Source organism: Zingiber officinale, chromosome 3B (genome assembly GCF_018446385.1).
Source record: "Zingiber officinale cultivar Zhangliang chromosome 3B, Zo_v1.1, whole genome shotgun sequence".
In the NCBI taxonomy this organism is placed as follows: Eukaryota; Viridiplantae; Streptophyta; class Magnoliopsida; order Zingiberales; family Zingiberaceae; genus Zingiber; species Zingiber officinale.
In genome coordinates this window covers 116936911-117008999 of record NC_055991.1, presented here as the reverse complement: position 1 = coordinate 117008999, position 72089 = coordinate 116936911, and the positions used below count along the sequence as shown (strand labels likewise).

General features: G+C 39.9%; 1 protein-coding gene and 1 non-coding gene across 2 annotated transcripts; one reads left to right on the top strand and one right to left on the bottom strand.

Moving 5' to 3' along the window:
* Positions 1-7873: 7873 nt before the first annotated feature.
* Positions 7874-7979, top strand: LOC121968754. Its single transcript, XR_006108292.1, has one exon. It is a non-coding gene; the product is annotated as a small nucleolar RNA R71 (small nucleolar RNA).
* Positions 7980-29547: 21568 nt separating this feature from the next.
* On the bottom strand, positions 29548-70531 carry LOC122055151 (vacuolar cation/proton exchanger 3-like). The gene is made up of 13 exons (XM_042616534.1): positions 70277-70531; positions 70110-70177; positions 69997-70025; positions 69690-69886; positions 69391-69603; positions 69056-69196; positions 68758-68874; positions 68620-68673; positions 68356-68472; positions 67985-68084; positions 32554-32831; positions 31577-32017; positions 29548-29568 (listed from the first exon to the last, which is right to left on the bottom strand). The coding sequence occupies exons 1-13, from the start codon at positions 70529-70531 to the stop codon at positions 29548-29550; spliced, it is 2031 nt and encodes a 676-aa protein (XP_042472468.1).
* Positions 70532-72089: the final 1558 nt, after the last annotated feature.

Sequence of the window (72089 nt, the reverse complement as noted above, 5' to 3'; positions counted from 1 at the left end):
AAAATAAACGGTTTCACCCCCAGTCTGATTTTTGGTTGCACCAAATCAGAGCGGTACCTGCTCTGATACCACTTGTAAGACCGTTAGATTCGATAGAGGGGGGGTGAATATCGATTCGAAAATATCGAGTATAAGCGCAGCGGAAAAGTAAAGTAAACACAGGGTTTTTTTACTTCGTTCGGAGCCTGTGACGACTCCTACTCGAAGGCTCATACTCCTTGAGTACTTTCGTTGGGAAATTCACTAGCAATTCGGATAATTACAATTTAAGTACAAAAAGATGCTAATGACAAGAAAAACAAAGCTGTACCGACAGACAAGGAATTTAAAAGAGCTAGAACGTGTCGTCGGAGCTTTGTGAGCATCGTTGGAGCGCAGAGCAGCAGAGCGAGTAATCTCAGAGTTCTCAGATGTGAAAGTTGATTCTGAAGCTCCTGCCTGGGGCTTCTTTTATATGTTGCTCCGGGCGCCTGGATTCCTTCCGGGCGCTTGGAATGTGACGTAGCTGCTCAAACAGAGATGCTCCACGTGGCGACGACTTGGCCTGGATATAATTTGCTTTCCGGGCGCCCGGACCTCCGGGTGCCCGGATCCCCTCCGGGCGCCCGTGTAACGACCCGCCTTCTACTACTAGGCTGTAAGGCCGATCGCTATAGTTATGCTGTGCTAACTGTGCGGAAAACTGATCTAATTTAAATTTTAGTTGCTAACTGATAACTATTCTTGGTTCTACATGTGCTGAAGGACGTAATCTAAGGGATACAAGGTGTATCCTACATCCCCTATGGACTAGAAGCTGATATGCTAAGTTTCTTGGTCGAAACTGAACTTCCCAATCGACCCAGACTGAACTGGATCGATTGCCCTCTGTTGGATCGATTCATGGATCGATCCAGACTGCTACTGTGCTCGGGTGATACTCTGGATCGATCGGCTGATCGATCCAGGCTCACCGATCGATCCAGTGATCGATCCAGCGTGCTTCTATGCACGGGACTTTATTTGGATCGATCAGCTGATCGATCCAACATAAGTCAATCAATCCAATGGTCGATTAAAAACCTTTCTGTTCACGGGGGATAGCTTGGATCGATCGACCGATCGACCCAGAGGCCCTCTGTTCGCGACAGAATGTGACTGGATCGATCGGCTGATCGATCCAGAAGCCTTCTGTTCGCGGAATCAGCCCTCAATCGATCCATGGATCGATCGAGGACCCCCGATCGATCCATGGATCGATCGGAGTTTCTGATTTCGCACTGAACTCTGATTTCAGCACTAGTTCGTGCCAAAATCTCACACAACGATTATACAATGCATGGAAAACATTCTAATATCCACTAACCAGCATTCTAACATGACATAGTGCAAGGTTTATTAATTCATAGCATTTAAACCACTAGAAATGCATAAAAGTGTCTTAAGAAAAGAAACTAAGTTCTTAATTTGCTAAACTCCCTAAGGATCTTCATTCCAGGTTCCTGCCACACACACCATCTCTGCATTGACCTCCAGCTTCCTCTGCTAGTCCATCTTTCCTTTACCTTTATCTGCAATATAAGGAAAATGAAGTATCTATAAGCTTTCGCTTAGTAAGAAACCATCTACCTCACTAAAACATGCATACGATGAGTTCATGCTTTTGAAAGATGCTGATTGAAAACATAATGGAGAATGATAAGCATGGCATACCATCATACAAAACATAGAAACTAAGAACTAATCATGGCAATAACTGTAGTGTCAACAAAAGTGACTAAACTGAACATAACTAAGTTAAACTAAGCTGAACTAAAACTGATTTTAAAACATAATCACATGACTGATTGTGAGTTTGGAAAAACTATTATCATAATAGATCAAAATACGTAATCATACTACCAATGGGTCCGACAACTGTACATGCTATGCGCGCATCCTTAACTAAACTCGGGGTTGCAAATCCCGAATTTAGCAAGGTTTACTAGGTTATCTAAACCTAGGGACCGACTATGGGAGCCCAGCCCAATGGATATCTAATCCTATACAGTGCCCCTACTGAAAGTAAAATATGTTAGTTAGAGTCCTAGAGCCAATCATTTGATGATTGTATGGACTCATTGTATCATATTCTTGTACATTAATAAATGTATTTGTATGGTTATTATACTTATTTGTATTAGTGCCAAATAAACTAAGTATAATAGCGTCCTTGAGTAGAAGGTTCACACCTATATCAATCGATTAGTTGAATCGATAGTGAGATGATATAGGGAACACTACTCTAAATCATTCCTAGTCGAGTATTAACATTCAGGGACAATGTTAATACAATAAGACTAGCATGTAGGTCAGCTCGATGACTTGATCTCACAAGTCATGGATATAGAGATATCAAGCTGACACATGGGTATGCATTAGAGAATGTATACTGAATGACCCGCCATGAGAAAGTATCATGGATCGTTATATGAGTGTCATATACTTTCTCATGTGGCTATTAGTATGACTATTAGTCTTTTTACCTGAAGTCACCATGGATCCCTACATAAGGAGTTATGTACTTTGGTTTCGTCAAATGTCACCCGTAACAGGGTGGACTATAAAGGCGATTACTGGGTATGTAACAAATTATGCAGAGGGGTGTGAGTGATGTAGATGAGATCTATCCCTTCCATATGACGGGAGCGACATCAATATTCTTGATAGAGTTAGACCACGAAGTGCATGGCCATGCCCAAATGAGTCAACATTAGATGTTGAGCTCATTTGATCGAGTGAGTCTACTTGGAGTTCAAGATTTAGATTGATTAGAGGATGACACGGTCTATGCCTCACATTGATCAATCTAGATGTCTAGGATAGAACGACACTTGTCACATATTGTGAGGAGTCACAATTAGTAGTCACAAGGTGATGTTGGATCTCAACATTCTTGTAACTTGGGTAGTAATGATGTGTTGCTAGATACCTCTCATTACTTATGCTCCTAAATGAGTTTAGGGGCATTGCCAACGTTACAAGAACCTATAGGGTCACACACTAAGGACAATTAGATGGAGATTTGGTTCATACGATGAACCAAGAGGATTAGATTCATTTGATGAATCAAATTGGATTAAGAGTAATCCAAATTGGGCTAATTGAGTTAGACTCAAGTTGATTCATGTATTTAATGAGTCTAATTTAGATTATGACTCATTAGATCAATTTAATTTAATGAATTAGATTCATTATATTAAGTTGGCTTGAATCAAATGGTTAGATTAGATCAACCATGAGAGAGATTGAGTCAAGTTTGACTTGACTAGAGAGGAAGAGGAAGAGTCAAGTTTGAATTGACTCTAGTTACGCTCCGCAAGTGTACGGAAATGTCGCAAGTAATATAAAAGATTATCGTATCCACAGGGACTGGAATAAGCACTAGAAATGTTTCAATACGAATTAGCTAAACAACTATCCAATTGTTTCAAATGCAAAGTAAAGGTGAACAAATCTAATATTAAAGATCAACAAACAAGAGTTTAGTATTTTGGGTTATGATAAAGGGAGATTCTAGGAGTTTCGGTTTCTTTGTAAGATTTCTTGAATGTAAATGGTTCACCAACTCTTTTCCCTCAATTGTCAAACACTTGTAGAAAGTTGCCGGTTCTCTCTTACAATAGATAACTGGCTAAGGACCGAGAAATGTATCTAAATATGATCAATTAGACGTGAACCTACGTTGTCCTTACACAGAAGCGCACCTATTACTATGCCTTCCTCGGATATCAACATAGAAGCCCACAACTTATTAATCTATCAAGATACAAGAAACTAATCAAAAAATCCATTCTACTCTCTTGAATATTCCTATTTCCTCTTCAAGATTATCTCTCAAACGTTCTTACACGGGCTTGCACCTGTCACGTGGATCCCTCGGATGATCGAGTGAGAGTTTATCTCTACAATGTCCACAAGAAATCCAAACAATCAATCAAGAATGAGAATTAAGCACAAATCACCATTAATCATTCAAGATCTAATTGATACAAGCAAGACAATGTCATTGAAACAAGAATATGGCAAATCCATAAGAGATTACATCAATCCATCATACAAATACTCCCTTAATCCTAGAATACAAGATCTACTCCATGAATCGAGGAAGAAAACCCGAAGAAATAAAGATTACAAGCATTTCTTAAATCCCCAATCCAAGAAACCAAGAAGAGGAGGAAAGAGAAAACTTATCTACGAAGAAGCCTCGTCTTCGGATCCAATCCTCGCTCCGGAGTCGAAATTGTCAAGAACTCCCTTAGAATCGCCCAGAAATCTTCCCAAGAATGGGAGGAAACCACCAAATCTTGCCTTCTCCCAAAGGGGGAGAGATCCCCTTTCAATTCATGAAGGAAGGTTTAAATAGAGGAGGAAATCGGGCGCCACACGACCCCACGACACGGCCGTGTGAGATTCACACGGCCATGTCCAGTTCCTTCTCTGCCAAAGCTGCACGGCCGTGTGACTCCACACGGCCAGGACCCTTCTGCTCTCTGGAAATGCTACACGGTCGTGTGGTGCACACGGCCACCACATGCTTGGTCTCTGGAAACTTCACACGGCCGTGTGATGCACACGGCCACCACCTGCTTGGCCTCTGGAAACCTCACACGGTCGTGTAGATCCACACGGCCATGTAAGGCACTTCTCTGATTTCTTCAAATCAAGACACGGCCGTGTGAGATTCACACGGCCATGTCCTCTTCCCTTCCTGTTAAGACTACACGGCCATGTGTGGTACACGGTCTGATGATCTCTCCCTTCAATTACTTCCAAGCTTGCCCGAGGACGCATAATCTTCACCAATTTCGACTCCTGTGTACAGAAAATGCACAAAAAGCATATCTCCGAACCAAAAGAGTAAATATGCTAAAAGGAAAGCTGGAAGTATAAAAATGCATAGATCAAGCATGCTCAAAGTATGTAAATGTGCGTAAAAACATGCATAAACGAGTATATAATCTACGCACATCACACCCCCAGACTTAAACCTTTGCTTGTCCTCAAGCAAAATGCTGCAGTCTAAATTCATATGTTCTACAACACATTCATAAAACCTAGTGCACTTTCCTAATTCTATCCAAAAGTTTCATTAACAAGCATGATCATGGAAACAAGTAAAGTATGGTTCAAGCATAAGAATCTTGTGCACAGTGTAAAAGTAACTCAACACCCTTCAAGTTTCAATCCATGTCCTAGTCAAGTCGTCATCAAATTTGAATTCCTAATGTTTCCAGTGAAAGACAAGTAACCAGTGATAGGCGCTTACTCACCATTCACTCGGTTCATATTTCTCAACTAACCCAAGGTCTCAAAGGTGTGCTCAATCTCAAGGGAAGCTAAGCAGTCATTTTCCCAGTAACCTAACTCGGTCTCAAAGGGGTGACTTGCTAGATTCCACTCATGACAACTGTTTTTTATATCCCTTTCTTTTTTTTTTTTTTTTATAAGTGTTTGCATTGTGCAAAACTTATTCACAAATGTACTTTTAGCACACATGTTGGGATATTTTGATTTTTCCAAATGAGCTTTAATGATTTGAGCCTCATCCAGTAACCAAAATGAAAGTTGAGAAATCACCATGGAAACCAAGTACTAAGCAAACAAGATGAATCATGACTATTTCAATGACATCAACTATTCAAGCATCAAGCATAAGTGTAGTGAAGATAAAATCCTTAAGGTTGAACCAAAACTAAAACTCATCACCATAAGATTCTTAGCTTATTAATGCTTCCCAAGATAGAAAAAAGAACTACACAAAATTTACTACTAGCATCATTCGAACATCATGAATCAAGACAATAATCGTGCTAACATTTCACTTGAATCCAAGAAAGCATATAAGTGAAGATTTGGTGTTCTCAAGATGTATGCCGCAAAAAAAAAATCAAAACAAAATGCAAGACATAAGCAAAAACAAAAACAAACAAAGCAAATCAAATGCATCATTCCCCCAGACTTAAACTTTTCATTGTCCCAATGAAAACTAAAAACAATGTGGAGGAGATTTTAAGAGAAGTTACCAAGTGATGAGCTCCAAATGGTTGACATTCATGTTTTTAAAGATACTCCTCCATCCAATACTCACATTCCTCCACAACTTTGAATTCTACAACAATAAGATAGACAAGAAAAATTAAGTAGAGGATACATGTTTATTATAAAGAGAGAACTAAAGACATAAAAGAAAATAAGGAAAATAAACTTGGGTTGCCTCCTAAGAAGCGCTTGTTTAAGGTCATTAGCTCGACCACCTCATTAGATTCATCTAAATCTTGCTCTTGGAGGGGTAAGATATTTTAGAACCCTCCTACCAAGGGCTCTTATTATGGAGGGAGCTTTCATCAAAGGAGCTACAAAGTAAAGTATAACTCTCTCCATCTTCGTCTTCTTGGAAATTTTTTCAGGTGGTCGAAGACGGTTCAGATTGAGCTTCCAATTATTGGCCCATGTGAAATCTGCACATCCAAAAGAAAAACAAATCTCCCACAAGCATGTTATATAGTATAGAGCTAGAACCATATCAAGATAAGATGAATAAGTAATAAAAACTGAATCACATCCAACAAAGTCAATTATAGGTACCTCCATAAAGTTTTCCAAAAGATCACAAGAAATACTAACCTTACTTTGCTGAGAAATACCTGAAATTTCTAAACATGTAGATGTGACTTCCTCTGAATCAAATGATGGTTCTGGCTCTAGCTTAGGTGTTGATGAAATCAATGATGGTGATTCTTGAGACTCTGCTAGCTCTGCATAAGTCTCTACACATTGTTCCAAAACATGATCAATTCTTAAAACCTCTAAGGGTTGTCTTGACAAAGGTGGTGATCCTTGAGATGTTGCTTCCACAACACAGCTCCCTACACATTCTTCCATATCATCATCATCAACACATACATCAAAAAATAAACCAACATCTATGTCCTCAATAGGAGAATCAATAACAAGAGGATCAATAACTTCACTTGCAGTTTTAAGTTGATCTACCACATCACATTCATCATCTGAAAATTCAATGTCACTATAACACCTTATAAAATTTTGAGGTAGATCTGAAAACTTATTTACCACTACATTATCAATAAAATCCTCATCTGAAAAATCTTCATCTTCATATATATTCAGAAATCTGCACTCAACCATATTAGTGTCACAGGATTTGCCGAAATCTTTATTTTCATTGACCCCCCACTAACCTTTGTGGAAAAGGAACCCTTAGTGAAGGTCTTGGGAAAGACTGAACTTCCTTTTTTCTAAATTTCCTTTGAGCTTTTGGAGGAGGTCCAACTTGCTTATCTAATGTTGGTGTGATTAATCGTTGAGGGAAAGGTACTTCTGGCCTTTGGGAACTTCCTAGAGAAATGGAATTGAGTTCTTGTGATCTTCTATTATTCTTCTCCTCAATTCTAAATATGTCATTCTTCAGAAGTTCTTCATGATTTTTGCCACTTCTCAACCCAACATCATCACACTTTTCATTGGATCTTGACTGTGTAGGAGGGGGATCTTCTTTAAACCATTTTGAAACAATACTATCAAGCTTTGCCCCCAAATGTTTGAACTCCTCACTCTGTGACTTGTGAATTTCAACATTTTTAGGTGGTTGAATTTCATTTTGTTTGACTGGCTCTCTTACATTTATGGCTTGACTTTTTGAATATCTGAGAGAAATTCCATCCAACTTTTGTTCGACCATTCATGGAGGTTCAATGTCACTTGATCAATTAATGAATAAGCTTCATCTACACTTTTGTCCATAAAAGAACCTCCAGCTGATGAATCCAATAAACTCTTGTCTGAGAAAGAAATTCCCCCATAGAATATGTGCAAAATCAACCATTTTTCAAAACCATGATGAGGGCACTGTCTTTGAAGACTCTTGAATCTATCCCATGCTTCAAATAATGATTCTCCATATGCCTGAGAAAAATTTGTTATGCAATTCCTCATATACACCGTTCTACTTGGAGGGAAAAAATGATTCAGAAATTGCTTCTCCAATTGTTCCCAACTTGTGATGCTTTGAGGACAGAGAGAATATAGCCAAGTCCTTGCTTTATCCTTGATACTGAAAGGAAATGTCATCAATCGAACTGCATTTGCTGATACTCCTTCACATTTCACCAAATCACAAATCTCTAAAAATGTTTCAAGATGCAGATAAGGACTTTCTGATACTTCTCCTCCAAATTTGTGACCTTGTATCATGAAAATTATCTTTGGGTCTAGTTGGAAACTTTCTACTTCAATTTGAGGTTGCACAATGGGAGATAAAAATCTTGCAGAAAAGGGTGTAGAAAAATTTCTCATGGTCCTGCTTGACATGTTAGTGCTCATGGATATTCAAGAAGAAAAAGAAAATTATTAAGAATCAGAGACAAGAAATAAAATGCAATATGAAAAGCAAGAAAGCAAATGCAGAATTTAAATTGCAAGAAAGAAAGTGCATAATGAAAACAAGAAAGAAAAGATAAAAGGAAAAAGAAAAATGTCTAGAATAATTCATATGCTAAAAATTGCAAGATATGTTTACAAAAGAAAAGAAGAAAGAAACAAGATCAAAAGAGAAAACAGAGAAAAGTTAGATTAGAGTACTAGAAATCAAGAATGCAAAGTTAGAATTAGAATTAGAATTGCAACAAAAAGAATTGTCAAGAATGTTATTCAAGAAAGGAAAAACTTACGAAAATAGAATTTTAACAATTAGTTATAACTATGCAAATCAAAAGAAAAAAAAAAGTTATGTTTAGTCTAACTCAATTGATAATCTCCAATGTTATAGCGCAGTCCCCGGCAACGGCGCCAAAAACTTGTTACGCTCCGCAAGTGTACGGAAATGTCGCAAGTAATATAAAAGATTATCGTATCCACAGGGACTGGAATAAGCACTAGAAATGTCTCAATGCGAATTAGTTAAACAACTATCCAATTGTTTCAAATGCAAAGTAAAGGTGAACAAATCTAATATTAAAGATCAACAAACAAGAGTTTAGTGTTTTGGGTTATGATAAAGGGAGATTCTAGGAGTTTCGGTTTCTTTGTAAGATTTCTTGAATGTAAATGGTTCACCAACTCTTTTCCCTCAATTGTCAAACACTTGTAGAAAGTTGCCGGTTCTCTCTTGCAATAGATAACCGGCTAAGGACCGAGAAATGTATCTAAATATAATCAATTAGACGTGAACCTACGTTGTCCTTACACAGAAGCGCACCTATTACTATGCCTTCCTCGGATATCAACATAGAAGCCCACAACTTATTAATCTATCAAGATACAAGAAACTAATCACAAAATCCATCCTACTCTCTTGAATATTCCTATTTCCTCTTCAAGATTATCTCTCAAACGTCCTTACACGGGCTTGCACCTGTCACGTGGATCCCTCAGATGATCAAGTGAGAGTTTATCTCTACAAAGTCCACAAGAAATCCAAACAATCAATCAAGAATGAGAATTAAGCACAAATCACCATTAATCATTCAAGATCTAATTGATACAAGCAAGACAATGTCATTGAAACAAGAATATGGAAAATCCATAAGAGATTACATCAATCCATCATACAAATACTCCCTTAATCTTAGAATACAAGATCTACTCCATGAATCGAGGAAGAAAACCCGAAGAAACAAAGATTACAAGCATTTCTTAAATCCCCAATCCAAGAAACCAAGAAGAGGGGGAAAGAGAAAACTTATCTACGAAGAAGCCTCGTATTCGGATCCAATCCTCGCTCCGGAGTCGAAATCGTCAAGAACTCCCTTAGAATCGCCCAAAAATCCTCCCAAGAATGGGAGGAAACCACCAAATCTTGCCTTCTCCCAAAGGGGGAGAGATCCTCTTTCAATTCATGAAGGAAGGTTTAAATAGAGGAGGAAATCGGGCGCCACACGGCCCCACGACACGGTCGTGTGAGATTCACACGGCCATGTCCAGTTCCTTCTCTGCCAAAGCTGCACGGTCGTGTGACTCCACACGGCCAGGACCCTTCTGCTCTCTGGAAATGCTACACGGCCGTGTGGTGCACACGGCCACCACCTGCTTGGTCTCTGGAAACTTCACACGGCCGTGTAGATCCACACGGCCATGTAAGGCATCTGCTCTGATTTCTTCAAATCAAGACACGGTCGTGTGAGATTCACACGGCCATGTCCTCTTCCCTTCCTGTTAAGACTACACGGCCATGTGTGGTACACGGTCTGATGATCTCTCCCTTCAATTACTTCCAAGCTTGCCCGAGGACGCATAATCTTCACCAATTTCGACTCCTGTGTACAGAAAATGCACAAAAAGCAGATCTCCGAACCAAAAGAGTAAATATGCTAAAGGGAAAGCTGGAAGTATAAAAATGCATAGATCAAGCAGGCTCAAAGTATTTAAATGTGCGTAAAAACATGCATAAAAGAGTATATAATCTACGCACATCAACTCTTTACCACATCATGAGTGAGGTGGCAAGATGTGGACCAATAGTGTTGTTCCACATCATCTTGCTTTGCCACCTCATGGAGGTTACAAGCCTCCATTGCATTTAATGTGGGTTGGCCACATTAAATGAGTGGAGGTTACTCATTTGCCACATCATTGTGAGGTGGCAAGATGTGGACCAATGGTAATGGTCCACATCTTCATGATGTGCCACATCATAGGAGTTACACAACACCTCTTAATGGCCTCCACTTAATTGTAATTAAGTGGAAATGGGGTTACACAACAAAAATGTGGCCGGCCACTTTAGTGAGGGGAATGAAAATGAATTTTTGATTCAAGCCTCATTTACTCCTTCTTCTTCCTCAAGCTCTCCCTCTCCTCCTTGCTTGGCCGAACCTTACCAAGGTGCTAGCACACCTTTGTGTGAGGTTTTCTCCACCTACGTGTCCGTGTGGATACTTCTAGAGGACCGACGCTTGACGGTCTAGAGATCCGGCAATTCCTTGGACGAGCGGGAACGCGAAAGGGCTCGCTTCGAAGGTATAACTCTCATCTAGTGTAGATCTAGAGTCTTTGAAACTCGTACTCGTATTTTCGTTTGGTTTTCCTTGCACGGATCTGTTGGCCTTGGGTGATTCGGGGTTTCCACGACGCGAAAAGTGGTTTTCGCGGCCCAAAGAACCCAACAGTGGTATCAGAGCCACGTGCAAGGCGAATACGAGTTTGTTTTTGGTTTTATGAAAAACTAAAGTTTCTGTAATTTTCTGTAAAATTATGATTTTTGGGTTTTTATGAGTATTTTTCTCGAGTAATCGAAGCACAAGTGTTTAGACGCTTGTAGGCTTCGGCTACCGGAAAGATTTTTCCAAAACGGCTTCATTTTGCCCCAAATCCGTTTGGGACAGCGGGCTTGGGTGCCATTAGATCACAAAGGAGAAACTCATGATGGTTAGATCGTGGGTAGGGGTACTGTCCCTAACCCCGCAAGGGGATTTCCTCCGCGATTGCACCCGAAATCGCTAAAAACGAACCCGCCGGGAAGATTTTTCCGAAACGGCAATGTCTCGGCCCAAATCGTTTTGGGACAGCGGGTTTAGGCGCTGTTGGATCGCAAAGGAAACCTCGCGATGGTTAGATCACGGGTAGGGGCGTTGCCCCTGGCCCCGCAAGGGGATTCGTTCCGCGATTGCGCCCGAAACCGTTAAACGGGTCCGCCGGGAAATTTTACTCGTAAAAGTTGTAAAAAAAAATTAATTTTAAAATTATAGAAAATTATGAAAATATATAATTTTGAATTATATATTAATTTTGTGATAGTCATGGCCGAAAAACCCAATATGATTGGATTGTGTTGTAATTCATAATACTGTTGGTTGCTACTCGGAAAACCTATAGGTTCCACTGTACAAAAATTTTGTACAAAGGTCTGAACCTTTTCCTAGCTACCATGTGTTCTTTTAAATTAAATTTTGGATCGCCTGCGGAACTTAACACGTTTGATCCAAAACTTAATCTATTTGTTCTTTTAGGTTTTGACTTGGATCTCCTGCGGAACTTAACACGTTCGACCCAAGTTTCCTTAAGTTATTAATTCCATTAAATATTAATTTCCATAAAAGGTTCCCAGTACTGACGTGGCGAGGCACATGGCCTTCTTGGATATGGGAGCAACCACCACCGACTAGACAAAACCTTTAATAGAAAGCTAATATTTAATTTCCTAAAATAACTTTAGGTTAACCAAAGAGAACAATCAAAACACAAGGAAAAGAAAGAAACAAAAGAACACAACTTCAAAAACATATTCGAAATTCTAGAACGTAAGCCTCTTGTATTTGGTATTATTTACATAAATCCCTAGAATGATGCGGAAATAAAATTTACTAGTTATACATTGTAGAAAACCATCTTGATCTTCTACCGTATTCCTCTTCTAACCTCGGCCGTTGTGTGGGCAACGATCTTCCGAGACGAGAAACCACCAATCACCTTCTTCTCCTCCTAGCTAGGTTCGCCAACAAAGAGGAAGCTTCACCAAGGAAGAAAAACAAAATACTAACCAAGCTCCAAGAGATGCTAGCTTTCTCCCTTCTTCTTCTTCTTCTCCGAGTAGTATCCGCCACCACAAGAGCTCCAATAGAAGGGTAGGGTTCGGCCACCACAAGAGGAAGAGAGGGAGAGGTTGGTCGGCCACACCAAGGAACAAAGAGGGAGAGGAATAATAGATGTTGTGTCTTGTGAAGGCACCCTCACCCTTCTTTTATATTCCTTGGCCTAGGCAAATTAGGAAATTTAATTACAATAAAATTTCCTTAATTTCCTTGACATGATTTAATTGAGAAAAATTAAATAAAATTTCCCAATTTAATCTCTAATGGCCGGCCACTTCTAGAGGAAATAAATTAGACAAGTTTTAATCAACAAATTAAAACTTCCTAATTTGTTTCCGGAAATTTTAAAATAAAATTTCTCTTTAAAAATCTCTTCATGGTTGATAAAGGAAATTTCTATAATTTTAATTTTATCAACATGTGGATAATTTTTAAAGAGAAAATAAAATAACTCATCAATCTACAAATAAGGAAAGAGATCTAATCTCTTTCTTTAATCTTTTGTAGATCTTTTACAAGAGAGATATTTTAATTTTAATTCTCTTTAAAAAATTATTTCTTCCACATAATAAAAACTAAAATTAAAATCCCTTTTTAATTTTGTTGGCCCCACTAGCTTGGGTTCAAGCTAGGGCCGGCCACCCAATAATATACCTAGGCCGGCCCTAGCTTGGTTCCCAAGCTAGCTTGGCCGACCCCTTATTAGTGGGTATAGAAGGTGGGTATAGGTGGGTATAAAACTTCTACAAATAAGAGGCTATGATAGGGACCGAGAGGAGGAATTGGTTTTGGTCTCCGATAAAATTAAGCATCCCGCCCCGAACACACAACTTAATTTTATCAATGATAATTCATTCCACTAGAGAATTATCATTGAACTACCGCACCAATCCCAAATTACATTTTTGGGCTCCTTCTTATTATGAGTGTGTTAGTCTCCCTGTGTTTAAGATATCAAATGTCCACTAATTAAGTGAGTTACTGACAACTCATTTAATTAATATCGAAGTCCAAGAGTAGTACCACTCAACCTTATTATCATGTCGGACTAAGTCCACCTGCAGGGTTTAACATGACAATCTTTATGAGCTCCTCTTGAGGACATTATCAACCTAGTATCTCTAGGACACAGTTTCCTTCTATAATCAACAACACACTATAAGTGATACCATTTCCCAACTTATCGGGTTTATTGATTCAACGAACTAAATCTCACCCATTGATAAATTAAAGAAATAAATATCAAATATATGTGCTTGTTATTACATTAGGATTAAGAGCACACACTTCCATAATAACCGAGGTCTTTGTTTCTTTATAAAGTCAGTATAAAAGAAACGACCTCAAATGGTCCTACTCAATACACTCTGAGTGTACTAGTGTAATTATATAGTCAAGATAAACTAATACCTAATTACACTACGACCTTCCAATGGTTTGTTCCTTTCCATCATGGTCGTGAGCTACTGTTTATAATTTATAAGCTACTGATAACATGATCTTCTGTGTGTGACACCACACACCATGTCATCTACAATATAAATTAATTGAACAACTACATTTATCATAAATGTAGACATTCGACCAATGTGATTCTTATTTCTAGATAAATGTTTATACCAAAAGCTAGGCTTTTAGTATACACTCCAACAAATACGGCCTACGTGACGTTATGTGTTTGCGAGTGTTGTATTATATTCGCGACCTGCGCGTCGTGCCTTCTCTTATGTTCTTGTTGTAAATTAGATTTAGACTCGAATGTAACTCGAGTTTAAAATTGTAATGTACAAATTGGAGCGGTGGAGGGTCCACACGAGACGGAGTTCCGAGGCGGGCACGAGCAACACAAGGTGGTCAAAGGGAGGAGCTTGGAGAAGCTGTTGACCCTAGGTTGACCATTCGATCTTCTCATTGGCTTGAGAAGATCGTAGTAGGGCCATGACTAAATCACAAATAGATTAATTAGTTAATTGCTTATGTATATGATGCATGTTTAATAAGTAATTAATTAATTAGTGTCTTACGATTAGATTAGATCTAAGTCATGCACATGATTTACCCTTGCGATTAGATTAGATCTAAGTCGTGCACAAGATGCATCCTTTTCGATTAGATTAGATCTCGATCGAACCAACTCTAATGCCTAATCGTGCTGTGATACCTATCACTACCTCGATCACATGTATTGTTGAATCTGCCAAAGCAGAGCAATACATATTATCTTGGTAGGGTACAAAGGGACAATCTTGGTCCCGCCTATCAACGCATGGGTGAATACAAACTCAATTAGATTGAGTATTCCTAGTTACTCGGTTGGATCGAGTCAACTATAGGCATTCTTCCAATAGTTGGAAAGATAGGTCAAAATCACATCTATATTAACTCTCGGGCGTATTAGCCAAAGCTAACTCGAGTTTTAATAGAAATACGGATATTGATTCTATATACAAGAGTTGCATAGAGATGTAATTGGTAATCGTTACCTACCGATCATACTAAACTTTGGGCGTATTAGCCAAAGCTAACTCAAGGGTTAGTATGATGTGGATCTTGTCTCACAAGAATTAGAGTATTCAGTGGGAGCATCATTTAGTTAAAGGCCTAATTAAATGATTAGGAATATGATACTTATTTCTGCATTTATTTCTGTTGTAAAATTTCCATGACATCGAATACGAACATTTTCTCCCTGCGATCTGTCCTTAAGAAGGACAAGCTCAACGGAGCAAATTTCCTGGACTGGTACAGGAACCTAAGAATAGTTCTCACCCAAGAACGTAAACTGTACGTTCTGGAGAAGCCCATTCCGGAGGATCCTCCTACCACTGCCACGCGAGCAGACCAAGATGCTTACAAGAAGCATCAAGATGACGCATTAGATGTGTCCTGTCTTATGCTCGCAACCATGAACTCTGAGCTTCAGAAGCAACATGAGTTGATGGGTGCTTACGATATGGTTGCACATCTTCGTCAACTATATCAAGGACAAGCAGGGCACTGGAAGAGGAACTTCACGGGATACCTGGAAGATCTTAACAAGAAGAGAAATAAGATTTCTACTTCAGGTATAAATGTTATAGAAGTCAACCTCTCTATTTCTTCGTCGTGGGTATTAGATACCGGATGTGCTTCGCACATTTGTACTAGTGTACAAGCACTGAGAAATAGCAGAGCATTGACAAAGGGCGAGATAGACCTACGAGTAGGCAATGGAGCACGGGTTGCTGCTGTTGCTGTAGGGACTTATTTTCTATCTCTGCCCTCTGGGCTTATACTAGAGTTAGACGATTGTTGTTATGTGCCTGCATTGACTAAGAACATTATATCAGTTTCTTGTTTGGACAAGAAAGGATTCTCGTTTATAATAAAGAACAAATGTTGTTCTGTCTATTTAAACGATATGTTCTATTGTAGTGCACCTCTGATGAACGGACTCTATATTCTAGACCTTGAGAGCTCTATCTATAACGTTAGTACCAAGAGGTTTAAATCGAACGATATGAACCACACCTGTCTCTGGCACTGTCGCTTAGGTCATATAAATGATAAGCGCTTATCCCAGCTCCATAAGGATGGTTTGCTGGACTCATTTGATTTTGAATCATATGAGGTATGCGAGTCATGCCTACGAGGCAAGATGACCAAGACTCCCTTTAGTGGGCACAGCGAGAGAGTAACTGATTTGTTAGGACTCATACATAGTGATGTATGTGGCCCTTTCAATGTTGCTGCTAGAGGCGGTTATAGGTACTTCATCACATTTACTGATGATTTCAGTCGATATGGTTATGTGTACTTGATGACACATAAGTCTGAATTCTTTAAAAAGTTTAAAGAATTCAAGAATGAAGTACAGAACCAGCTTGGCAAGAGTATTAAAATACTTCGATCAGATCGAGGTGGTGAATACTTAAGCCATGAGTTTCGTGACTATTTAGCTGAGTGTGGGATTCTATCCCAACTCACTCCTCCTGGAACACCACAGTGGAATGGTGTATCCGAAAGGAGGAATCGTACCCTATTAGATATGGTACGATCTATGATGAGTCACACAGATCTTCCAACATATCTATGGGGATATGCTCTAGACACGGCAGCTTTCATTCTCAACCGAGTTCCATCCAAGGTCGTGATAAAGACACCATATAGGATATGGACTGGGAGAGATGCCCAGGTGTCTTTCATGAGGATTTGGGGTTGTGAGGCTTACGTTAGACGTCAAGTCTCAGACAAGTTAGGACCCAAATCCGACAAGTGTTATTTTATCGGATACCCCAAGGAAACTAAGGGATATTACTTCTACATTCCCAGTCAGCACAAGGTGGTTGTGGCAAAGACTGGGGTCTTTCTAGAAAGACTAGTGGGAGCACGTTCGATCTTGAAGAAGTTCAAGATGCGAACAATAGCACTAATGCCTCGATGGAAATTGAACTGGAACCACAAAGTGTTGTGGATGATGTTGTTCCACAAGGAGTTGAGGAACAACAACCGGTTCAAGTAGACATACCTCTTCGCAGGTCTGATAGGGTACGTCGTCAGCCTGAGAGATACTCATTTCTCTTGTCTGACCATGATGACATTGTGCTCATAGAGGATGAGCCTACCACCTATCAAGAAGCTGTGATGAGACCAGATTCCAAGAAATGGCTAGAAGCCATGAGATCCGAGATGGAATCCATGTACACCAACCAAGTATGGACTTTGGTTGATCCACCTGAAGGGGTAAAACCCATTGGGTGCAAGTGGGTCTTTAAGAGAAAGACTGACATGGATGGACTTATCTATAAGGGTCGCTTGGTAGCTAAATGTTTCAAGCAGATTCATGGTATTAACTATGATGAAACCTTTTCTCCAGTAGCGATGTTTAAGTCCATTCGGATCATGCTTGCTATTGCAGCCTACCATGACTATGAGATATGGCAGATGGATGTCAAAACCGTGTTTCTGAATGGAAACCTGCTCAAGGATGTGTACATGACACAACCTGAGGATTTTGTAGATCCACAGCATACTAGTAGAGTATGCAAGCTGCATAGGTCCATTTATGGACTAAAGCAAGCTTCTTGGAGCTGGAATCTTCGATTCGATGATGCAATCAAACAGTTTAGTTTCATCAAGAATGAAGATGAGCCTTGTGTCTACAAGAAGGTTGTAGGGGATATAGTTGTCTTCCTCATATTGTATGTGGATGACATACTACTCATTGGGAAGGACATCCCTATGCTCACAAGACCTGGCTAGGGAGTTGCTTCTCAATGAAGGACTTAGGTGAGGCATCCCGCATTCTAGGGATTCAGATCTATAGAGATAGATCTAAGAGATTGCTTGGCCTAAGTCAGAGTACATACATTGACAAGGTACTCCTTCGGTTTGCCATGCAGAACTCCAAGAAGGGATTTCTGCCGATGTCACATGGTGTGAGTCTTTCGAAGACTCAAAGTCCCTCTTCTAGAGAGGAGAGAGACCGCATGGATCAGATCCCTTATGCCTCAGCCATAGGATCGATCATGTACGCCATGCTATGTACTCGACCAGATGTCTCATATGCTTTGAGCATGACGAGCAGATACCAGTCAGATCCAGGTAAAAGTCACTGGATAGCGGTCAAGAATATTCTTAAGTACTTAAGAAGGACTAAAGAATATTTCTTGATATATGGAGGCAATGATGAGCTAGCTGTAAACGGTTACAGTGATGCTAGCTTCCAGACCGACCAGGATGACTATAGATCGCAGTCGGGGTTCGTGTTTTGTTTGAATGGTAGTGCTATGAGCTGGCAGTGTTCACAGCAGTTCTACAACGTTTCCATCTCATTCGAGAGATTATCGATAGAGGAGATATGAAGATTTGCAGAGTACCTACAGAGGCTAACATCGCAGATCCCTTGACCAAGGCTTTGGCACAGAGAAAGCATGATGGTCACACTAGGTCATTAGGCCTTAGAGCCTATACTGATTGGCACTAGTGCTAGTGGGAGATTGTTAGTTAGAGCCCTAGAGCCAATCATTTGATGATTGTATGGACTCATTGTATCATATTCTTGTATATTAATAAAGGCATTTGTTTGGTTATTATACTTATTTGTATTAGTGCCAAATAAACTAAGTATAATAGCGTCCTTGAGTAGAAAGTTCATACCTATATCAATCGATTAGTTGAATCGATAGTGAGATGATATAGGGAACACTACTCTAAATCATTCCTAGTCGAGTATTAACATTCAGGGACAATGTTAATACAATAAGACTAGCATGTAGGTCAGCTCGATGACTTGATCTCACAAGTCATGGATATAGATATATCAAGCTGACACATGGGTATGCATTAGAGAATGTATACTGAATGACCCGCCATGAGAAAGTATCATGGATCGTTATATGCGTGTCATATACTTTCTCATGTGGCTATTAGTATGACTATTAGTCCTTTGACCTGAAGTCACCATGGATCCCTACATAAGGAGTTATGTACTTTGGTTTCGTCAAACGTCACCCGTAACAGGGTGGACTATAAAGGCGATTACTGGGTATGTAACAAATTATGCGGAGGGATGTGAGTGATGTAGATGGGATCTATCCCTCCCATATGACGGGAGCGACATCAATATTCTTGATAGAGTTAGACCACGAAGTGCATGGCCATACCCAAATGAGTCAACATTAGATGTTGAGCTCATTTGATCGAGTGAGTCTACTTGGAGTTCAAGATTTAGATTGATTAGAGGATGACACGGTCTATGCCTCACATTGATCAATCTAGATGTCTAGGATAGAACGACACTTGTTACATATTGTGAGGAGTCACAATTAGTAGTCACAAGGTGATGTTGGATCTCAACATTCTTGTAACTTGGGTAGTAATGATGTGTTGCTAGATACCGCTCATTACTTATGCTCCTAAATGAGTTTAGGGGCATTGCCAATGTTACAAGAACCTATAGGGTCACACACTAAGGACAATTAGATGGAGATTTGGTTCATACGATGAACCAAGAGGATTAGATTCATTTGATGAATCAAATTGGATTAAGAGTAATCCAAATTGGGCTAATTGAGTTAGACTCAAGTTGATTCATGTATTTAATGAGTCTAATTTAGATTATGACTCATTAGATCAATTTAATTTAATGAATTAGATTCATTATATTAAGTTGGCTTGAATCAAATGGTTAGATTAGATCAACCATGAGAGAGATTGAGTCAAGTTTGACTTGACTAGAGAGGAAGAGGAAGAGTCAAGTTTAACTTGACTCTTTACCACATCATGAGTGATGTGGCAAGATGTGGACCAATAGTGTTGTTCCACATCATCTTGCTTTGCCACCTCATGGAGGTTACAAGCCTCCATTGCATTTAATGTGGGTTGGCCACATTAAATGAGTGGAGGTTACTCATTTGCCACATCATTGTGAGGTGGCAAGATGTGGACCAATGGTAATGGTCCACATCTTCATGATGTGCCACATCATAGGAGTTACACAACACCTCTTAATGGCCTCCACTTAATTGTAATTAAGTGGAAATGGGGTTACACAACAAAAATGTGGCCGGCCACTTTAGTGAGGGGAATGAAAATGAATTTTTGATTCAAGCCTCATTTACTCCTTCTTCTTCCTCAAGCTCTCCCTCTCCCTCTCCTCCTTGCTTGGCCGAACCTTACCAAGGTGCTAGCACACCTTTGTGTGAGGTTTTCTCCACCTACGTGTCCGTGTGGATACTTCTAGAGGACCGACGCTTGACGGTCTAGAGATCCGGCAATTCCTTGGACGAGCGGGAACGCGAAAGGGCTCGCTTCGAAGGTATAACTCTCATCTAGTGTAGATCTAGAATCTTTGAAACTCGTACTCGTATTTTCGTTTGGTTTTCCTTGCACGGATCCGTTGGCCTTGGGTGATTCGGGGTTTCCGCGACGCCAAAAGCGGTTTTCGCGGCCCGAAGAACCCAACAAAATACTGGATCATAACTAGCTAATTTATCTTGCTTTTACTAGGTTATCTGAACCTAGAGGCGACTGTGGGTGCCCACCCATTGAACCGTAGTCCCATATAAACTGTAGCAAGACCAACTAAACTATTTAAATGTCTCTATTGCATTTACTGAGCTATTAAAAATGTCTACTGTAGCATTTTACTGAGCTAAACCTTTTATCAAACACCTAGTGTGCTCCAACTCTCCTCTCTATTAGGGAGACCACCTCTAGGCACCCGACAACGTCTAGAGTCTCCAACTAAAAGGAGAAAACGTGTCTGGCCCATCTAGAGGCGCTCAACTAAATCCCTAAGTCTGCGAGGAGGGTTAAGTACACCCTTTACGTCGAAAAACTACATATAGCCAAACTAAAAGCATACAATCATCCGAAAAGCTACTTATACTGCAGGTGAGGGGTTTCTTACCTCTTGCACGTAATTTCTTACGAGTCTAATCGCTAGGTTTCACGGAGGAGACGATCCTTTCGACGATCTTCTCGCGTCTATGCGTTCTTCTCGCGAAGGGGAGCGTCCTCGTGCCCTTGATGTTGCCGGGAGGTGTCCTTGGGCCGAACCTTAGCCTTCCTTGTGGTTGGCGCCGAGAGAGGGAGAGGAGAGGTGGGCGGCGGAATTAGGTTGGGGTGGAGAAAGCTACGATCCAAGAAAATAACTCTTCACCTAATTATTTCCTATTTATATTAAGTGATAATTCCGGCCCAACTCCAACTTAAATAAAATTGTTTCCCTTTCCTTTCAGCACGGCCCTGCTGGGTTCACTTGGTTACCATGGTTCACCATAAGGCATAGGACCCAATAGGTCTCGGGTTCAATTCCCGCTTAGGCCATTTTCATTTTCTATTTATTTTTGCTACTTCCGTTATTCTAAAAAATTTCATAAAAATATTCTAAAATTCCAGAAAAATCATAGAATATTTCTAAAATAGTTTTGAGAATTTTCGGGCGTTACAATCCCCCATACCTTATAAAAAGTTCGTCCTCGAACTTAGAATAACTCTGGGTACTTCTGTCTCATGCTGGCTTCCATCTCCCAAGTTGCCTCTTCTGCTGTGTGACTGTGCCAAATGACTTTGACTAATAGTACTTCCTTGTTCCGCAATTTCTTAACTGCTCGGTCTATTATCTGAATAGGCCGACTGTCATAGCTGAGGTCTTCGCGAATCTGTACCGACTGGGGCTCAATCACCTGGGTGGCATCTGGGGTATGCTTCTTCAGCATAGAGACATGAAATACATTGTGGACAGCTGACATTTCCTGGGGTAGCTCTAGCTCATACGCTACCTTGCCCACTCTTCTGCTGATAAAGTATGATCCCACATATCTGGGACTTAGCTTGCCCTTCTTCCCGAAACGCATTACTCCCTTCATGGGAGCTACTCTGAGGAACACTGAATCCCCAACTGAAAACTCTAAAGGTCTGCGCCATATATCAGCATAGCTTTTCTGGCGGCTCTGAGCTGTCTCTATCCTCTGGCGGATCTGCTGTATAGCTGTTGTGGTATCTGCCACTAGGTCTGTCTGAAGTTCTAGTTCCTTCTGTTCACCACTCTCATACCAGCAGATTGGAGATCTACACCTCCGCCCATAGAGAGCCTCATAAGGTGTCATACCGATAGTGGCCTGATAGCTGTTGTTGTATGCAAATTCTGCTAGACTCAGATATTTGCACCAACCTCCTTTGAAATCTAGGGCACATGCTCAGAGCATATCTTCGAGTACCTGATTTACTCGCTCTGTCTGTCCATCTGTCTGAGGATGGAAAGCTATGCTGAACATTAACTTCGTGCCCAAAGCTGACTGTACACACTCCCAGAAGTGTGATGTGAATCTACTGTCTCTATCTGAAATAATGGTTCGTGGGACTCCATGTAATCTAACGATCTCCTTGAGATACAACTGAGCTAGCTGTTCCATGGAGTAGGATATCCTGATAGCTAAGAAGTGGGCCGATTTAGTCAATCTGTCGACTATTACCCAGATGGTATCAAAACCATTCGTGGTTCTGGGTAATCCCACTATGAAATCCATAGAGATGTCTTCCCACTTCCATTCTGGGATCTGGATGGGCTGCAAGACTCCTCCTAGTCTCTGGTGTTCTGCCTTAACCCTCTGACAGGTTAGGCAGGTGCTGACATATCGAGCGATGTCTCTCTTCATCCCAGGCCACCAAAAATGTTTCTTCAAGTCCTGGTACATTTTGGTGGAGCCAGGATGCATCGTATAGGGAGTCTTGTGAGCCTCATCTAAAACCTTCTTTTTGAGTTCCTCCTGATCTGGAACACAAAGCCTATCACCAAAATACAACACCCCGCTATCTGATATTCTGAACTCTCCACTTTCTGATTCTGCTAAACCTTGCTTGATTCTCTGAATTTCAAGATCCTGCTCCTGAGCTGTCTGGATGTCACCAAGCAAGGTAGACTCTAACGTCATAGTAGAGAGCTGTCTAACTATGAGTTCGAGACCGAAATCTGAGATCTCCTTCTATAGGGGCGGTGACATGGCTGCTAGAGATAATAGGGTAGCGCTGGACTTTCTGCTGAGGGCGTCTGCTACCCGATTCGCTTTTCCTGGGTGGTGGAGGATGTCTATATCGAAATCTTTGACCAGCTCTAGCCATCTACGCTGTCGCATATTCAGATCCTTCTGAGTGAAGAAGTACTTCAGACTTTGATGATCTGTATACACTCTGCACTGAGCTCCATACAAGTAATGTCTCCAAATTTTGAGAGCGAACACCACTGCTGCAAGCTCAAGGTCATGAGTGGGGTAATTCCTCTCATAATCCTTGAGTTGTCTGGAGGCGTAGGCGGTTACCTTGCCATCTTGCATCAGCGCTGCTCCTAGTCCCAACTTCGAGGCATCACTATATATATCAAAGCTATCTGCATTTTCTGGTAGGGTCAGAATGGGTGCATTGGTCAATCTTCTTTTCAGCTCGCTGAAACTGTTCTCACAGTCCTCTGTCCACTGAAATTTTCTGTTCTTTCTGGTAAGAGCTGTCGGTGGGGAGGCTATCCTGGAGAAGTCCTCTACGAATTTCCTGTAGTAACCTGCTAATCCCAGAAAGCTTCTGATCTCACTGGCGTTCTTGGGTCTTTTCCAGTTGCTCACAGCTTCTATCTTACTAGGGTCTACCATGATACCATCCTTTGAGATGATGTGACCCAGGAAGGACACCTGATCTAGCCAAAATTCGCATTTTGTGAACTTGGCGTACAGCTGATTCTGCTGAAGGGTCTGCAATAATGTTTTCAGGTGTTCTGCGTGTTCTTCTTGAGTTCATGAATAGATAAGAATGTCATCGATGAACACGATGACAAACTTATCTAAATATTCTCTGAATACCCTGTTCATGAGGTCCATGAAATTAGCTGGAGCATTTGTCACGCCAAAGGGCATGACTACGAACTCGTAATGTCTGTATCTAGTCCTAAATACTGTCTTGGGTATATCCCCTTCCTTGACTTTCACCTGATGATAACCTGATCTGAGATCTATTTTAGAGAACACTGCTACTCCCTTTAGCTGATCAAACAGGTCATCTATTCTGGGAAGAGGATACATGTTCTTGATTGTGACTTGGTTCAGTGCCCGGTAGTCTATACACAGGCGCATGCTCCCGTCTTTCTTCTTCACGAACAATACAGGTGCCCTCCATGGTGAGTGACTAGGGCGTATGAAGCCTTTGTCGAGCAGCTCCTGTAGTTGCTCATGAAGTTCTTTTAGTTCTGCTGGAGCCATGCGGTAAGGTGCTTTGGAGATAGGATTTATACCGGGGATGAGCTCTATCTCAAATTCGATCTCCCTGCCTGGTGCTAGGCCTGGTAACTCTTCAGGGAAGACTGCTGGGTAGTCACATACAACTCGGACCTCTGCTAGTTGTTGGTCCTTGTCCTGACTGGTACTGACTACGTGTGCTAAGAACCCCGTACATCCTGAATCCATCAACCTCTGTGCCTTCATAGCTAAGAGAAACTTCTTGGCCTTTCTCCTGGGTTCTCCGACGAATTCGAACTGTGCTTCCGCTTCAGGTTGGAATATGACTTTCTGTTTACGGCACTCAATGGAGGCACCGTATTTGATCAAGAAGTCCATCCCGAAGATAACATCGTAGTCGATCATATTAATCACTATCAGATCGCAAAAGAGCTCTCTGTCTGCTATAGTGGCCGACACTGCTCTGAGCCAGTGCGTAGACGCCATGATTTCTCCTGAGGGTAACGTCGTAAGGAACTGGCTACTGAGTACCTCTGGAGGTACTGCTAAATTCTCAGCAAATGCCCTGGATATGTATGAATGGGTTGCCCCAGTATCGAATAAGACAATTGTACTTTGCTGTAAAATACTAATCTGACCTGTAACAACTGTCGAGGCATTTGCTGCGTCCTCTCTGGTGAGTGAGTAGATCCTCGCATTGGTCATAGCTGGAGGGGCTTCTAACCTGCCCTGGCTGATGTGTGGACCATCTAAAGCGGCCTGCATCTGATGTAATTGAGCTGGCTGACCTCCGTACTGAATCGGCTGTGGCTGAGGAAGACTGGTCTTGTTTGGGCACTGCTTAGCCATGTGCCCTTCCTGTCCCCTCGTGTGCCCTTACGACAAACTCCAGGATGGAATTTCCCACAAGTAGCACACTTTGGATAACTGGGCTGCTTGCTAGCTGGCCCTCCTTTTGGGTAACTCCCTGGTTTGCACTTGTTGCTGGAGTTCCCTTTCCAGTTAGAGCCATGGGAGCTATGGCCCTACTGTTTCTGAGTGCCTGAGCCTCCTTGACCTTTAGCTTCTGAGAGGACTTGCTTCTGCTGCTTGATGCTATTCTGGTAATGCTCAGTGATTAGAGCACTGCTCACTAATTCTTCTGTGGTTTGTGGCCTATGAACACCACTAGCCACGTTCATCGCTATTTCCGGCCTCAGCATCTTGAGCATCAACCGGACTCGTTCTCTTTCTGTGCTGACTAATTCAGGGCATATACGAGCCAATCTGTTGAATTTCTTCACGGCTTCCTCGACTGATAGGTTGCCCTGGCGAAACTCGGTGAACTCGTCATAGTGGCGGTTTGTGACCCGCGTGTGAAAGAACTCCTCAAAGAATTCCTTCTCGAAGTCTGCCCATGTCATCTGATTTACTGGGCGCTTCGCTCTGATTCTCTCCCACCACATCCGTACATCTCCTGTTAAGCAGAAGGAGGCGCACCTCACCTTCTCGTGTTCTGGCCCTAAGCTCCATCGCACTCTCCAGTGTTTTGAATCATGCCCAGCATCCCATGGTTCACCGCCGCCGAGAAATTCTCCGCTTGACTCTCCGCCACCGGATCGATAGGCTTCTCTCGCCCCGCTGGGCTACCGTGTCGAGGTCGGATGGTGGAACTCTAAAACCACCGTGTCGCTAAGTTAGACCGGTGATGGGAGTGTTCACGACTAGCCTTTAAGGTGGCTATTTCTTGTTGCTGCTGTAACTGAGCCACTAGTGTTGTAAGGTCTGGGGGAGGCACTGAACTGCCTGCCTCATGCTGGGGCTCAGTGGCTGCTGCCCTTCTAGCTGGGCGTCCTCGTGCCATTTCTAAAGACATAGAGGACATACATAACTAATACAATCATGTTTATGTAACTACAATCACTAACATGTTAGGTACTATCATCAATCAACATGCTACAGTATCTATAAACATGAAAGAAAGAACATAATAAAGTGAGAGACGTTTCTTACTTGGAAGCTGCAGGTTCAATGCTGATGTGTGTGTAGGAAGTATGGAAACTGCTCTGATACCACCCTGTAACGACCCGCCTTCTACTACTAGGTTGTAAGGCCGATCGCTACAGTTATGCTGTGCTAATTGTGCGGAAAACTGATCTAATTTAAATTTTAGTTGCTAACTGATAACTATTCTTGGTTCTACATGTGCTGAAGGACGTAATCTAAGGGATACAAGGTGTATCCTACATCCCCTATGAACTAGAAGTTGATCTGCTAAGTTTCTTGGTCGAAACCGAACTTCCCAATCGACCCAGACTGAACTGGATCGATTGCCCTCTGTTGGATCGATTCATGGATCGATCCAGACTGCTACTGTGCTTGGGTGATACTCTGGATCGATCGGCTGATCGATCCAGGCTCACCGATCGATCCAGTGATCGATCCAGCGTGCTTCTGTGCACGAGACATTATTTGGATCGATCAGCTGATCGATCCAACATAAGTCAATCGATCCAATGGTCGATTAAAAACCTTTCTGTTCGCGGGGGATAGCTTGGATCGATCGACCGATCGACCCAGAGGCCCTCTGTTCGCAACAGAATGTGACTGGATCGATCGGCTGATCGATCCAGAAGCCTTCTGTTCACGGAATCAGCCCTCAATCGATCCATGGATCGATCGAGGACCCCCGATCGATCCATGGATCGATCGGAGTTTCTGATTTCGCACTGAACTCTGATTTCAGCACTAGTTCGTGCCAAAATCTCACACAACGATTATACAATGCATGGAAAACATTCTAATATCCACTAACTGGCATTCTAACATGACATAGTGCAAGGTTTATTAATTCATAGCATTTAAACCACTAGAAATGCATAAAAGTGTCTTAAGAAAAGAAACTAAGTTCTTAATTTGCTAAACTCCCTAAGGATCTTCATTCCAGGTTCCTGCCACACACACCATCTCTGCATTGACCTCCAGTTTCCTCTGCTTCCTTTACCTTTATCTGCAGTATAAGGAAAAGGAAGTATCTATAAGCTTTCGCTTAGTAAGAAACCATCTACCTCACTAAAACATGCATACGATGAGTTCATGCTTTTGAAAGATGCTGATTGAAAACATAATGGAGAATGCTAAGCATGGCATACCATCATACAAAACATAGAAACTAAGAACTAATCATGGCAATAACTGTAGTGTCAACAAAAGTGACTAAACTGAACATAACTAAGTTAAACTAAGCTGAACTAAAACTGATTTTAAAACATAATCACATGACTGATTGTGAGTTTGGAAAAACTATTATCATAATAGATCAAAATACGTAATCATACTACCAATGGGCCCGGCAACTGTACATGCTATGCGCGCATCCTTAACTAAACCCGGGGTTGCAAATCCCGAATTTAGCAAGGTTTACTAGGTTATCTAAACCTAGGGACCGACTATGGGAGCCCAGCCCAATGGATATCTAATCCTGTACAGTGCCCCTACTGAAAGTAAAATACTGGATCATAACTAGTTAATTTATCTTGCTTTTACTAGGTTATCTGAACCTAGAGGCGACTGTAGGTGCCCACCCATTGGACCGTAGTCCCATATAAGCTGTAGCAAGACCAACTAAACTATTTAAATGTCTCTATTGCATTTACTGAGCTATTAAAAATGCCTACTGTAGCATTTTACTGAGCTAAACCTTTTATCGAACACCTAGTGTGCTCCAACTCTCCTCTCTATTAGGGAGACCACATCTAGGCACCCGACAACGTCTAGAGTCTCCAACTAAAAGGAGAAAACGTGTCTGGCCCATCTAGAGGCGCTCAACTAAATCCCTAAGTCTGCGAGGAGGGTTAAGTACACCCTTTGCGTCGAAAAACTACATATAGCCAAACTAAAAGCATACAATCATCCGAAAAGCTACTTATACTACAGGTGAGGGGTTTCTTACCTCCTTCTCGTAATTCTTACGAGTCTAATCGCTAGGTTTCACGGAGGAGACGATCCTTTCGACGATCTTCTCGCGTCTATGCGTTCTTCTCGCGAAGGGGAGCGTCCTCGTGCCCTTGATGTTGCCGGGAGGTGTCCTTGGGCCGAACCTTAGCCTTCCTTGTGGTTGGCGCCGAGAGAGGGAGAGGAGAGGTGGGCGGCGGAATTAGGTTGGGGTGGAGAAAGCTACGATCCAAGAAAATAACTCTTCACCTAATTATTTCCTATTTATATTAAGTGATAATTCCGGCTCAACTCCAACTTAAATAAAATTGTTTCCCTTTCCTTTCAGCACGGCCCTGCTGGGTTCACTTGGTTACCATGGTTCACCATAAGGCATAGGACCCAATAGGTCTCGGGTTCAATTCCCGCCTAGGCCATTTTCATTTTCTATTTATTTTTGCTACTTCCGTTATTCTAAAAAATTTCATAAAAATATTCTAAAATTCCAGAAAAATCATAGAATATTTCTAAAATAGTTTTGAGAATTTTCGGGCGTTACAGCCCGGACCACCTTGTTCCAGAAAACTCCCTTTTCCTACAAAATAAAGTTAGTCCGAGGCAATATATATCCTGCAAAATAGATTGTTAGCACATTTTATAATAGTATGAATTAGCACAAATAGTATGACTTAGATTCCATCTTTCCGAGACCGGAATCTAGTCACGATCTCGACTTAGACATCCGAAATGGATCTAAGCCGGATCGACGCCTAATGTTCCCTTCCCGGGAACGCGTCCTCGCAGTCACTCCCCTCCAGTGACTTACCTCACTTACCTGCCAGACGTCCGGTCAGCCCTTCGACCCGTCTAGACTTCTTGCCAGCTATCCGGTCAGCCCGTCGACCTAGCTGGACTTCTTGCCAAGCGTCCGGTCAGCCCGTCGACCCGCTTGGACTTCTCGCCAGCTATCCGGTCAGCCCGTCGACCTAGCTGGACTTCGTGCCAGACATCCGGTCAGCCCGTCGACCTGTCTGGACTTCTCCTGCACACTCGATCAAAGTGTCAGATAACAACAAAACTAACTTAACCTATTTGTCATTCATCAAAACCTAGGTTAGACCGTTAGTGCTACCCGCACCAACACTATATAGGGGGAAAACCATAGTTCAATTGCAACTCCACTTCCTCTGAATCAATAAGGCATGAGGCACACGAAAGAAACCACGCTGGAGAAGAAGTGGCCATGGTTGAATAACAGAAGGAAGGTGAACAGAGGAAGAAGAAGAAGAAGGAACAGTCTGAGAGTAGAAGATAGTGTCTTAAACCTTTTTCTCTCCCTCTGTGCTTTATACCAAAAACCCTTAAACAGATTGGAAGAAGAACTGGAAAAAGGAGAAACCCAAGGATCAGTAATAGTTCTTGCAGAACTTAGGTACAAAAGAGGGTATGAAAAGAAAAAGTACAAACCCAATAAAAAGAACACACGGAATCATAATCGCCATAAAGAGGAGATGTCATCGAAGAAGGGGATCAAATTCAAAAAGAAGGAGGGATCCCAAGGAAAGGGGAATAAACTTAGCCATCATCCTCGGAAAACATGATAGGTTTTTCTCTCTCCGCACTTGATTCTTAAGGATTCAAGGAAGTATGGGGGAAATCGGACAAGCATAAAGCACCGGACGATTATACTAGATCCCAAGGAAGTATGTTTTAAGACTATCTATATAATTAAACAATAAGACCTGGACGATTATACTAGATCGGACGAAATCCAGTTAAGTATAAAGCATCGGACGATATTTGTAAACGTAAATGTAAATCAACCGGTTATAATGGACCCGTCGAGATTGATAATATTATAATGTACTAATTGAAACTATATGATTAAACAATAGACCCGGACGATTATACTAAATCGGATGAAATCCGGTTAAGTATAAAGCACCGGACGATATTTGTAAACATAAATGTAAATCGACTGGTTATAACAGACCAGTCAAGATTAATGGTATTACAATGTACTATATTAGATCAGACAAAATCCGGTTAAGTATAAAGCACCGGACGATATTTGTAAACATAAATGTAAATCGACCGGTTATAAAAGACCGATCGAGATTAATGGTATTACAATGTACTATATTAGATCGGACAAAATCTGGTTAAGTATAAAGCACCGAACGATATTTGTAGACATAAGTGTAAATCGACCGGTTATAATAGACCGGTCGAGATGGTTGATATTATAAGGTATGGATTAGGACCTTATTTAAATATAGTTAGCTAATAGTGATAGGTCGGGCAACATTCGATATGTTTGGATAAAGTGAACAAGAAAAGGGGATATATTTAGAAAGGAAGCAGCAAACCACCATAAATGAAAAGAATAAGTTGGAAAGCAGAAGAAAAATAATTTCAAACATATGAATACAAAGGATAAAAGCATGAAATAAGCATACAAACCAAGTGGTAAAGTAAATGCATTAACACAAAAAATTTTCAACACCAAGGTTGGAACCCCAAGGTTGTTTTGGTGTGATCAACAAGTTAAGTTAGGTCCTGTGTATTTCTAACCTTGTGTCTAAGTGTGCAGGAGCTTAGGAGCACAGGTAGTCGAGCGGAAGATGCAGCTAGCGAGAAGGACGGTAGTCCGAGGGACGAGGTGCTGCGGAAGAGTACACCGGCGGATCAGAAGGAAGCATGCGGTGGTTCCGAGGGATGAAAGCCGGAGCGGAAGATTGCTGGGGGAGCAAGAGACGCAGCTAGCGAGAAGGGCGGCACGTGGTGCGTCCGAGGGACGAAGACTGCGGATGAGTACGCCGGCGGACGAGAAGGAAACACGCGATGATTCCAATGGATGAAAAGCCGGAGGGAAGCCCGCTCGAGAAGACCGAAAGTTGGATTCGGATGAGCCCCTTTCCGAATGGCAGAGATCACCCGGAGCGGGCGCCCAGACCTTGATTTTGACCAGGATCGCGATTTACGCGATCTAAACATTGGGGGATAAAGTTTTATCCCCCCAGGGCACCTGGAACCCTTCCAGGCGCCCCGACCAAGGCTATAAATATAGTCTTGGTCTAGAAGCTTTTAATTAATTCAGAACACCTCATTGTAACAACACTTGTACGCTCTCTCTAGTTTAGCTTCTCTAGTTGTGCGCTTCACTGCTGGAAAAAGGCTTCTCCGCCAGAAGGAGATAATAGTACGATGTCTTCCTTAGATTAACAACCTCCCCGGTTGTAACCAAGTCAACTCTTTGTGAGCCTTTCTTTTTCTATTTTCTGTTTACTTTATTATTCTGCAAGTGTTCTGTTGAAAGTTCGAGAAGGGTCTTTGTTTATTTTTTTAGGGCTATTCAACCCCCCCTTCTAGCCGGCCCAACGGTCCTACACTGATTAGAGTGGTAGCCCGCTCCTTGAAATGACCATCTTCACCAGCTTTGTAAACAACTAGAGATGTCTGGGAAGACTTCAATTCAGTATCTTTAGTAGAGGCCTCTGTTTTACCTGTGTTCAAGGAGGCGCTTAAAGAAGCTATCTCATCATCTTTCAAATGTAGAGCTTTGAGTTTGTCAGCTAAAGTAGACTCATAATCAGACTTCAACTTGTTTGTCTCAGTAATTTGCTTCTCTAATTTGGAAGATAGCTCAGTGTTGAGGTCCATAGTTGATTTAAGCTGAGATTGAAGGCTCTCCAGTTGGATTTCATACTGTTTCCTAGATTCTTCTGAAAGTGTGGTAGAAGACATCTCAGCAACTTGTTGTTTGAGTTTCTCATTTTCATAATATACATTGTGCATTAGTCGAGTCAAACCCATATTGGCCACCCATCGCTAAAAATATAATAATAGGTCAGGAAATAGTCAAGAATAAATAATAAAGAAGTAGTAGTAAAAATACCTTGGTTTCCTCATGGAAAAATTTATCGATTGTCTCGGGCGAGATAAGTCCTCCAAAGAGGGGGTGAATCTCCTCCCAAGCAGTAGTGAAAGAACCTCCCAGTGATACAGGGAGGACGTGAACCGAAGAAGAACTTGTAGAAAAGGAAGAGGTTGGAATAAAAGGGGGAGCGAAAACCAAATAAGAAGATGATGAAGAAGGTAAGATCCAAATTCTGGAAGAGATAGGGGAAAAGTAAAAGAAATACCACCAGGGGCAGTATTTTTAGAAGGAGAGGAAGAAAAAATAAGGAAAGGATAGAGGTCAGCCAAAGTAGGCTCGACAGAAGAAAGGTTTGCAGAAGCAAAACCTTCTGAAAGTAATTCTTCAACAGAAAGAACGAGTCTCCTCTTAGAAGGGGAAGCTCTAGTGAGTTGCGTCCCGGGCATTTGCTAGGGGCAACTTCAGTAAGGGATTTTTCTGAGCTTACAGGGGATGTAAGCTCGATAGTTGGAAGGGAAGTGACAGGTGAGGAAGCAATAGCTACTGATGAAGAAGCAGCTGGCAAAGGGATAGCAGAAGTTTCTGCAGGAAGGCCTTCAGGAACTTCAAGAACCACCTGAGAGCTGGAAGCTTCGACTAGAGGAACCGAAACTTCAATTGAGGAGGGTTGATTAAGTGCAGCAAGAAGCTCTTGCTCTTTAGCATGAAGTTTGGCTTCTTCCAAACGTAGCTCTTCATCAATTAGAGCAGCGTAAAAACCAGCCACTACACAAAATATAAGAAAAGTTTTAGTTAGTAAAAATTAATAGGAAAAGAATCAGAACTTTACCTAAGGAGCCTTGCATCTTAAATTTGACAGGGCTTAAACCAAACAGATATAGAAGGTCGCCCCGTAGCCACTTAGGGATAGAAAGGCGATAATATAGCAATTTTTCACAATAAAGGGGAAAAGAAGGGTGAAGATGAAGCTCCTTGATATCAGGCAAAGGAGGTAGAGAAGATCTCCAAGCATGGGACCAAGGAATAGGCCCGGGAAACTTTATAAAGAAGAAGCGAGATTTCCAGCCTTTGAGAGAAGAAGGCATATCCTCAAAAAGGACCATCTTAGTCCAAGATTGGAAAAGAAAAACACCCGGCTCTGCCCCCTTTGGATAAGAAAACATGAAAAAATTTTGAGGGGTAGGAGGAATGTCGAGTATACGAAACAACATGTAGGTGCCACACAAATAACGAAAGGCGTTAGGCGCAAATTGTTGCAGAGAAATGTCAAAGTATCGGCTTACATCGATTAGAAATGGGGGAATGGGAAACCTTAAACCCCCTATTAACTGATCCCTAAAGAAAGTCACGCAGTTAGCAAGAGGACGGTGAGGATGCTCATCTGGTTTAGGGATTATGATACCATATTCCCTAGGGATTTCGTATTGCCTGCGAATAGCAAGCCTAGCATCCTTGTTGAAAGAGGAGGAAAGTTGAACATACCAAGGGGCAATCGTTTCTTCAGCCATAGATAAAAGTAATGATTAATAGAAAGAAACAAGTTACTTACTGAGATTTGTTGAAAGAGAGAAGATCACTGGAAGAGAGCAAGCGCGAAGATTGATCAAAGGATTATAGTAAAGAAGAAACGATAAGGCAAGGAAGAAGGAACACAGTCGACAAGAAGATGAAGGGTTTAGGGTTGAGAGGACATACAACCACCGTTAGATCAAAATACCTTTTTTCTTCAACAAGCACCATTGATTATAGAAGCGTGCAAACGCTGGTGTTATAGAGAGGAGAGAAAAGACATGAGTCATATGATCATAAATGGGCATTTATGATGGACGCGACAAATCAAATCATGTAAGGGTTGGTGACGCCTCGTCATGCGCCTCCAACATTCTCTTACCATTGAAAAGCCAATCATAATCAAGGAAATTCTAGGAAAAGTGCATAGTTTACAAGGTGCAATAAAGAAGGATGGAAGAAAAATAATAAAACAAAACGAAGTCTAGCCAGTTGGTTACACCTCCTTCGATTAGACTCGAAAAGGGAGCTAGTGACATGGGTTAGGTTCAGAAGTCTCTTGGCCAGGTGGCAAGAGGGAAATATCGATCGGGTGATACGTGTGGCATACCGATCAACCAAATGAAAAATATCGGACGAGATAGGAAGACACTTAAGCTTATATGATTTATAGCATTATAAAGGGTAGGCATGTTGGTTAATCCTAGGAAAAAGTACCGGTTCCACTGTACAAAAATTTTTGTACAAGTGTCGAACCTTTCCTTAAATAACCTATTGTGTTCTTTAGAAGTTAAATTAGGAATCGCAGACGGAACTTAACATCATTGATTCCAAATTTAACTTATCTGTTCTTAATGGTTTAGATTTGAATCGCAAGCGAAACTTAACACTATTGATTCAAATCTACCTAGATTATTAATTCCATAAATATTAATTTCCAAAATAGGCTTCCAGGACTGCATGGCGAGGCACATGGCCTTCTTGGATATGGGAGCAACCACCACCGCCTAGGCAAAGCCTTTTAAGGAAAGCTAATATTTATTTCTTTAAATAACTCTAGGTTAACCAAAAGGAACAATCGAAACACAAGTTCGAATAAGAAGAAAACACAAACTCGAAAAACTATTTCGAAAAACTAGATCTAATTGCCTCTTGTATTTAGAATTCTTACAAAGAGAAAAACTAGCATGATGCGGAAAATAATTGCTAATTATACCTTCTCTTTGTATGCTAATGACCTCGAGATCTTCTGTCGTATTCCTCGCCTCGCCTTGGACGTCGTGTGGGCGACGATCTTCCAATATGAACACCACCCAAAAGAGCTTCTCCTCTTCTTCTAAAATCCGGCCACCACCACCAAGGAGAGAGAGCAAAAGGGAAAAGAGAAGGGAGAGAAAAGAGGGCCGGCCACTTGAGATCTCCAAGCCAAAGAATAAGAGTTGTGCCTCATGAAGCCCCCTTACCCCTTCTTTTATATTACTTGCCCAAGGCAAATAAGGAAAGATTTTTATAATTTTCTTTTTCCCTTTTTATTTTTCCTTTTCTTTCCTCTTGATTGAATCAATCACCAATCAATGGTTGTGATCAATCCTATTTGGTTTAGGATTGGGATTGGTTTAATCCTATTGGCCGGCCCTTGCTTGGGCACCAAGCAAGGTGGCCGGCCACAATTAAAAGGAAAGGAAAAATAATTTTTTTAAAAAAAATTTACAAGAAGAAATCCTCTTATAAAATTTACAAGCTCTCTTTCCTAAAGTATGAGTTAAAAAAGGAAAGTTTCTAAAAATTAAACCCATGTTTTAAAATTTAAAAAACTCTCTTATAAAATTTCCTTTTTTAACATGATAATAGAAAATTTTAATTTTAAAACTTATCTCCCTTTTTCTTAAACCATGAGGATGGTTAAAAAAAGGAAAGTTTTAAAACTTTAAAAACCCTCTATTAAAACATGTGGCCAAATTCAAATAAGGAAAATTTTGAAAATTAAAAACTCTCTTTTAAAACTTATAGTTTTTTACAAAGAGAAGATTTTAAAAAAATTCAAAACAACCCTCCTTGTTTGAATATTGTGGTCGGCCCCTTCATGCTTGGTCACCAAGCAAAGGGCCGGCCCCTATAGAAGAGGTTGTGGCCGACCCTTGCTTGGTCACCAAGCATTGGACCGGCCCACTTCTTGGACACCAAGAAGAGCCTTACATTTGGATGGACTTGAGACTATAATGAGGCTACGACAGGGACCTAGAGGAGAAATTGGTTTTGGCCTTCCGATGAACTTGAGTATCCCGTGCTCGCCCCGAACACACAACTCAAGTTCATCGATAATAACTCATTCCACTAGAGAGTTATTACCGCACTACCACACCAATCCCAAATTGCATTATGGGCTCCTTCTTATCATGAGTGTGTTAGTCTCCCTGTGTTTAAGATTATGAATGCCCACTAATTAAGTAAGTTACTGACAACTCACTTAATTAATATCTAGCTCCAAGAGTAGTACCACTCAACTTCATTGTCATGTTGGACTAGGTCCACCTGCAGGGTTTAACATGGCAATCCTTATGAGCTCCTCTTGGGGGCATTCTCAATCTAGATAACTAGGACACAGATTCCTTCTATAATCAACAACACACACTATAAGTAATATCATTTCCCAACTTATCGGGCATATTGATTTATCGAGCTAAACCTCACCCTTTGATAAATCAAAGAAATAAATATTAAATATATGTGCTTGTTATTATATTAGGATTAAGAGTACATACTTCCATAATAACTAAGGTTTAGTTCTTTTACTAAGTCAGTACAAAAAAAACTTACCTAAATGATCCTACTCAATACACTTAAAGTGTATCAGTGTAATTTATTAGTCAAGATAAACTAATACTTAATTACACTACGACTATACTGATAGTTTGTTCCTTTCTATCTTAGTCGCGAGCAACTATTTATAATTTATAGAGAACCGACAATATAATCTTCTGAGTGTGACAACACACTCCATGTTGTCTACTATATAGATTAATTGAACAATTACATTTAATAAATAAATGCAGATATTGACCAATGTGATTCTTTTATTTCAACAAATAAATGTTTACAAAAGCTAGGCTTTTAGTATACACTCTAACAAGGCCAACACTGTCCAAGTTAACACATCTATAATAGATAGGTTAACATCGATCGGGTCAACATAACTACAAGAGATAGGCCAATATCGGCTGAGTTAATATATACATCTATGAAAGGTAGGTCAAGATCAACCAAGGTCAAGGGGGTTGATGGAGTATAATGTATCAATCGTATTTGAGGCAGTCAGCCTTAAAGCATATCATTAGTTAAATAAAAAATAAATAAGTTCTGCATACACTCAAGGGGCAAAACCCGAACGAGCATGTAATGTCGCCCAAGCTATGTAGCTCAACTAAACATAAACTCATGTCTAGTCAATCAGCTGACACCTCCTTTGACTAGACTTGAAGGGAAGACTAGTGATATGGGTTAGGTTTAGTAGGTCCCCGGTAGGAAGGGGATAGTGGAATTAAGCAAGCATGAATATCGGTCGGTATGATACCTTAAAAGAGATAGCTTAATATTGTTGGTTAGTCCTAAGAAAATCATACCGGTTCCACTGTACAAAAAAATTTTGTACAAGTGTCGAACCTTTCCTTAAATAACCTATTGTGTTCTTTAGATGTTAAATTAGGAATCGCAAACGGAACTTAACATCATTGATTCTAAATTTAACTTATCTGTTCTTAATGGTTTAGATTTGAATCGCAAGCGGAACTTAACACTATTGATTCAAATCTACCTAAGTTATTAATTCCATAAATATTAATTTCCAAAATTGACTTCCAGGACTGCATGGCGAGGCACATGGCCTTCTTGGATATGGGAGCAACCACCACCGCCTAGTTAAAGCCTTTTAAGGAAAGCTAATATTTATTTCCTTAAATAACTCTAGGTTAACCAAAAAGAACAATCGAATCACAAATTCGAAAAAGAAGAAAACACAAACTCGAAAAAACTATTTCGAAAACTCTAGAATCATATGCCTCTTGTGTTTGGTATTTCCATAAATAACTATACAAAGAAAACTAGTATGATGCGGAAAACAATTACTAGTTATACCTTTCTTTGTAAGCAAAATAACCTCTTGATCTTCTACCGTATTCCTCTTCTTATCTCGGACGTTGTGTGGGCAACGATCTTCCGAGACGAGAACCACCAAGCTCCTTCTTCTCCAAGCTAGATTCGGCCACCACATAAGCTCCAAGAGATGTGAGGTTCGGCCACCACCATCAAGCTCCAAGGGATGCTAGAAACAAAACCTTATTTCTCTCCTTCTTCTCCTAGCTAGAACCGGCCACCATCACGAGCTCCAAGAAGGGTTGCCGCCGGCCACAAGAAGAAGATAAGAGGGAGAAGCTAGGGCCGGCCACCAAGGAGGAAAAGAGAGGAGAAGAATAATAGAGTCGTTCACCCGTGAAGGCACCTCTACCCCCTCTTTTATAATCCTTGGTCTTGGCAAATAAGGAAATTTTAATAAAAACTTCCTTAATTCTTTTGCCATGAAAAAGAAAAATTATTTTAATTAAAAATAATTTTCTTCTTTTAATAATAATGGTCGGCCACCACAAGCTATAAACAAGGAGAGTTTTAATTAATTAAAACTTCCTAATTTGTCTCTAGAAATTTATAAAAATTTCTCCAATAATTTTAATCCCTTCATGATTGGTTAGTAAAAAGAAAATTTTATAAATTAAAATCTTTCTTTTAAACATGTGGATAAAAAGAAAGTTATCTCTAAAAATTAAAATCTCTTTTAATCTACAAATAAGGAAAGATATCAAATCTTTTCTTAATCTTTTGTAGAAACTTATAAAAGAGAATATTTAATTTTTAAACTCTCTTTTAAATCATGAACATGGTTAAAAAGGAAAGTTTTCTCAAAAATAAAAATCTACCTTTCAATCTACAAATAAGGAAAGATTTCAAATCTTTTCTTAATCTTTTGTAGAAAGCTATAAATGGAAAGATTTAAATTTTAAACTCTCTTTTAAAAGCATGATATCCACATAAGAAATAATTTTAATTAAAAATAAATTCCCCTTTTAATATGGCTGGCCAATCAAGCTTGGGCTCCAAGCTATGGCCGGCCAATTAACTTGGCTCAATCCTTGGGTCTTGGCCGGCCCTAGCTTGGGTTTCAAGCTAGCTTGACCGGCCACCAAAGAGTGGGTAAGAAGGTGGGTATATGGTGGGTATAAATCTCTATGTACAAGAGGCTATGATAGGGACTGAGAGGAGGAATTGATTTTGGTCTCCCGATGAAATTAAGCTTCCCATGTTCGTCCCGAACACACAACTTAATTCCATCAATAATAATTCATTCCACTAAAGAACTATTATTGAACTACCACACCAATCCCAAATTACATTTTTGGGCTCCTTCTAATTATGAGTGTGTTAGTCTCCCTGTGTTTAAGATGTCGAATGTCCACTAATTAAGTGAGTTACTGACAACTCATTTAATTAATATCTTAGTCCAAGAGTAGTACCACTCAACCTTATCGTCATGTCGGACTAAGTCCACCTGCAAGGTTTAATATAACAATCTTTATGAGCTCCTCTTGGGGACATTATCAACCTAGATCACTAGGACACAGTTTCCTTCTATAATCAACAACACACACTATATGTGATATCATTTTCCAACTTATCGGGCTTATTGATTTATCGAACTAAATCTCACCCATTGATAAATTAAAGAAATAAATATCAAATATATGTGCTTGTTATTATATTAGAATTAAGAGCACACACTTCCATAATAACTGAGGTCTTTGTTCCTTTATAAAGTCAGTATAAAAGAAACGACCTCTAATGGTCCTACTCAATACACTCTAAGTGTACTAGTGTAATTATATAGTTAAGATAAACTAATATCTAATTACACTACGACCTTCCAATGGTTTGTTCCTTTCCATCTTGGTCATGAGCTACTGTTTATAATTTATAAGGTACTGATAACATGATCCTCTATGCGTGACACCACACACCATGTTATCTACAATATAAATTAATTGAACATGTACATTTGGTATATATAAATGTAGACACTTGACCAATGTGATTCTTATAAATGTATATACAAAAGCTAGGCTTTTAGTATACACTCCAACAAATATCAGCTGGTACGATTCCTTAAAAGAGATAGCCCAGTATTGGATGAAATAATACTTTAAGAAAGATAGCCCAATATCTGACGGGATAATACTTTAAGAAAGATAGCCTAATATCAGACGGTATAATATGCTTAAGAAAGATAGTCCGATATCCGACGGGATAATACCTTAAGAAAGACAGCACAATATCGGCCGGTATAATACTTTAAGAAAGATAGCCCAATATCGGCCGGTACAATGCCTTGAGAAAGATAGCCCAATATCGATCGGTATAATGCCTTGAGAAAGGTTTGCCAATACCAGTCGGGTTTACACGTTTAAGATAGATAAACCAGGATTGTCTGAATTGGCACATCTTGATATAGACTAGTATTGGTCAAGTGTATATTATCACTCGGGTATGTAAAGATACAAGGCCTTACAGGATTTATAGTATATTATTGGGCGATTAGGACCTATGCTGAACAATAGTAATAAACCACCCGGATATAATTTAGGTTCAACATCAACTGATACAAATCATAGTATCATATCGTGCTGCCCGTAACATAGTAAAAACAGGGTAAGCAAGCATGGGCGATAAATATACCTCGATATAACTTATAAGACAGGGCGAGAACAGATATTTCGAGAATATTCATAAATAACTTATTGAAAATATCTGTAATATGTGATTGTATAAAAAGTTGACTAATTTGGTGGGAAGAATGTTTCTAGACTCTTCTGCAGGTACTAGGCGACAAAGAGGGTACATCTAGGGTACAAAAAAGACTCCTTAAAAGCTATTTTTGCAAGTACATGGCTTACGTCATCTCATAACAAACTCTAATAAACCGGGGTCCACTTCATGACTACGGAGGTTATATGAAGTGGTATAAAAGGGAAAATCCTCTCCGTTGGCCAAGTATGCTCATGCTCACGCTCACAACACCCATAGTCATCTACTGTAAACCCTAATTTCAACTACTGTTCATCTTCTTTCTTCCACACTAAGAGAGATCACTGACTTGAGTGTCGGAAGGCCTAGCCAGGGATTCCCACCCCGGTCTTAGGTCACCAACAATAGTGTTGGTTGGTCTCTTGTGCGCAGGAAGTTGTGGAAGCTCCAGATCTAGGTATTCTTCATTGGATCTTTCCTTTCCTCCTTGGGTTTTCGCACAAGGAGGGTGTTCTATGGCTTTATTCTTCTTGATCCGCTTTGGTTTTCTCGGATCATAAGTCCTCAGGTATTATTCTTCATCAGCAGTAAGTTCTCTCCCCAGCTTTCCATTTTGTCAAGCTTCTCAGACAAGATCAGATTAAAAGAGACATTTTAATTTTGTTAAAATCTTTCCTTATTTGTAGTTATCTATAATGTTTAAAAGAAATATTTTAATTTTGATAAAACTTTCCTTTTGTAACCATGATTTAAAAGAGAGAGATTAATTTTAAAAACTTTCCTTTTGTAGCCATGGACAATAGGAAATTTAAAAAGAGAGAGATTTTAATTGTTATTAAAATTTCTTTTTTTGCCAAGACCAAGAATTATAAAAGAGAGGTAGAGGGTGCCTTATAAAAACAACCTAAGCCTTGCCTTCTCTTCTATTGTGGCCAAAACCCTCTTCTTCTAATCCTTGGTGGTCGGCCTTTGCTTCTCTTCTTTCTCCTTGTTTTCTTTCTTTCAAGGCCGGTGGCACATCAAAGAAGCTCCATCTCCTTGGTGGCCGGTTACTTGGAGGAGGAGAAGAAGAGAAGAAAGTTTTCTATTTTGGGATCCTTTGGTGGCTGGATTTTCTTGGAGAAGTAGAAGTGGTTCGGGTAGATTTTATCTTGGTAGATCGTCACCCACACAACGTCCAAGAGAAGGAGAGGAATACAACAGAAGATCAAGAGGTCTTTAGCTACAAAGAAAGGTATAACTAATTAATTGTTTCCACTTCGAATTAATTAGTTAGTTTTCTTTGAATGGATCCTGAAATACCAACACAAGAGGCTAGCGATTTTATGTTTCAATTTTGTGCTATCGATTGTGTTTCAATTTTGTGTTTCGATCTTGTGCTTCTATTGAGGTCTCTGTAGTTAAACCTAATGTTACTGTAAGAAGTTTAAATATCCAATTTCTTTGAAAGGCTTTGTCTAGGAAGTGGTGGATGATCCCATACCCCAAGAAGGCCTAGTACCTCGCCATGTTTAACCTGGAAGCCAATCTTTAAAATAGATATTTAATCAACTTATGTAATATGGTTTAACTTATGAAGAAGACATCGGTTGAACTTGAAGTAAAAATGTTAAGTTTCGTTTCCAATCCAAGTTTAACTTCTGAAGGAAAACTTGGATTAATAATGTTAAGTTCCATTTGCAATCTAAGTTTAACTTTAGTAAAGCACATGGATTTTTAGGAAAAGTTCTATTCTTGTATAAATTTTTGAATAGGGAAATAGAACGGAATTCCATGTAGCGACCAACAGGATCGCACCCCTATTTAACTTGTTAAAAGGGATCACGAGATTACTGAAGAAGGGGTCACTGGATAACTACAGAAGGGGTTGTCACATTGTATCTACCAGAAATATCAAAAGGGGCATAAATAGACTCAAGTCTAGTCAGTCGGCCACACCTCCTCCGACTAGACTTGAAGGGGAGGCTAGTGATATGGGCTATGATATGTGGACCCTTGGTACCAAAGAGGGAACAGGAGGATAAGACAAGGAAGGTATAGCGGTGCACTCAGGGAATAAGGACCAACCGGGTATGATAGGCCGCTTGAAAGAGGACCGATTAGGCAAGAGTATTGCCCTGCGCGTGGATGGCAAAGACCGGCCGAGCACATAAGTTCGACAGGCCAAGATAGGTCGAGCAAGAACAGCCGACCAAGTACGAAAGCACTTAGTCTTATAATAGAAGGAACACCTTATGCACGGCAGGCAAATGCTGGTTGAGTGTAAAGGATTAGCCGAGTACATGAGTTCGGTAGGCCAAGATAGGTCGAGCATGAACAATCGGTCGAGTATAAAAGTACTTAGTCTTACAGTAGAAAGAATACATTACGCACGGCAGGCAAATGTCGATCGAGTGTTAAGGATCGGCTGGGCACATAAGTTCAGCTGACCAAGATAGGCTGAGTATAAAAAACTGGTCGAGTATAAAAGTACTTAGTCTTACAGTAGAAAGAATACATTACACGCGGCAAGCAAATGTCAGTCGAGTGTAAAGGATCGGCCGGGCACATAAGTTCGGCAGGCCAAGATAGGCCAAGTATGAACAGCTAGTCGTGTTAGTTAGAGCCCTAGAGACAATCATTTAATGATTGTTGTATGGACTCGTTGTATCATATTCTTGTATATAAATAAAGGCATTTCTTTATGGTTATTATACTTACTTGTATTGGTGTCAAATAACTAAGTATAATAGCGTCCTTGAGTAGAAGGTTCTTATCTATATCAATCGATTGGTTGAATTGATAGTGAGATGATATAGAGAACATTACTTTTAATCATTCCTAGTCAAGTATTAACATTCAGGGACAATGTTAATGCAACGAGACTAGCATGTAGGTCAACTCGATGACTTGATCTCACAAGTCATGGATATAGAGATATCAAGCTGACACATGGGTATGCATTGGAGAATGTATACTGAATGACCCGCCATGAGAAAGTATCATAGATCGTTATATGAGTGTCATATACTTTCTCATGTGGCTATTAGTATGACTATTAGTCCTTGGACCTGAAGTCACCATGGTTCCCTACACAAGGAGTTACATACTTTGGCTTCGTCAAACGTCACCCGTAACTGGGTGGACTATAAAGGCGATTACTAGGTATGTAACAAATTATGCGGAGGGATGTGAGTGATGTAGATGGGATCTATCCCTCCTATATAATAGGAGAGACATTGTTATTCTTGAAAGAGTGAGACCACTAAGTGCATGACCATGCCCAAATGAGTCAATATGAGATATTGAGCTCATTTGATTATAGTGAGTCTACTTAGAGTTCAAGATTTAGATTGATCAGACGATGACACCGTCTATGCCTCAGATTGATCAATCTAGATGTCAATGATAGAAGGACATTATCATATATTGTGAAGGGTCACAATTAATAGTCACAAGGTGATGTTGGATCTCAACATTCTTGTAACTTGGGTAGTAATGATGTGTTGCTAGATATCGCTCATTACTTATGCTTCTAAATAGGTTTAGGAGCATTGCCAATGTTACAAGAACCTATAGAGTCACACACAAAAGGCAATTAGATGGAGATTAGGTTCATTTTATGAACCAAGAGGATTAGGTTCATGTGATGAACCAAATTGGATTAAGAGCAATCCAAATTAAACTAATTGAGTTGGACTCAATTTGATTCATGTGTTAAATGAGTTTAATTTAGACTTAGACTCATTGAATCAATTTAATTCAATGAATATAGATTCATTAAATTAAGTTGGCTTAAATCAAATGGCTAGATTTGATCAACCATGGGAGAGAAGAGGTCAAGTTTGACTTGACTTGAGAAGGGAAGATGAAAGGTCAAGTTTGACTTGACTAATGCCACCTCATTTGTGAGTTGGCATAGAGTGGGCCAATGATGATGTTCCACATCATCAAGGTTGGCTTATGTGTGTGCCACATCATGACGGAGATCAAGAGTTGTTACTCTTGATATCCCATGGAGGTTTAAAACCCCTTCTTTTGAAGTGGCCGACGACTTAATTGATGGTGTGAGTTACATTTTATTTTGTGTAACTTCATCTTCTTCCTCCTCTCTTCTTGCTCTCCCTCTCATCCTCCTTGGACGAAACCTCCTTGAGTGCTAGCACAGTTAAGAATTTTTTTCTCCACCTAATTGTTCGTGTGGATACACATAGAGGGGTGTTCACTTGACACCCTTGAGATCCGGCATCTTCTTGGACGAGCGGGATAAGCGAAGGGCTTCGCATCAAAGGTATAAACCTTTACCATGTAGATCTAAAGTAGATCTAGGTTAGAAAACATGTACACAAAAATTTTATCTTCGCACGGATCTGGTGGCATGGTACTTCGGGGTTTCCGCAACGCAAAAAGCGGTTTTTGCGGCTCGAAAGTCCCAACAGTGGTATCAGAGCCACGTGCGAAGCGTGTACGTGTTTTATTTTGGCTTTTATGAAAAACTATAGATCTATAAGTTTCTTTATATTTACTGTTTTTATGTATTTTATGGGTATTTTTCTTATAGAAGCGAAGCAACAAGTGTTTGGATACTTGTAGGCTTCGACTACCGGGAAACACCTTCCGAAACGACAAGGTCTCGCCCAAAATGTTTTGGGACAGCAGCTTAGGGTGCTGTATAATCATCGTGGGACACTCGTGAGACTCAATTCATGAGAAGGGGTGCTGCTCCTAACCCCGCAAGGGCATTGTCCCGCGATCGCACCCAAAAACCGCTAAACGGGACCGCCAGGAAGTTGTAATTCATAAAATTGTAAAAATAATAGAAAATTATAGAAATTTATGGAAATTACATAATTTAGAATTATGTATAATTTTTATTATGGTCATAGCCCAAATACCCAATAAGATTGGACAAAATGTGTTGTAATTCATATTATGGCATGCGCGCCATTTTGTGTGATGTGCGTGTTGTATTTGCTATGCGACCTGCGCGTCGTGCCTTTCTCTATTTTAATATTCCTGTTGTAAAATAGTTTTAGACTCAAATGTAACTCGAGTTTCAAATTTGTAATGTACAAAAAAATTGGAGCAGTGGAAGGTCCACTTGAGGAGGAGTTACGAGGAGGGTGCGAGCAACACATGGAGGTCAAAGGGAGCTTGGAGAAGCTGTTGACCCTAGGTTGACCATCCGATCTTCTCATTGGCTTGAGAAGATCATAGTAGGGCCATGACTAACCACAATTTAATTAATTACTTGTGTATGTATGTGATGCATGCTAGAGTAGAGTAATTAATTAGTGCCTTAACGATTATATTAGATCTAAATCGCGTATATGATGCACCACGATTAGATTAGATCTAAATCGCGTATATGATACACATTAACGATTAGATTAGATATACATTGCGTTAACTCAAAATGCCTACCATGTCGTGACTACCTCGATCACATGTTATTGTTGAATCTGCCAAAGTAGAGCAACGCATATTATCTTGGTAGGGTGCAGAGGGACAATTTTGGTCCCGCCTATCAATGCCTGGGTGAGTACATACTCAATCAGATTGAGTATAACTAGTTAACTCAATTGGATTGGGTATAACTATAGGCATTTTCCAATGGTTGGAAGATAGGACAAAATCACATTTATATTAACTCTTGGGTGTATTAGCCCAAAGCTAACTCAAGTTTTAATATAAATGCGGATATTGATCTTATAAACAAGAGTTGCATGGAAATATAATTGGTAATTAGTTACCTACCGATCATACTAAGTCTTGGGCGATTTAGCCAAAGCAAACTCAAGGCGTAGTATGATGTGGATCTTATCCCACATGAATTATAGAATTTAGTGGGATAGTTAAAGGCCTAATTAAATGATTAAGTGGAATATGATATTTATTTTCTGTATTTTCTGTTGTAGATTGTCATGTCGTCAAACACGAACACCTTCTCCCTGTGTTCTGTCCTTGATAAGGACAAGCTCAATGGAGCTAACTTCCTAGACTGGTACAAGAACCTGAGAATTGTTCTCACTCAAGAAAGGAAACTGTACGTCCTAGAGACGCCCATTCCCGAGGCACCTCCTGCCACTGCCACGCGAGCTGACCGTGATGCTTATAAAAAGCATCAAGATGACGCATTAGATGTGTCCTGTCTCATGCTCGTGACCATGAACTCTGAGCTTCAGAAGAAACATGAGTTGATGGGTGCTTATGATATGGTTGAACATCTTCGTCAACTATATCAAGGACAAGCTAGGCACGAGAGATTCGAGATCTCTAAGGCACTGTTTCAGTGCAAGATGCAAGACGGGACTCCCGTAGGTCCATATGTACTCAAGATGATTGGGTACATAGAAAACCTACAAAGGTTGGGATTCCCACTTGGCCAAGAGCTGGCCACTGACTTGATCTTGCAATCCTTGCCGGATAGTTACAATCAATTTGTTCTAAATTACAACATGAACGAAATTGATAAACCCCTGCCCGACCTGCTAAGCATGTTAAGAACTGCTGAGCTCAACCTTAAGAAGGTTAAGCCCAACTCCATTTTGATGGTGCAAAGGCACAAAGGCAAGGGCAAGCCTAAAGGTAAGGGAAAGTCCCAAGCCAAGGGCAAAGGCAAGACACTAAAACCCAAAGGAGGGGTTGCCAAGGATGCTACCTGCTTCCACTGTGGTCAGACCGGGCACTGAAAGAGGAACTGTAAAGTGTACCTGGAAGATCTTAAGAAGAAGAGAAGTGAGACTTCTACTTCAGGTATATATGTTATAGAAGTTAATCTCTCTATTTCTTCATCATGGGTATTAGATACTGGATGTGCTTCTCACATTTGTACTAATGTGCAGACGTTGAGAAATAGTAGGGCAATGACGAAGGCCGAGGTGGACCTACGAGTAAGCAATAGAGCACGGGTTGCTGCTGTTGCTGTAGGAACTTACTGTCTATCTCTGCCCTATGGGCTTATACTAGAATTAGATGAATGTTGTTATGTGTCTTCTCTTACTAAGAACATAATTTCAGTTTCTTGTTTAGACAAGAAAGGTTTTCATTTATAATAAAGAACAAATGTTGTTCAGTTTATTTAAATGATATGTTCTATTGTAGTGCACCTCTGATGAACGGACTCTATATTCTAGACTTAGATAACCCCATCTATAACATAAATATCAAAAGGTTCAAATCAAATGAAATGAACCAAACCTATCTCTGGCACTGTCACTTAGGTCATATAAATGACAAACGCTTATCCCGGCTCCATAAAGATGGTTTGCTGGACTCATTTGATTTTGAATCATATGAGACATGCGAGTCATGCCTACTAGGCAAGATGACCAAGACTCCCTTTAGTGGACACAGCGAGAGAGTGACTGACTTGTTAGGACTTATACATAGTGATGTATGTGGCTCTTTCAATGTTGCTGCGAGGGGTGGTTATAGGTATTTCATTACATTTACTGATGACTTCAGTAGATATGGTTATGTGTATTTAATGACACATAAATCAGAATCCTTTGAAAAGTTCAAAGAATTCAAGAATGAAGTGCAAAATTAGCTTGGCAAGAGTATTAAGATACATCGATCAGATCGAGGTGGTGAATACCTTAGCCATGAGTTTCGTGACTATCTAGCTGAATGTGGGATTCTATCCCAACTCACTTCTCCTGGAACACCACAGTGGAATGGTGTATCCGAAAGGAGGAATCATACCCTATTAGATATGGTACGGTCTATGATGAGTCACACAGATCTTCCTATATCTCTTTGGGGCTATGCTTTGGACACAGCAACCTTCATACTTAATTGTGTTCCATACAAGGTTGTGATAAAGACACCCTATAGGATATGGACTCAAAGAGATGCCCAGGTGTATTTTATGAGGATTTGGGGTTGTGAGGCTTACGTTCGACGTCAAGTCTCAGACAAACTAGGACCCAAATCCGATAAGTGTTATTTTATTGGATATCCCAAGGAAACGAAGGGATATTACTTCTACATTCCTAGTCAACACAAAATAGTTGTGGCTAAGACTGGGGTTTTTCTAGAAAGGAACCTTGTTTCTAGAAAAACTAGTGGGAGTACGTTCAATCTTGAAGAAGTTCAGGATATGGACCATAGCACTGAAGCCTTGATGGAAGTTGAACTGGAACCACAAAGTGTTGTGGATGATGAGATTGTTCCACAAGGAGTTGAGGAACAACAACCAATTCAAGTAGACATACCTCTTCGCAGGTCTGATAGGGTACGTCGTCAGCCTTAGAGATACTCATTTCTCTTGTTTGACCATGATGACGCTATACTCATTGAGAATGAGCCTACCCCTTATCAGGAAGCTGTGATGAGACCAGATTCTGAGAAATGGCTAGAGGTCATGAGATTCGAAATGGAATCCATGTACACCAACCAAGTATGGACTTTGGTTGATCCACCTGAAAGGGTAAAACCCATTGGGTGTAAGTGGGTCTTTAAGAGAAAGACTGACATAGATGGACTTATTTATAAAGGTCGTTTGGTAGCAAAAGTTTTGAAGCAAATTCATGGTATTGACTATGATGAAACCTTTTCTCCAGTAGCGATGTTTAAGTCCATTCGGACCATGCTTGCTATTGCAGCATACCACAATTATGAGGTCTGGCAGATGGATGTCAAAACCGTGTTTCTGAATGGAAACTTGCTCGAGGATATGTACATGACACAACCTGAGGATTTTGTAGATCCACAGCATACTAGCAGAGTATGCAAGCTGCGTAAGCCCATTTATGGACTAAAGCAAGCTTCTCAGAGCTGGAATCTTCGATTCGATGATGCAATCAAATAGTTTGGTTTCATCAAGAATGAAGATGAACCCTATGTCTACAAGATGGTTGTTGAGAACACAGCTGTCTTCCTTGTATTGTATATGGATGACATACTACTCATTGGGAACGACATCCCTTTGCTGCAGTCTATAAAGACTTGGTTAGGGAATTGTTTCTCAATGAAGGACTTAGGTGAAGCAGCCCGTATTCTAGGCATATAGATCTATAGAGATAGATCTAAGAGATTGCTTGGCCTAAGTCAGAGTACATACATTGATAAGGTATTACTACGGTTTGTCATGCAGAATTTCAAGAAAGGATTTCTGCCGATGTCACATGGTGTGAGTCTTTCGAAGACTCAAAGTTCCTCTTTTAGAGAGGAGAGAGATCGCATGGATAAGATCCCTTATACTTCAGCCATAGGATCTATCATATACGTCATGCTATGTACTCATCCTGATGTCTCGTATGCTTTGAGCATGATGAGCAGATACCAGTCAGATCCAGGTGAAAGTCACTGGATAGCGGTCAAGAATATTCTTAAGTACTTGAGAAGGACTAAAGAATATTTCTTGATATATGGAGGCGATGACGAGCTAGCTGTAAAAGGTTACAGTGATGTCAACTTCCAAACTGACCAGGATGATTATAGATCGCAGTCTGGGTTCGTGTTTTGCTTGAATGGTGGTGTTGTGAGCTAGAAGAGTTTGAAGCAGGACACAGTTGCTGATTCTACAACAGAGGCCAAGTATATTGCTACATCAGAAGCAGCAAAAGAGGCAGTTTGGATCCGCAAGTTCATTACTGAGCTTGGGGTAGTTCCTAGTATAGCTGATCCCATTGAGCTCTATTGTGACAACAATGGAGTAATTGCACAAGCTAGGAACCTCGCTCACACCAGCAGACCAAACACATACTACGGTGCTTCCATCTCATTCGAGAGATCATCGATAGAGGAGATGTGAAGATTTGTAGAGTACCCATTGAGGCTAACACTGCAGATCCCTTGACCAAGGCTTTGGCACAGAGAAAGCATGATGCTCACACTAGGTCCTTGGGGCTTAGAGCCTACACTGATTGGCACTAGTGCTAGTGGGAGATTGTTAGTTAGAGCCCTAGAGCCAATCATTTGATGATTGTTGTATGGACTCGTTATATCATATTCTTATATATAAATAAAGGCATTTCTTTATGGTTATTATACTTACTTGTATTGGTGCCAAATAACTAAGTATAATAGCGTTCTTAAGTAGAAGGTTCTTATCTATATCAATCGATTGGTTGAATTGATAGTGAGATGATATAGAGAACATTACTCTTAATCATTCCTAGTCAAGTATTAACATTCAGGGATAATGTTAATGCGACGAGACTAGCATGTAGGTCAACTCGATGACTTGATCTCACAAGTCATGGATATAGAGATATCAAGTTGACACATGGGTATGCATTGGAGAATGTATACTGAATGACCCACCATGAGAAAGTATCATGAATTGTTATATGAGTGTCATATACTTTCTTATGTGGCTATTAGTATGACTATTAGTCTTTGGACCTGAAGTCACCATGGTTCCCTACATAAGGAGTTACATACTTTGGCTTCGTCAAACGTCACCCATAACTGAGTGAACTATAAAGGCGATTACTGGGTATGTAACAAATTATGCGGAGGGATGTGAGTGATGTAGATGGGATCTATCCCTCCTATATAACAGGAGAGACATCGTTATTCTTGATAGAGTGAGACCACTAAGTGCATGGTCATGCCCAAATGAGTCAATATGAGATATTGAGCTCATTTGATTATAGTGAGTCTACTTGGAGTTCAAGATTTAGATTGATCAGAGGATGACACTGTCTATGCCTCAGATTGATCAATCTAGATGTCAAGGATAGAAGGGCATTATCATATATTGTGAAGGGTCACAATTAGTAATCACAAGGTGATGTTGGATCTCAACATTCTTGTAACTTGGGTAGTAATGATGTGTTGCTAGATACCGCTCATTACTTATGCTTCTAAATGGGTTTAGGAGCATTGCCAACATTACAAGAACCTATAGGGTCACACACAAAGGGCAATTAGATGAGATTAGGTTCATTTGATGAAAAAAGAGGATTAGGTTCATGTGATGAACCAAATTGGATTAAGAGTAATCTAAATTAAACTAATTGAGTTGGACTCAATTTGATTCATGTGTTAAATGAGTCTAATTTAGACTTGGACTCATTAAATCAATTTAATTCAATGAATATAGTTTCATTAAATTAAGTTGGCTTGAATCAAATGGTTAGATTTGATCAACCATGGGAGAGAAGAGGTCAAGTTTGACTTGACTTGAGAAGGGAAGATGAAAGGTTAAGTTTGACTTGACCAATGCCACCTCATTTGTGAGTTGGCATAGAGTGGGCCAATGATGATGTTCCACATCATCAAGGTTGGCTTATGTGTGTGCCACATCATGAGAGAGATCAAGAGTTGTGACTCTTGATATCCCATGGAGGTTAAAACCCCTTCTTTTGAAGTGGTCGGCCACTTAATTGATGGTGTGAGTTACATTTTGTTTTGTGTAACTTCATCTTCTTCCTCCTCTCTTCTTGCTTTCCCTCTCATCCTCCTTGGTCGAAACCTCCTTGAGTGCTAGCACAGTTAAGAGTTTTTTCTCCACCTAATTGTTTGTGTGGATACACATAGAGGGGTGTTCACTTGACACCCTTGAGACCCGGCATCTTCTTGGACGAGCGGGATAAGCGAAGGGCTTCGCATGAAAAGTATAAACTCTACCATGTAGATCTAGAGTAGATCTAGGTTAGAAAATATGTACACGAAAATTTTATCTTCGCACGGATCCGGTGGTATGGTACTTTGGGGTTTCCGCAACGCAAATAGCGGTTTTTGCGGCTTAAAAGTCCCAACAGGCCGAGTATAAAAGTATTAATCTTATAATAGAATAAATACACTATGCGTGGAAGGCAAAGGCCAGTCGAGTGTAAAGGATCAGCCGGGCATATGAGTTCGGCAGACAAAGACCGACCTCGGGGGAGAGATTGACCAAGCATGTATGACCGGTTGTGCCTAAGGTACCAACCGAACATAAAGGCGCTTAACCTTATATGATCTAGAGTGTCGGAGTACGCTCGGCAAATGAAGGGCGATCGAGTAGGAAAGGTCGACTAAGTATGTATTACTAGAAGGCTGACCGAGCATAAAAGCATGTAGCTCTATGCGGAATAGGACGTATAACACACAAGGGATCGGCCGAACATAAAGAATAGATGGGACATATAAATCCAACATGCAAAACCCGGCCGAGTATGAGAAGCTGGTCGAGTATGAGTAGCTGGCCGAGTATAAATTTACCGGTCAAGATTATCGTAAAAGAAGGGTACCCTTATAACAAGATTAGGTAATTAATCAAACGCATGTGATGTATGAACAATATGAAAATAATATGTGACCATATGACAGCTCAACTAATCAGGCAAAAAATGGTTTCTCGAAGTTTCTACAAGTGTGCTAAATAAAAAAGAAGGTACATCTGGGGTACAAAAAAGATTTCTTAAATTATTTTCGCATGTTGAACTGACATCATCTCCTAACAAACTTTAACAAACTGGGGTCCACCTCATGACTGTGGAGGTTAAATGAGGTGGTATAAAAAGGAAAATCCTCTCCATTGGCCAGGTATGCGAACTTACGCAAACATACGCATCAAACCCTAATTCCATGATTTGGTTTCTTCTTCTTCTCGCCGGAGACTGATTTAAGCGTCGGAGGTCCTAGCCAGGGATTCTCACCCTGGTCTTAGATCACTAATGCTTTGTTGGTTGGTCTCGTGGTGCACAGGGATCTTTTATTGGGATTCTGGTGATCGATCTCTTGGAGTGAGTCTTCTTCATCGAGATTTCTTCTAGATCTGCTTTGGTTTTCTCAGATCTATGGTTGTTCGTTGACGTCGTCCCAAGGTTATCAGTCATCTTCATCGAAGTTATCAGTCATCCACCATCCTAGCGCTTCATCCCACCGATCTTAGATAGGATCAGAGCGGTTGAACCTCATTTCCCGTGAAACCATACAGAGGAGTCACCATAAGATGAAGCTCACTCAGATCTATCTACAACTGATCAAAGGCTTTTTTGAAAATAATATTAATAGAACTCCCCATATCAATAAAAGTATGAGAAATATTATAATTGGCTATGACTGCCTTAATTATTAGTGCAGCATCATGGAGCACTTCTACCCTTCTAGATCTCTGGACCTAAAGCTAATTTCAGGCCCGGTCGCCCTTTCCAAGCTGCATCCGACTGCATGAATCTCCAACCACCGAGCATGTGACTTTCTCGCCCGGTTAGAGTCACCGTCAGTTGGTACTATTGCTATCATGTTAATATTACCACGGGTTGCATTACTCCTGCTATCATGTTAATAGGGATTACTGCTTCACCACCATATACTAAGTGGAATGGTGTTATTCCTGTAGCTTCTAGAGGAGTAGTACGATGTGCCCATAATACACTAGGCAACTAATCTACCTAACTACCACCAACATGATCTAATTTAATTTTTGAGTCCTTTAATAATTTCTCTATTAGTTACCTCTGCTTGCCCATTACTCTGTAGATAGGCCATAGAAGGTGAATGCCTGTGTAATGTCATAATCAACACACCATTCTCTAATTCTTACTCTCTGGAATTGCCATCTATTATCAGAATCTAACTTGTGTGGAATGTCAAATCTACAGATAATATGCTACTATAAGAATTTAATAATCGTGTGTTCAGTAATTCTAGCCAATGATTCAACTTCCACCCATTTTGAGAAATAATCTACAGCCACCAATAGAAATTTCCTCTGTGCAGTCACCATAGGAAACGGGCCTACTATATCCATAACCCATTGATCAAAAGGACAAGATACTATAGAAGTTTTCAATAACTGAGTAGGATGATGTGAAATATTTTGATATTTCTGACAAGACATACATGTTCTTACTAGCCGAGCTATATCTTCTTGCAAAGTAGGCCAAAAATATCCTATCCATAATATTTTATGAGTTAGAGATCTCCCTCCCATGTGGCTACCACATGAACCTTGATGAACTTCTTATACAATATATTATATGTCTTCTATTCTAATATATTTAAGTAGAGGACTGGAGAAAGCTCTTTTATAAAGATGATTACCCACCATAGTGTACCGAGCAGCCCTTTTCTTGAACACCCTCGTTTGCTCCTCATCAGCTGGTAGAATGCCTTGTTGCAAGAATAATATAATTAATGTTCTCCAATCACCTTATATTTCTATATTGGCCTGTCTCTCAATACAAGACACCAATACTATTTGTTCTACGGGCTGGTCTAAGCTCCAGGGTACTATGGTTGAAACTAATTTAGTTAATTCATCATCCACCTAATTTTCTGATCGAGAAATTTTCTATATATTCACTTCCTGAAACTCAGCTTTCAATTTATCAAATGCTTATGCATATAACTTGAGTCGATCATTACTGATTTCAAAGTTACCTGTTTACTGTTGTGCTGCCAATTGAGAATCAGAATAGATCCAAACCCGAGCGGCCCCTACATGTCGAGCGGCCTGTAAGCCTGCTATTAATGTTTCATATTTTGCCTTATTATTAGTGGCCCTGTAATTCAATCGGATGGAAAGTTGCACCTGATCCTCCCTTTGGGATATAAGAAGAATTCCAATTTCACTACCTTGTCGAGTAGAAGACCCATCTACATATATTTTCCAAGTTCCTTCCTCTTCTGGACCCTGTATTTCTGTTATAAAGTCAGCCAGAGCTTGTGCCTTGATCGTCGACTGAGGTTGATATTGTATATCATATTCACTAAGTTCAATTGTCCACTTAATTAGCCGCCTGGATGCTTCTGGATTGAGGAGTACTCGGCCGAGGGTACTATTAGTTAACACTATAATTGTATGTGATAAGAAATAAGGACGCAATCTTCTAGCTGCCAACACCAATGCATAAGCTAATATCTCGAGTGTAGTATATCGACACTCGGCTCCTTTTAATAAATGACTTAGGAAATACACTGGTTATTGTTCCTTCTCCTCCTGCCTCACTAATACTGAGCCCACAACATACTCATTTGTTGAAAGATAAACCCACAAAGTTTCTCCTACTACAGGCTTAGCTAAGACAAGTAGGGTTGACAAACAGTCTTTTAATTCTTGGAACGCCTTGTCACACTCCTCATCCCACTGGAACTTAGTAGCCTTCTAGAGTATTTTGAAGAAATGGAAGCTTCAGTTGGCCGATCTAGAGATGAAGCGATATAAAGCAGTGTTCCGGCCGGTCAACCTCTGTGCTTCCTTCATATTGCGTGGAGGGTCCATGTCGTGGAGCGCCCGGACCTTGCTGGGGTTAGCTTCTATCCCCCACTCTGTCACCATATAGCTAAGAAACTTGCCACTCTTAGCTCCAAATAAGCATTTACAAGGATTGAGCTTGAGCCCATATTGTCATAGAGTTCTACACGTTTCTTCTACATCCTTGCATAAATCAGTAGCTTGAAGAGATTTAATCAGTATGTCATCCAGATATACTTTAATGTTTCTCCCAATTTGCTTTCGGAAGACCTTATTCATGAGCCTCTGGTAGGTAGCTCCTGCATTCTTTAATCCAAAGGGCATAACATTATAACAATAAGTACCCTCAGCCATTATAAAACTAACCTTTCTTGATCGTCCTTGGTGAGAGGGACTTGATGATAGCCTTGGTAGGCATCCATCATATAAATAAATTCACAATCGACTGTAGAATCCACCACTTGATCGATGCAAGGCAGTGGATAATAATCTTTTGGGCAGGCTTTGTTGAGATCCCGAAAATTAATGCATACTCGTCACTTGTTTCCAGATTTAGAAATCAGGACAACATTTGCTAACCAACTGGGAAATTGAACCCCTTGAATATAACCTTCGTCCATCAGTTTGTCCACCTCCTTCTTGATGATTATATTTTGGTCAGCTCTAAAATCTCTCTTCCTTTACTTAACCAGTTGAGCATCCGGATATACATGTAATGCATGTTCCATTACAAGAGGGGAGACACCCGTAACTTCCTTAGGTGTCCAAATAAATACATCATTATTCTGTATCAAGCACTGTATCAACTCAGTCTTGAGTGGAGGATCCAGTTCGGTGACTATATAAGTAACAGTCTCTAGCCGACCAACTTGGATTTGTATTTCTTCCTTTTCTTCATATACCAGGATAGGCAATTTTTCTTGAATGGCATTAACTTTCATTCTTTGAGTTTTGCGGGCAGTATTGCTTCTGTCTTAATTATCTCCACATAGCACTTACGTGCCATCAATTGATCTCCTCACACCCCCCCCCTCCCACTTGATCGTCCATAGAAAATTTTATCTTTAGGCAAAAAGTAGAAACGACCGTCCGAAATTCATTCAAGGTTGGCCGACCCAATATAACATTATAAGCAGAAGGTGCATCAACCACCATGAAGTAAGATCTTCTGGTCCTCATTAGGGGCTCCTCTCCTAAAGATATGGCCAGCCTTATTTGGCCAAGCAGTTGTACTTCATTGCCCGTGAAACCATATAAAGGAGTCACCATGGGCTGAATCTCACTCGGATCTATCTACAATTGATCAAAAGCTTTTTTGAAGATGATATTGACAGAACTCCCTATATCAATGAAAGTACGAGAAATATTATAATTGGCTATAACAGCCTTAATTATTAAAGCATCATCATATGGTACTTCTACCCCTTCCAGATCTCTGGGCCCAAAACTGATTTCAGGTCAAGTCATCCTCTCTAGGCTGCATCCGACTACATGAATCTTCAGCATGCTTACTGTACCATCATAATCAGTTGTCCTCCTGCTATCATATTGATGTTACATCGGGCGGCGTTGTTTCGATTTTCTTCTTGCCGGGCAGATGTTGGCTCCTGTTGCATTCGCTTAGGCACCTGAGCTTGCCCAACCGGCAGTTGTAACACTCCCAGTTGTGGTTCGAGCACCTGGTATTCCAGCTTCAGTAGCTATTTTTCCTTGGATACGGTCGCTGGTTAAGAGATCACTGACGATAGCGAGCATTGTTTACTCGCTAGTTCTTCAAAGCGAAGTAGTTTTCTATATTATGGGTGCCTGAAAGATGATACGTGCACCACCTTCTCGGGATCTCTTGTGGCATTTCCACATGTTGAACTGCTTATGGTCGTGGCTCAGGATGATGATGTGGAGGACCCGCACGAGGTCCTCTGGGAGGTTGAACAGGAACTATAGGGAGTTCATTGATTGGAGCCGGGATAGAAGGAACGTTTTCCATTTTACGAGCGGCTTGTATTTCCTCAACATTAATAAATTCAGTAGCTCATTCAATTAACAAATCAAAATTAGCTGGAGGATTCTACACCAGATCCTTGAAGAAATCATTATCATTGAGTCCCTGAGAGAAAGCACTCACCAATATTTTTGTAGTGGCTGTAGGAACATCTATAGCCACTTGATTAAATCTTTTAATATAAGCTCTAATACTTTTCTTAGGTCCTTATAGAAAAAAGACTCCAAAGAGTTTTATGATACCTCCAGTTGCTAGAGAAATAATGAAGAAATACTTTGCGAAAATCTTTGAAACGCCTGATAGAATTATCCGACAACCTCTTGAACCATCTCTAAGCCGCACCTCCAAATATAGTAAGAAACATCCGACATTTAACACCGTCGATAAATTGTTGAAGTAGAGCTGCATTCTCAAATTTAAGAATATGATCCTCTGGATCTATTATTCCAGAGTATTCTCTAATATTTAAGTTCTGATAGTGTTTTAGCAGCGGATCATCTAACACTCTCTGAGAGAAAGGAGTGACAATTCTCTTAGGAGAACTATCAGTGACCACCATTTTTCCTTTACATCTTTCTCTTACCAGTGCTTCACCAGAGGACTCTTGAAGCATAACCCTTCATCCTCCTTATTTCAAAGGAGTATTAAAAAGTCTCGTGGATGTCGGGTAGGAGAAACAAGAGCAGGAGGTAAATAAGTATGATTATCTTCTTCCATACCTCTTTCTCTTTGATGATCAGTGACTGAAATCGCTGGATTTGCTACTACTGGCAACGTACCACCTGTATTAGCTTGCTATTGTTGTTGTAACACCTTCTGCACCCTCGCACTAATGAGCAACTCCAGATCTTCTTGAGTTAAGGTAATAGTGTTAAGTTTTCTAGCTTCCTCCATCACATAACTTCAGATTCAAGTAGAAGTTCCCACAGATGACGCTAAATTTGATCATGTCTAAAAGCTGTGGGATAAAGCACTGGCTAGGGTGGATGGTGACTCCGAAGAAGATGAATACTAGAAGATATGAAGGAACTCTGGTGGGAGATGATAAGAACTCTGATGGATCGGAAGATATGTAAATGAATGTCAATGAAGCCTCCGATACAGTAGATCTGAAGACGACGGCCTCGCCTGCGCACCACGAGATCAACCAACAAAGCGTCAGTGATCTAAGACCGAGGTGGGAATCCCTGGCTAGGCTATCCGACGCTCAAGTCAGTTCTCTCGTTGGAAGAAAGAAGAAGAACAATAAACTAAAGTGAAACTGTAGTGTAGTTAGGGTTTGAGTGATGATATTGCATGTACCTTTTCAGTGGAGATGATTCCCCTTTTTATACCACCTTATATAACCTCCGCGGTCATGAGGTGGACCCCGGTTTGTTAGAGTTTGTTAGGAGATGACGTAACCTGTGATAATAATTTAAGGAATCTTTTTTTTACCCCAAATGTACCTTCTAGTCGTTTAGCATACTTGCAGAAGTTTCCAAAAACCATTTCCAGCCAAATTGGCCAAGTTGTCATATAATCACATATTATTATTGATTGCTACACTTGGATACTGTTCTATTCCCCTGTATAATAATTTTTTACAAGCATAGAACTTTCCTAGCTCCCCTTGTACTCTACTAAAGTCCAAACTTGGATTGCAAACGATCCTTTACATTATTAATCCAAGTTGTCCGTCAGAAGTTAAATTTGGATTGGGAACGATGTTTAACATTCTTACTCTAAATTTAACCAATGTGTTCTTCACAAATTAAACCATATTACAGAAGCTAATTAAATATCTATTTCAAAGATCGGCTTCTAGGTCAAACCTGGCGAGGCACTAGGTCTTCTTGGGTATGGGATCATCCACCACTACCTAGACAAAGTCTTTCAAAGAAAATGGATATTTAATTTCTTACAGTAAACTAAGTTTAACTATAGAGACCTTAATAGAAGCACAATATCGAAACATGAAATCGAAAAACGATAACAAAATGATAACATAAAATCAATAGCCTCTTGTGTTTGGTATTTCAAGATTTATACAAAAAGATGAACTAGTTATGATGCGAAAACAAATAACTAGTTATACCTTTTTGTAGCTTATAAACCTCTTGATCTTCTGTCGTATTCCTCTTCTTATCTCAGACGTCGTGTGGGCGACGATCTACCAAGATGAGAACCACCCAAGCCTTCTTCTTCCTTTCAAGCTTTCAGCAACCAACCAATCTCCAAGAGAAGCTAGGAAACAATGCCTCCTTTCTTTCCTTCTTCTCCAAGCAAAAACATGGCCACCAATTAATCTCCAAGAGTAGATGTCGCCGGCCACAAAGAGAAGGGAAAGAAAAACAAGAGCCGACCACAAGAAATAAAAGAGGTGGAATAAAAGATGTGTTCTCTCATGGGGTAACCCCTCCCTCTTTTTTATAATCCTTGGTCATGGTAAAAAAGGAAAGTTTTAAACATAATTAAAACTTCATTATTTTCCTTGCCAATGACTAAGAAGGAAAGTTTAATTAAAACTTCCTTTTAAACCTTATCATGGTCGGCCACCTCTAACACCACAAATAAGGAAAGTTTTAAACATAAAATTAAAACTTCCTTATTTGTTTCTGGTAAGAAATTTTAATAAAAATTTATCTTTTAATTTCCTTCATGGTTGGTTATAAAAGAAAACTTTTAAAATTAAAATCTCTCTTTTAAAACATGTGGATGATTACAAAAAAGGAAAGTTTTATCCAAAAATTAAAATTTTTCTTTTAAACATTATAGATAACTACAAATAAGGAAAGATATCAAATCTTTCTTTTAATCCTTTGTAGAAATCTATAAAAGGAAAGATTTTTAAAATTTTAAAAACTCTTTTTTAAAAAAAATCATGGCTTCCACAAAAGGAAAGATTTTAAAAACTAAAACACCTTTTTTAATTAATTATGATCGGCCACCTAGCTTGGGCTCCAAGCTTGGCCGGCCAACTTAGCCCCATTCAATGGCTTGGGTGGCCCTAGCTTGAGCTCTAAGCTTGGCTTAGCCGGCCACATTGGGATGGGTAAGAAGTTGGGTTTTAGGTGGATATAAGACTTTATAAATAAGAGGCTACGACAGGGACCAAGAGAAGGAATTAGTTTTGGTCTCCCGATGAGCTTGAGCTTCCCGTGTTCACCCCGAACACCTAACTCAAGTTCATCAATAATAGCTCACACCACTAAAGAGTTATTATTGAACTACCACACCAATCCCATATTACAATATGGGCTCCTTCTTATCATGAGTGCGCTAATCTCCCAATGTTTAAGATATCGAATGTCTATTAATTAAATGAATTACTGACAACTCACTTAATTAATCTTGCTCCAAGAGTAGTACCACTCACTCTTATCGTCATGTCGGACTAAGTCCACCTGTAGGGTTTACATGACAATCCTTATGAGTTTCTCAAGGGGACATCATCAACCTAAATTACTAGAACACAGTTTCCTTCTATAATCAACAACACACCATATAAATAATATCATTTCTCAACTTATTAGGCCTATTGATTTAATAAACTAAATCTCATACATTGATAAATTAAAGAAACAAATACTAAGTATATGTGTTTGTTATTATATCGTGATTAAGAGTATGCACTTCTATAATAACATAGGTCATATTCTTTTATGTAGTCAGTATAAAAGAAACTATGTCAAATGGTCCTGCTCAATATACACATAGTGTACTAGTGTAATTATATAATCAAGATAAACTAATACCTAACTATACTACAATCATTCCAATGGTTTATTCTATTCCATCTTGGTTGTGATCTACTATTTATAATTTATAAGGAACTGATAACATGATCTTCAGTGTGACATCACACACCATGTTATCTACAATATAAATTAAATGAACAACTACATTTAGCATATAAATGTAAACATTTGACGAATGTGATTCTTATTTCATAATAAATGTTTATAAAAAGCTAGGATTTTAGTATACATTCTAACAATTATTCACATATTATTAATGTATCACATGTATTTAGTTAACTATTTAAGCCAATCCTATGTGAGTTCGGGATATCTTCTATTAAACTATTCTTAGCCAGATATGTATAAGAAACATTGTAAGGCTAAATACCTTTATATTCGGTTAATCCTTTATGCTTGGCCGATCCTTTACGCTCGGTAAATCATATACTAGAAGTTGCATAAGACTAAATGCCTTTATACTCGGCTGGTCCTTCACGCTCGGCCGGGATTTGCCTGCCGAGTGTGTATGAACACTCTTGCTCGATCGGCCTTCGCTCGGTTGATCATATGCTAGAAGCTGCATAATATTAAATCCCTTTATGCTCGGTCGGTCCTTCACTTACGACCGAGCTTTTCTTGTCGAGCGTGTACGAACACTCTAACTCGGTCGGCCTTCACTCGATCAATCATATGCTAGAAGCTGCATAAGACTAAATGCATTTATGCTCCACCGATCCTTCACGCTCGGTTGGGCTTTGCCTGCCAAGCGTGTACGAATATTCTCACTCAGTCGACCTTCGCTCGATCGATCATATGCTAGAAGCTGCATAAGACTAAATGCATTTATGCTCGGCCGGTCCTTTACGCTTGGCTGGTCTGTGCCTGCCAAGCGTGTTCGAACGTTTATGCTCGATCTGCCCTTTATGCTCGATCGGTCTTCGCCTGCCGAGCGTATCTGAGCAATCGCACTCGGTCAGTCCTTTACGCTCCGCCAGTCTTAGCCTGCCGAGCGTATATGAGCAATCGTGCTCTCTACCGGCTAATCATGTTTATCATACTTCCTTTATCCTTTTATCCTTCTTCAGAATATTACAAAGGATCCACTTATCATAACCCATATCAATATATATGCATGATATTACCAGAACGTAGTCTAGGATGATCATACCATAGTATAGGATATTGATCATCTGGCTAAACCTTTGTTTGTTATTTCATACTATGGTCTAGGATATTGAGTATCCTAATGGACCCTTATTGTTATTTAAGGCTATAGCTTATATTCATGAATTTGTCTTAAAGCATGGTTATATACTTAGGCTCATGCCTATGGGTCACTAATATTATAGGTAGTATAGTTGTATACTGGCATGAATGCATATATGTTAGTGAGATTATACTGACATATACTTGATGAAAATGACTCCCTAGCAGAAGGGTAGTGTATTCCACTCGGCTTTTCCCTTTGAATCAACTCCCAGGATTTCTTGATCCTGATCCCGTTGTTTATTATATCTGAGATGATTCTACAGAATTAGTCGAGATATTAATGTTAGGTGACTAGTAACTTGGGGGCGTGATTGTCTACTTTTTGCGTATATATTAGTAGAATTATATCATAATAAAGGGTACCGAGTATCCTAGTAGACCCCTACTGGTTACATAAGTCCATGCCTATACATTAGTAGAATTATACCATAGTGTAGGATTTTGAGGATCCTACTAGACCCTTGGTTAATATACCTTATCGACCATTGTCTCTCATTCGTGGTTGAGAGAGTCGTCAAAACCGTTGGTATATCTCGTTAATCATTGTCTCCCATTCATGGTTGAGAGAGTTGTCAACAACCGTTGGTATATCCTATCGACCATTGTCTCCCATTCATGATTGAGAGAGTCATCAGCGACCGTTAGTATATTCTGTCTCCCATGCGTGGGTTAGAGAGTCGTTAGTGACTATTGGTATATACCCTGTCGGCCCACGGGATCATCCATGGTAAAGTGTTCTCCCACAGACAGTGACTAGTTATTTACCCTATCCGCCCACCTAACCATCCGTGGTAGAACGTTCACCCACGGATAGTGACTAGTCATTTACCCTTACTACCCACGGGACCATCCGTGGTAGAGCATTCTCCTGTAGTCAGTATTTATTATATACTTGCTATATATCGGTCATATATTTGTTTGTGTAGGTTTGGATGTATTGTATGTACTCCCGATTGGTTATTGATTATACTTTTAGTTAGCTGGTGATTATGTTGGGACACCTACATTGGTTAGTAAGTATTTTACCTGAGATTGCATCTTTTGATCTCCTATTAATATATTATCTATATACTATTTTCTTCTATCCATTGAGTATTTTTTTATACTCACTACCCGCTATTTTTCTTTGATCCTCCAGGTCAGCAGATAAAGGATGTGTGTCGCTCAGAGGTCCTGGCTGTTAGTCCCACTCGAGTTCGAATTTCCGAGTTTAGATTTTTATATGAGTTGCTACTTTACTTTCCGCTGCTTATAGTTTGGGTTTCCTCTTTGTATCGAATGTTTATGTCATTGATTATGCTTTTGGTTAATTTAATATGTTCACATATGCATGCATACATACACGCATTATCATTATTGCTATTTATGACTTAGTGTTATTATATTTCATTGGTGTTTTATGTTGGCTTAAATTTGTTTGATATCGTATTTTCTATATTGTCATTAGGGGATTCTATCCGGTTTGGCAAATAAGTATACCCTCGGGGTGTGACAACAGCCGACCGCATGGATCTCCAGTCGGCAGACTTGCAACTTCCTTAACGGTTGGAGTCTTCGCCAATTGGACCTCCTGAGATCATACCAATGTCACCCTAAGTGGTATTATTGTAATTTTCTTCTTACCAAGTTGGGGGTTGTTCTTGCTGAGGACAGGTAGGGGCCTAGGTCCGGTCTCCCTGCTACTGAGGTGTCTGGGGCATCGATCGATGCCTTGGTAATCTCTTTAAGGTAGGTTGTTCGGTCTTTGATAGTGTTTGTGAGGGGGAGATGGCCAATGCCAGCAAAACCCTTGATTAGCCGCTCGGCATTGCTCAAGATTGTAATGGTAACAATCTTGAGTGTCGTGTGTCGTCAAGTGGTGATATGTACAGAATTTGGGTGAAGCCCATCTAAGAGGCCCAAAGCATTCCACCCACTCGACCCCCACATGCTGTACAATGTGAGGTCATTGCTCCTGATGGTAAGGCTGAGGACCTGCTCGGGGTCCTTTATGCGGAAGAGGTGGAGGCGACGCTCGACACTCAAGAGCTAGCGCCAGGGTGGGTGCAGTAGCCTCCTTCTTCCGGGCAGACTATGCTTCTTCCATATTAATATACTCTCTCACTTGGCTGATGAGTAGATGATCGAAGTTTCTGGGAGGTTTCTTGATCAGGGAGTGAAAGAAATCACTATTGGTAAGCCCTTGAGAAAAGACGCTTACCAGAATTTCTGGGATAGTCGAAGGGACATCCATGGCTACTTGATTGAACTTCTTGATGTAAGCCCTGAGCGTCTCTTTGAGCCCCTCCTTGAGCGAAAAGAGGCTTAAGGCGGTTTTCTGGCACCGACGGCTGCTAGTGAAATGATGAAGAAAAGCCCTGCGAAAATCCTTAAAATAACAGATGGATTCTGCATGCAGTGGTTTGAACCACCTTTGTGTCGAGCCAGAGAGTGTTGTGAGAAACACTGAGCACTTCACGTCGTTTGTGTATTGGTGAAAGAGGGCAGTGTTCTCGAACTTGAGGAGGTGATCCTCTAGATCAATGGCTCCAGCATACTCCCCGATCGCCAGGGACGGTAGTATTTTGGTAGTTTATTCTCTAGTACCTCCTGGGAGAAAGGCTTGCTAACCCATTTGGGGGATCTGCTAGTCATTAGGGCTTCCCCCTTGCTTGCATCTTAGGTGGGAGCATCTCCAGAAAATGATAATTGGGGTCTTTCCTCCCAGTCCATACCCTCGAATGGCATACGGAGTAGCACCTGTGATGTGCAATTGGTGAGTGTGGCACGAACAACAAATTGACTGGTGGTATATGGTGCGGCACGAGGCCAACCGCTGAAGGGATTGGTTGATTCCCACTCGAGCCCTCCGTTCAGCGTGAGGGTCTGTTGTTGATGCGACGGAGTTGTAAGGCAAAGTACCATTAGTTGATGCTTGTTGTTGTTGTTGCATTGGCTTCTACGCTTGGGCGTTTATTAGTATTTCCAACTCCTCTAGCGTCAAGGTATCAGTGGTGAGTCATCCAACTTCTTCCATCCATAGGTTTCAGATTCAGGCGAAGATTCCCACGAATGGTGTCAAATTTGATCCTGTCTGAAAGCTAAAAAGATGGCACGCTGGACAGATGATTCGGATGTTGATTGGAAGATGAACTTTTTTATCAGGGAAGAGACTGTGAACGAGAGCAAAAATCCTCTCTGCGCACACTCAAACGGGTAAACAGAATGTCAGTGCCAAAAACCAGGGAATGAGTCACTAATGAAGGTCCTTCGACGCTCAAGTCAGTATAGTGGCCGAGCGAAAAATGGAGAGACGAATAGTAAAAGCTCGCGCATAGATGAGACTTCTATAAAAGTGTACCTTGCCAATGGAAAAGACTCTCCTTTATATATCATTTCTCATAATCTCTGCAATCATGAGGTGACAGAGAATGTCGGGTGTCAAAAGCTATTGAATAAGGGAATATGTATAGCATGGGAGGCGTATAGTCACCGTCCAAAGAATTTTTCATTACCCGTGTACACCCTTTTCATAACTTATGTCATTAATAAGGTTGTTAAAGGAATATGTTGTCATAATGTGTCGATTAATGAGGTGGTTGAAGGAATATGTTCTATGACCGACCGGTCATATGCTAGGTTAATTGCTTCTAAAGACTGGGAAATAGAGCCCCGCAAGACTCGATCGATACTTTATGCCGATTAGCTTTTGTACTTGGAGCCTTGTTCTTGTAGTGATAACCTGAGCTCTGGAAGTCCGATTGGGTTCCTTTGGAGATTTGCCTTATATCTCTATTAAGGATACTGAGCCCTGTAAATCTGATCAACCTCATAATCGGCCGCCTATATGAAGGAGGACGGTGCATGAATAGTGAAGGCTTATAAGCTCGTCTGGCTATTGGATCGACCAGTGATATACTAAACCCTAAACCTTAAAATGGGAAGGTCAAGTCCCTAGGACCTGACTGAATATATTCTTGGTCGGCCTTGTGATCGACCGATCTTCTCTTAAACCCGAGCAGCTCAGAAATAATCGGATATACGCTAAATGTCTTGGCATAGGAGCGAAGCACTAAGTCCTTTGGTCCTGTCCGGCTCTAAGGTCGATCGTCCTTGCATTGACGACCTTAGCATTGGGTGAGAAGCACAGGTCCTGTCAAGAGTAATATGCTGGTTGTCATCCTTCCTTTACTTTGAATATTATATCATCTTGATGGACCATCACATTACATTAGAATCCGCTTATAACATCCCGTATTAAAATCAAATTCAGTTAATAAAATCAAATTCAGCTATTAACTTAGGGTCAAATTTCACTATCAGTCTACTATCAATCCGGGGCCCTTTTAACTTAGAATATAATTTCTGGCTCTGCCGGTGTGCGTCGGCAGCTACGTGGGCGAGTTATTAGCTCTCGAACTCTTAGCAATAAATTTCTGGGCATTGACCCTTTGGAGAAGGACCACGCCGAGCATGGCCTCAGATTTACCTTCACTAGCTGACTGCCCAATGGCATACTCCCCGAGTCAGCTGATCTGCCATGTTGCTCATTTTTGTCTTACAACGTGGTTGCGGTTCTGTTATAATAATTATTGTACTCCCCATGATTCATGAATTCTTGTAGAATTTTTTTTCTATATTAAATAACAAAATGGTCTTAAAATATTTATTCTTTGTCCTTTATCTTATTTATTTCTCCTTCAAATAATAAATTTTACTGACCCAACGAATTAGGTTGGTCAGATTAAACCTACAGGCGATCTAGTTGAGTTGGTCAATGTTCGTTCCAATTGGTTAGGGCAAGTTAGTCACGCTGGACAGGCCAGTAGAAGCAAGAAGATTGAACAAGGTAATCCAAGTGAACTTATGTGGGTGAAGTTATGTTCAACGTAACTTGTTCAAAAATATTTTAAAAAAAAATAAATAATAAATAATTTGCTTATTCATTCCTAGTGAATAAAGTTGAGTCTACACAGAATCTTTCTATATTTTCTAAAAAAAATATATAAGTACATTGAACTGAAGATGGTTACATGATCTAGTTGCCTTTGGCCAACATGTATGATTTGTTTTCATATTGATTTAAACCAGTAAAAAAAAATAGACAAAGATACAGAATTAATTAGTCAATTACAAGAGAATTACAGCATAAACTCTCATCTGAGGTTTTTCTTTCCCTTCAATTTATCCATTTACATGTAATAAATAAAATGAGCCTAAAGACCCTCCCTCAACCCTCATATCAACCCCCAAAAAGAGCCCCTCTACCACTCAAAAGAATTAATTACTGCTTTGTGTGCTAATTCAAAACTTAAGTTATGAAACTTCAATGACTTGAAATCATTTTCATCTTGCAGTTGTGAAAGACTCTGCCTTCAACCTCATGGCTCTTTTTTACCTTCTACATAAGTAGTTTTTCACACAAATTAAAATGACAGAATATAATTATGAAAATATATTGACAGAAACTCACCATTAGCAGGAGAAGGATCAACATGTACAAAAAAGCTGGCAGATACAATCAGATAGCAAAGAATCAACATTAAACCTTTGAAATAGTTAGAAGTTCCCTCCTGCAGCAAAAACATAAGCTTAAGCTTAGGATGTCTATACAAATCACTTTCAAAAATTAAGCGACATCCTCGTAAACAAAATAATAGCCTTAACAAAGAAGTTTGGGGGGTTGTGATAGATATTCACAGTTGTGAAGATTAGCAACAAACTATTTTTCGACAATATAATTCATGAGAAAGAAAAGAACCATTAGAATTAGAATCATGGACTAGTGTAGTGTTCACTCATATCGTGTCCAAAAACTTAGCAGTAGATGTGGTGTCTTGATACCTGAAGCATGAAGGCAACAACCAATACAGTTATAAACAAAGTTGCTGTCTCAAAAAGTTGAAAGTTCAAGTCCATGGGTTGTCCCATGATCCATCCCACCACCACACAAAAAGGAATCTGCATGACAAATGAAGCACCGAATCGAAACATTAAAATGGATGATGAATTCGTAAAAAGTACTATTGTTTCGTGTATCGATTGACGGGCAGAAAGAATAGTACTACGAGCCAAGAACATATGCAAGTAAGTGTGAATTTGGCCTACCCCAAACATAGAAATTTGAGTAGAGGACCCAATAGCAACTCCAAGAGAAATGTCCTGAAAATGAAATACTATATGAATATAGTGATTTAATTTAACTAGGAAAATAGACTTTGAAGGAATAGAGAAGAGTCATCATACAAGTTTGTCTTTCATGGCAAACATAATAGCACTTGCATGCTCGGCAGCATTGCCAACAATAGGGAGCAAAATGACACTGATGAAAGAAATAGGAATGTTCCACGCAATTGAAGCACCCTGTGAAGTGAAAGTGAAATCCATTTATGGTGGATGCAACATACAATGAAGGATCTTGTATAGACTAAATGAACTTCGATGATTAAACGATCTTCCAGGATTTTAGAACACCAAGCAAAACTAACTCTCATCTAAAGTCCTTGGAGGAAAACAAAAAGGGTATTAAAGGACGAATAGATACCTCAATTGCATCCACCAAGTAGTCAGATAGCACTGAGATCCAAATTGTCAAAATTGCAAGCCATATGATGGCTTCCCATTTCGATATCTCAGGAGCTTCGCCTTCTTCATCTTCTAGGATCCCCCCATTTTCACATCCTTCCTTCAGAAAACATGAATCAAAGAACATTGTTCATCACTTTCAAATCTAGTTTTATGAAATATTTCTATCTGAACATGATAAGAAGCCTAAAGTCTCTCGTTCGCATATAATTCCACACCGATAGCTTATACTTTGGGGAGATTTAATGAGCAACAATGATTGGAATGCATTTACAAATCTACAAGTAAACTAACCTCGTTTATGGGATCGTAGGAATCATTACTGCTTTTTAACTGGAAAGCGATGTAACAAGCATAAGCCACAAGCATTATGCAGCTGCTAAATCTCGAAAGTGCAATTTCTGACTTGCCGTAATGTACTTCGGTATGTGTATAATGAAGAACAGCAGGGAACAATAAACCCATTACTGCCATTAGAAGCAGCCCAGAGTTCACTATAGCATTTGCCTGCCATAAACAAGACAACAAGAACTTTGATCTTCACTGGATAAAAAAAAAACTTTCAAGGCCAATCGTGCCACATAACAATGCACCTTATCGAAAACTTGATCCTTGTTCATGAAAACAATCCCTCCGCAGAAGAAGGCACACCCGAGAACAAGCAACATGTTCGACAAAATAGATCCTAATAGTGATTGTTGCACTACTCGTATCATCCCACTTTGTAGTGCATGGACTGATATTATCAACTCGGTTGCATTTCCAAAAGTAGCATTCAAGAGGCCCCCGGCTACATTTGGAGTTCAAAGTATCAAATTAGACATTCAACCTTTAAAACAATTGGTTCTTTAAATTTATCTATTTCTATTATTTACTTAAAGATAAGATAAAATTGTTCACCTGTTGCTCCTGTGAAAAATACTAACTGCCTGCAATGAAGAACAAAAGTAATCGTATCGGATATATTATAATTGAAAATGTAGAATCAAGAATCGAACACTAAGTTTTCTTACTCGGTCGTGAAACCTAAACGCTCGGCTAAGGGAATAATGCCCAACAAGCTGAAAAGGAACACCAAGCCCTACACATGATGCCCAACAACAGAACCACACGAAAAATCAGAAATTGCTCCTGATGAAAATATTGGCTAAAAGAAAACTATGTAGATGAATTGACTAACTTTATCATGGGTAGTATAGCTGATCAAGACCGCTAGAGGTCCAAAAGGCACCAATATGTTTATCTTGGCTGTGAATAATATTATTTTCAAGCTCCTCCAGAAGTTAGTTTTCATGATACAATCTGTTCGTTCGATAGCAGAAATAGAATCATGTTGAATTCCATTCAGACCGATAGACTTTATCGGCACATCCATAGGACCGGCAAGGCTTTCATCCTCAAAATCATGTTCTAATTTACCATCCGGAGGAACCATCTTTATGGCCAATACACACAAAAAAAAAAGTGTAATCAACAACAAGAAGTATTTTTTCTCGATAAAAACACAAAATATTCAGGATAACTCACTTCAAAAGAGGTAGGAACTATAGCAAGCTGAGTATTTTTTTCGATTTGGTGCATCTGCAGAGAAATATTGGTTAAAAAATATACAGTTATCAACTGAGTTTTACAAAATATTAAGAATAAGACACTAAAAATATAGAGACATGATAAGCAGTAGACCAAGCACTTTAAATTTAGAGAGTAAAATATATTTTATACTAAAAAAAAATCTCATAATATATTTTATCTTGATCATGAAATACAAAGTTAGAGAGTCAAATATAATTTTTTATGATGAAATAGTTTTGAATGTATAATTTTCTTATAATGAATTCAAATATTATGATCCAAACAAATACACAATAAGTATAAAATATTATTTTTCATGTAAAATACTATAAAAAATTTTAAATATCCTGACTAAGAATTCATTTACAGCTTTGCTAATCAAGTATACAACTTGTTTAAAAAGTGATGAATATCCTCACATCCTAAATAAAAAAAAATACAGCTAGAATTAAGCCATGATTTCATATATTATTTCAAAAAAAAAATATATTATATTCAAAATCTTTGAAATAATTTCAATGAACCAATTTGATCATGTTTCAATATTAGTCTTAATTAACTATTACAAAATGATCTTCAAGATTTTACTCGTACATCATCGTAGAGTGAATATGAAATGAAAGGTGAATTGCATAATAAATTCACAAAAATCAAGATTTTATTCCAATAATATTGAAATTGGAAAGACAGTTTATCATCGATCTTTCTCCGCATATCGAAAGTAAGCTTTTGCTTAGTGAATTAAGGGAGAAAAAAAGATCAACAAAAAAGAAAATACCTCTGGAAATGATTGAGGATTAGAGTTGAATGGCATTTTACTTCCACTCATTTCTCTAGCAGATGGAAAATACCCCTCTAGTCAATTTTAGCTAACCCAAGCATCCAAGCTATCGATGAAGCAATCAACAAATTAAAAAGGAGAAGAAGCATTTGAAACAAATTGAAGCAAAGATTTATTAGTCGATCATCATCTTGGAAGGCATAGGAATGAGAATAAGAAAATGAAGAGGAGGAGGAGAAAGAGAAAGAGAGGATTCAATGCAATTGCTTTCTTTAGGAAGTCATATGCTCATATTTTAGATGGATGGCCGACAGCCATTAGCGACCTCATTGTGTTACGCTTTTTTCGTGCATACCAACAATGGCCTGAGCATTGCGATGGCAAAAAAATAAAGCCTACGGACATCAAAATTTGATCTTGCATCTGTTTAATTTATGACCGACAATATGTTTATATTTTCTTTTTCTTTTTTTTGGTTGTTCGCTATATGTTTATATTTTAGCTGAATATATTTTTCATATATAACATGCCTATAAGACCACCCATGGCTATTTATATTGACTATTATTAGTGCATTGACACTTGTATTTTTAAAATAGGTTGAGATAAAAAAAATACTATATTCATTTGAAGATTGTGA

Excerpts from the sequence above, each read along its gene's own strand:
- LOC122055151 (XM_042616534.1), bottom strand. The coding sequence starts at position 70,531 with ATGGTTCCTCCGGATGGTAAATTAGAACATGATTTTGAGGATGAAAGC. Across the intron at positions 68,674-68,757 it reads TTGCCATGAAAGACAAACTT|GACATTTCTCTTGGAGTTGC; the intron begins GTATGATGACTC and ends TTTCATTTTCAG. Across the intron at positions 68,473-68,619 it reads CTCAAATTTCTATGTTTGGG|ATTCCTTTTTGTGTGGTGGT; the intron begins GTAGGCCAAATT and ends TTTGTCATGCAG.